The sequence below is a fragment of the Amphiura filiformis genome, chromosome 17 (assembly GCF_039555335.1).
Source record: "Amphiura filiformis chromosome 17, Afil_fr2py, whole genome shotgun sequence".
Classification (NCBI taxonomy): domain Eukaryota; kingdom Metazoa; phylum Echinodermata; class Ophiuroidea; order Amphilepidida; family Amphiuridae; genus Amphiura; species Amphiura filiformis.
The window spans coordinates 31925175-31997263 of NC_092644.1; the positions used below are offsets into that span (position 1 = coordinate 31925175).

The 72089-nt window shown below is 37.3% G+C and overlaps 1 protein-coding gene and 1 long non-coding RNA gene across 2 annotated transcripts; both read left to right on the forward strand.

The window, feature by feature from the left end:
• The first annotated feature begins 12560 nt into the window (after positions 1–12560).
• Positions 12561–19036, forward strand: LOC140137642 (uncharacterized). Its single transcript, XM_072159376.1, has 5 exons — positions 12561–12693; positions 13070–13138; positions 15470–15612; positions 17818–18206; positions 18245–19036. Exons 2-4 carry the CDS (start codon positions 13093–13095, stop codon positions 18094–18096), a joined length of 468 nt encoding a protein of 155 aa, XP_072015477.1. The 5' UTR covers positions 12561–12693; positions 13070–13092; the 3' UTR covers positions 18097–18206; positions 18245–19036.
• Positions 19037–26090: 7054 nt separating this feature from the next.
• Positions 26091–31846, forward strand: LOC140138393 (uncharacterized). Its single transcript, XR_011856990.1, has 3 exons — positions 26091–26140; positions 30353–30452; positions 31829–31846. It is a non-coding gene; the product is annotated as an uncharacterized lncRNA (long non-coding RNA).
• The last annotated feature ends 40243 nt before the right edge of the window (positions 31847–72089 follow it).

Below are 72089 nucleotides of genomic sequence, written 5' to 3' on the forward strand. Positions count from 1 at the left end.
GGTAAATTTTTTTTTTTTTTTTCAAAACGTTATTAACATATTAGCTATAAACGCGTTTTGCCTTTGGGCAAAACTTTTCTTGAAAAGTTTTGACCAAAACCAAAACGCGTATAAAGCACATTAAAATAACATCTGAATGTCAGGTTATGGTCATTAACATCTAAATGGTGAAATGTAAATTTTCATTACCATATTTGAAATTAGCATGACAAATGCATTAAAATGAGTACAAACAAGCCTAGTATTGGTTCAGTGGTTCTTAAGATAGCTCTTGATATTTTGAGAAAATTTCTCAAAACTTGGTCTTTTTATGTTGAAGCTTATGACTAGCACGCAGAGCATTAAGCAGTAAGATTTAGACCATGGTGAATACACTAGACATTTTTTAATGAAAATAGTGAGCGTGAGAGAAAAACAGCCTATAATGCCTTGAACCAAGGCTAAAAGTAGGTTACCTGTCGTTTCTTTTTAGGATCTAGATCTTTTGTGTACAAATCTATGTATTCTTTCGCGATGTGACTATGCGTGCATGGGTTAGAAACAAAATGGTGGGGATTATGTTGTCAGTAATAAACACTTCAACAGAAGAAAGTTCTTACTGTAAGAGTGGTTATAAAATAAAATAATTTTAACACAATGAACCAAGGCTAAAAGTAGGTTACCTCACGGGTTTTTTAGGATCTAGATCTTTTGTGTACAAATCCATGTATTCTTCCGCGATGTAATTATGCGTGCATGGGTTAGAAACAAAATAGTGGGGGTTATGTTGTCAGTAATAAACACTTCAACAGAAGAAAGTTCTTACTGTAAGAGTGGTCATAAAATAAAATAATTTTAACACAATGAACCAAGGCTAAAAGTAGGTTACCTCACGGGTTTTTTTAGGATCTAGATCTTTTGTGTACAAATCCATGTATTCTTCCGCGATGTAATTATGCGCGCATGGTTTGAAAACAAAATAGTGGGGATTATGTTGTCAGTAATAAACACTTCAACAGAAGAAAGTTCTTACTGTAAGAGTGGTCATAAAATAAAATAATTTTTAACACAATGAACCAAGGCTAAAAGTAGGTTACCTGTCGTTTCTTTTCATGATCTAGATCTTTTGTGCACAAATCTATGTATTCGTTCGCGATGTGACTATGCGTGCATGGGTTAGAAACAAAAAAATGGGGATTATGTTGTCAGTAATAAACACCTCAACAGAAGAAAGTACTTACTGTTTGAGTGGTCGTAAAATAAAATTATTTTTAACACAATGAATTAAACGCTCGCCAGAAAAAGAAGTAAATATCGTATAATATGATCAACTTGGAAATCTCGAAGACGTTATCAAATGACTCTTTTTATACTCGTGAGCTTGAGACTCTACTCACTGTCCCGAGGATCTAAGGCTCACAACATTGATAACATGCCAGTAAAAATAGTCCTAACCCCAGTGTCGCCGGAGCTATTGCGGGCCCGGGGGTAAAATGAACGCACGGGCCCCTTTGATCACCGATGACGGTGCAGGACTTTCATGTGTGTGTGTGTGTGTGTGTGGGGGGGGTAGGCAACATCAGTGGCGTAAACTTCTTTTTAACATGGGGGAGGGAGGTTGGTGTAAAATCCTTGAACATATGTTGAAGCGGACCAAAAGTATGGTGTGCAGCTACCAATAATCAATAATTGAAGAAGATAAATGCGCACAAAGCTCGCACAAATTTGCAATTTAAATGTGGCATTTTGTTCCCAGATTAAGTTTCTCTTCCGCGCGAAGTGCAGAAAAGTTGCTAATTTAAATGCTCCCAAATTGATCTTTTCTATACAATTTCCGCACGAAGGGCGGAAAATTATCAATTTTAAGCTAAATTATCAAATAATGACCATTGAAGGGCACGATGCGCGCGAAAATTTGCGATTTGTGTTCCCACGATTAAGCTGCACTTCCATGATTTTTCGAAGTCTTCATTATACCGAGGATGATAATAGTGGCAAAAGCACACAGTAACATAATTCAAGCGAAATATTTATCAGAAAGTGAGAGTCAAAGGCTCTCTTGTATTATTAATGCACGTACGTCTCTTTTCTTTGTTTTTTACGGGCCCGCTACTATTGTTTGCTTTTTAAGGGCCGTGTATAAGAGCAAAGAAAACAGACTTTATAATGGACACGTAAAGGCAAATAAATGAGACCGTAGTGGGCCCGTAAAAAGTAAAGAAAAGATATCATGGGCCCGTAAAAGGAAGAAAGGAGACCTTAGTGAGCATGTTAGCTCAATAAGCTTATAGCAAGTTAAGAAGGATACCTTATAATGGACCCGTAGGGCCCGTAAAAAGCCAAGAAGAGATACCTTAGGATTAATGGTCAAGAAAAATGACCTTAGTTGGTCTGTACAGTAAAGCAAAGAAAAGATGCCTTAATTACAAGCTATCTTTTCTTTACTTTTTACGGGCCCCTGAGCTCCATTTTCTTTGCTGTTACGGCCCATAGTAAATTATGTTTTCTTCATTTTTACGGCCCCCCTAGGACCCTGGGCCCGGGGGTAAAGCACCCCTTACCCCCTACGGCCCTACCCCCTTGTCGACGGCACTGCCTAATCCCTACAGGTGAGAAAAGCGTTTGACTGTAGTAATTTACCCTCTAAAATCAATATGTTAGACCTTCTGCCAATTTTTCAAACATTCAAATTGTATTCAGACCTATTTTGTTTGCAGAATAAATATTGATATATAATTCAAGAGTGTCAAGTGTCCAATCAGGTAACTGAAATCAAAAATGAGTCACTAAAATGCATGATTTTAGAAATCTCTAAAACTGGTGGGGAATCTCCCTCCACCCTTCTACGCAAGCTCGTCACAGCTAGTTTATCATCGAGAATTTACATTAGCCAACGTGCAGTGACTTTTTTCTCCTAAAATAGCCCCTGCTTTCCCGGACACTCCGGACACGACAAGCCCGGCGACAAGCACGGGCAATGAACCCGTCTGTAGCAAAGCTGGTACCACTTCTGGACCTTTCGGTGTAGGCAAGATATATTGCTGTGACGGCGACTTATGCAACACCGCTACTGCAGGGATCGTGGTGAACTTGTCGGTCATCATTACAACTACCATTCTGACTATCTGGACTGTTGGGCAATTCTAATAGGCCCTAATTATAATTTCTTGAAAATAATACAATAGACCTCTTGTTTGATGTAGAACAATCCGGGAGAACCGATTTTACACTGGAATAAAAGAAACAGAATCACTAAGATGAACTAGTATTCATATAAATAAATAAATAAATAAATAAATAAATAAATAAATAAATAAATAAATAAATAAATAAATAAATAAATAAATAAATAAATAAATAAATAACAAATATTTCAATACCATAAAGATTCGCCTATAGCGCAGTAGGCCCCTATATGCCTTGAAATAACTGGAGTTTGAGGCACAAACTAACACAGTGCCCTCCCGTAAAAATCCTACCAGCATCATAGGCACGAACACTTGTTGGGATTTTAAGAGGAAGCAGCCTTCTATTTGTTCGTGAACAATTATATACCCTAAGGCAACGGGAGCTCATGTGCGCCATTAATCGAATCTTTACCGTATGTCTACCTCTCGGGTCTATCTATACTTCGATGTATTCCCGTAGCGACGTAAATGCAGGGTTTTAAGTTCATAGACGTTACCAAAGACAAACCCAGGACCTAGTGTTTATTCCTGCCCAAAACTAGCGATATGCCACCATGTACTTTTGCTTATATTCGGACGTAAACACGTGCCTTTTCTGTAATTTAAAAGGCCCGCATTTTTACGAGATTTGGCAGTGTTAATAGTCTATTGATATTATGCTAATACTGTTACGTAATCAATTATACTATATCATTTACACATGTGGTTTGAAAGACAAAGGTACAGTCTTCATGTGATCATAAAGAAACTCCATCCAAATATATGGGGTCAAAGGTCAACTCTCATTACATACTGACCGACCCTCGTATATATATACCTCTAACTTGTTTTACCCCCATTTATACACCTCGGTTTTGTGAGCAACACTTTCATACATTTAATATTTTTTACGGGAGTTAAATGACACAATTTGATGTTTTGGATATCTGCTTGCAGGCCTACAGTGATCGAAATATATACACAGTATAGGTACCAATAATCATGATAATAGTATTTAAAGGAGAATGCAAGTGATGAAAACATGTTCTTTTAAAGGATGATTCCGGCAATCTCAACAATAATGCCTTAAATGTTAGAAAAACAATTATCATGATTATCAAGCACGAATCACGTGGTTTTATTTGAAACAAATATTCAAAATTCCCGCGCCGAAATTGTCTAGTGCAACGACGTCATTGTTACCTGTGCTCAATTGTTGTCAGCCTTCATTGTATTACTAGGACGTTATTGCACTGGACAATTATGGCGCCCGGGAATTTTGAATATCGCGTGTTGAGAGACGGCTGTATTAATTCATTTTTATGGTCAATATGAGTTTATATCAAATAAAACCATGTGATTTGTGCTTGATAATTAATTTTCTATCATACATATAAGGCATAATGTTATGATTACCGGAGACACCCTTTAATTGTTATAAACATAATTAGTGAACACATATCCACTGGTTTTACTGAAAACGGCACACCATTTACCGTAAAATCAAATAAAACGTGTCTGTTCCAGCCCCGTGATATTTAGATTTATATAATATACATTTTAGTGTGGGTACAGTCAATGCACTGAATGTTCTATTGTGTCCGATTTGAGCGCTGACATATTGGAAAATGTTGCCAATCAATATTCATGAGAGTGTATATTCAGCGTCCAATTTTCGAAATTGAGTGAGTTGTGCTTGGCAGGTGTGAAATACATCTGACTGGGCGTTTTAATTGCGTAACGCATAAAGGCATTGACATCATCGAATGGCTGCCTATAGTGCTGTTAGTGTTAGGCCTATGGGGGGGGGGGGGCTGTGTTTAGTTTCTATAATAATTATTATAAGGCCTACATTTATTTGTCATTCCTTTCTTTTCCTTTCTCTGTACTTATTCTTTCCTTGTTAAAGTATCACCCCTCTTCTTATCTCCCTTCCCTTCTCCATCACCTGTTACTTTTTGTCCCCTCTCATTCCTATTCCTTACCTTTCTATTTATTTACTTCTATTTATTTATTTCTCTTCATTTTTTCCTCTTTCTCTCTTCCTCCAGTCCCCCTCTCATTCTTCATATCCCCTCCTCAACCTCTTCCTCCCTCATCCCCTCCCAAGACCTCTCACAGAAGAGCTGCCCCCCTTCGGTACGCCACTATTTATGCCAATCTCCTTCTTAAAATAAAATAAAATGTCAATTTGTGAAACAACTTTTATATAGGCCTATACCGGTATTTATTATGTTACACGTATACGTAGCTATTACCATTATACAGTAGGGCCTACTATAGACATGGACGTGGCTTAATACATTCTGATGTTTAATCGATCAGCAAATGCATTCAATTTATTTAAATGAAGCACCTAAAGTCAATGGGTGACAACGAACTGTATACGTCGGCGACTAATGTGTGCCTTTTGTGCTTACGGCTACTCAATCACACCCTTGGGGTGTATGGTAACAAAAGGTACTTTTCGTTCCAGTAGGCGCTTTCACGCGACTTTCGTTTGATCACTTATTGACAGTAGCCTGCTTATTAAAGCGTTAATACGCTGTCAGGTCAGTTACCGATTTAATGGCGGAATTCCTTTGTCTCCTTTGTCTCGAACAAAAAGGTACCTTTCGATTCATTAAATCGGTAACTGACCTGGCGGGAAATGAAATCGGCACAAAGCAACAATGCGTTTACATAATCTATTGCTCCTCCAGGTTTATTAGCTCCATGGGTACAGTGACGTCGTCATACACACATTACCGTTTATAAAGCATATGTTTTCATCAGTAATATTCTCCTTTAAAACATTCTCTGATCAGTTTCCTAGTTTGATATGCCGTTCATTTAAAGGGGCATTTCGGAAATACACATCACAAACTTTATGTACTCCTAGGTTTGGAGCAAGTTGGGGAGGGGGTGGGGCGGATGAGGGCATGAGGCTGCATGAGTCACAAAGACCAAGTTTTCAACTGAGACCGCTTTCCCTTTCAAATGTTTTTTTTTTCATCGTAGGCTACATTGAGTTTAATATAAAAAGCACTGTTAAAAAAGCGAGCTATTGTGGATCTTCATTACAGGCCAAATGCAAAGATCACACCACTGGAAATGCAATTTATCATGTGTATAGGGCTTACAGGAAGTCCTCAACATTGATGGCTTTCCTGAGATGGTCACTGTATCTTGTTCACTGGAACAAAAGGTTGCTATAGTGTCAAACCAAAGACCTGTAATGAACCTTGGCCATACATGTATTCCAGAATCCATAACTGATTTTGTGGGACTAATGTTTAATTTTTCTGGATTTAAGGAGCTATTATGGCATGATGCAGTCATGTCTACAGTAGAATTCACCACGACCTTTGCAGGACTTAAACCCCATTAAAAGCTATTAAACCAATAGGACATGTTACAAAACTATATTATCTAAAATTTCAGAGAATACTTTAAATATTGGCCGGTTATATTTCACACAGTGACGTTAACTAGGCAATTGCCTATACTTCTAACATACACTACTTGTAGAGGTACGCGTCAATTGTGAGAGCTCTGTGTATTGTGTATAGGAAAACGGACAGTAACTGCAGTATGGCTACTTTCTTATAACATTTGATAGTTGAAAAAGCTTATAAAATACAGAAGGTAATTCATACACTTATCACTATAAGCACATGATGCAGTCATGTATACAGTAGAATTCACCACGACCTTTGCAGGACTTAACCCCCATTAAAAGCTATTAAACCAAGATAACACTCATTGAAAACAGTTCAACTGATCAAATCAGATCTTCTCTGGTTGTGCACATGTATCTGTTTTACATGTGCGGTATCGCAATGAGCTGGTAATATAGCTTCAGTTGGGTAGCCGATTATAAAGGAAACGCAAGAAAACAATGGTATGTGGACCTTTGTTCACGAAATGAGACAATGGTCTGCTTTTTGTTAACCAGCATTCTTGAAAATGAGCAACATAATGATTGTTGACTTAACACGGTTTGGAAATAATTTCTTCATATTTTTGGTGTTATCTGTCGTTTACATATCCTTCCTAAAACACAAAAGTGCGACTATTTCCAAACACCCAAATTAGCTAAAAATTTAGGACATGTTACAAAACTATATTTTCCTTCAGAACTGAGCGGTCCGTTACCAATATTTTCGGTCAAATCTCCATTCAATTAACACGGGGAGTTGGCTAGCTATGAGCTAGATAGATAGAGATAGATAGATAGATTTTATTTGGCTAGCTATGCCTTGCCCTCACTCATATTTTACGAAAGTGCGACTATTTCTGAACATCTAACCTAGCTGTAATTTTAGGTCATGTTAGAGAAATATATTTGCTAGAAGTTTGGAGAATACTTTAAATATTGGCCGGTTATTTTTCACACAGTGATGTTAACTAGGCAAATGCATATACTTCTAACATACACTATTTGTAAAGGTCGCGCGTCATCAATGGTGAGAGCACTGTGTATTGTGTATAGGAAAACGGACAGTAACTGCAGTATGATACTATTATAGCCCCGTCGCGTTCTGTATCTTCATCTCTTTCCACTATATAAATCACGTTCTACGTTGTTGTTTTTTCTATATATTTTAGTTTGATCAGGCAGGCGGCATAGGTCATGCGACACGTGACGTACGAGGCTGACGAAGATCCAAGGGTGACAGCCCCATTCAAAATAGACGGTTAGCAGTTACAAATTGAAAAACAACATACTTTAGAGTGGGGTACTTTGTCGAACCCCAACGGTTTTAGAATAACATAATTTTTCTTTGACATCACATAACACATTTAGAATTGTTTGTAAAGATTTCATGATTATGTCATTGTGTTAATCCAATGACGACGTCAAAAATGGCGATATCGCATCCACCATCATCTGTGATCAGGTAGCGGATCTTTTCTCTCTCTCTATCTCTTTCTACTACAAATAAAGTCCCGTTCAAAAATTATCTCTATAACATCATCATGTCCCGTGCTATAATATAATTTAAAGAGATAAAAAAATTATGAAATAGAAAGAGAGAAAGGTCCGTGATGAACTTTTAAATAAAAATTATAATGTAAACCGTAACTTATATTGTAGAAGGAGATGTTGATTTGGGACGTGACGCTAAATGCTATCTTCTGTAGATAGCAGAAAAAACTCCATAAAACTTTAAAATAGTATTAATGACTTTCCTAACACGCGTTCTGCTCACGATCATAAAATGTTATTCTTACCTAATGCTGAGTTATTGAAAAAGGGCAAAAATAGAAAGTGAGAGAGATAAAGGTCCATGACGCGGTATTTTTTCCGTAGTTAACATTTGCATCGCATACATCATGTACATAAGTATATAATTATATATGAGGTTATAATTAAAGACAGAGATAAAAAGAATTTATCGCGTCTGACATCATCTGTCAATCAAATTCGAGCACGGTTTGTTTACAAGTGTCGTGATGATATTATTTAAGTGTAGACAAAATATTTGGCCAAAAATGTTTGCAAAAATAGTTTACAATGAGATTTCGAAAACATTATAAAAATATTGTTGTAGTGTGTTTTCATACAAAACGTTTTAAAACAATTTCATGACCTTTATAGGCCTATAACCCGACATAGTCGTCGAACTCCCCGCAAACCGTGGATTACAACAGCCGTCCTTAAATCTATTGTTCGGAAGGAAAAACTTTACAGAAAGTACGTCGGTCATCCAACAGAGTCTAACAAAATGAATTATCATGCTTATCGCAATCGACTAACTTCTATCATTAGGTCTTCCAAAAAAGACTACTATGCTGAGAAACTAGAGAATTGTAAAAATAACTCGAAACGAACATGGAATATTTTAAATTCTATTCTCGGTCGCCAACATAGGTCTGATCTTCCAACTATGTTTAACATCAATAACGTTTCAACTTCGGATTCTCAGCATATTGCAGATCATTTCAATTCATATTTCGTTAATATTGGGTCTAAATTAGCTGGCAAAATTCAACAACCAAATACTGATTTTCGTGAATTTTTAATTAATGCTCATTCTCCTGTTAACTCACTCTTTCTCTCACCCACCAACTTCGATGAAGTAGTCAATCTCTGTATGGCACTGAAGCCTGGAGCAAGCAGTGGTCATGATGAAATCAAACCCGAGGTTATTAAAGCAGTCAGCACCTCAATCGCAACCCCACTTGTCCATATTTTTAATTTATCCCTGTCTTCTGGTTTTGTTCCCCACCAACTTAAGATCGCTAAAGTTGTTCCCATTTTTAAAGATGGTGATCGCCACGATTCTTCCAATTATAGACCAATTTCAGTTCTTCCTGCTTTTTCAAAAATTCTTGAGCGTCTGGTCCACAAGAGGTTGTACAATTTTATTTCCCGATTTAATCTACTTCATAACTCACAATTTGGTTTTCGCTCTAACCGTTCCACATCTATGGCCATCATGGAAGTCTACAATAAAATTGTTAACGATCTCGATAACAAAAATCACGCCCTTGGTATCTTCCTGGACCTCTCGAAGGCATTCGACACGGTTAACCATGATATTCTGTTCTCAAAACTCGCTCACTACGGTATTCGTGGGAATGCCTTCGATTGGTTCAGGAGTTACCTTACTGATAGATCCCAGTTCGTTAACTTTAATCATCGTAACTCAATTCATTTGAATACAAGTTGTGGAGTTCCACAGGGCTCGATCTTAGGACCCTTATTATTCATTCTATATATAAATGACATTGTGTTCTCAAGTAAATTTTTCTCATTTGTCATTTATGCTGATGACACTAATTTATTGGCTTCACATAAAAATCTCCATCACCTTATACATTCAGCTAATATTGAACTTGCAAAAATTTCCACATGGCTTAAAGTAAACAAACTTTCCTTAATATTAAAAAGACCACATATATGTTATTTAAAAACAAACACAACACACGTATTACGTATCCTGACACTATTTCAATCAATATTGAAAACAAACCTATCTCAAGGGTCTCTCACACAAAATTTCTCGGGATAATTCTTGATGATTCTCTAACATGGCATCAACATAACACTTATATTACAAATATTGTTTCGAAATATTCAGGTATTCTTTATCGTCTTAAACACATACTTTCTAGCTCAACATTATTTTCTCTTTATTCTAGTTTGGTTTTACCACATATTCAATATTGTAATATTATTTGGGCCGACAAGAATAATTGCAATTTACAATCTATTCATTTCAAACAAAAGAAAATTGTCCGTTTATGCACCAACTCACATTACCTTGCACACACACAACCTTTGTTTAAGAGATTAAATACACTAACCGTTTATGATATTCACAAACATCAAATTTCCCTCTTTATGTATAAGTTCAAAAGTAGTTTACTCCCAAATATTTTCACTGATTATTTTAAGAAGAGTAATACCTTCCATTCTTATGGAACCAGGTCAGCTGAATTGTATAGACCTCGCAACTTCAGAACAGATCTTGCAAATAACACAATTAAAAGACAGGGCCCATTAAGTTGGAATGTTATTGATCTCAATATTCGTAACTGTAACACCATTAAATGTTTTAGTAACCTGTATAAAGATTATCTTGTATCCCAATATGAGTTGTAATTAGATTGCTCGTGGTTTTATTTATAGATCATGTTGATTTCCAATTAATGATTCTCGTGACGTTGAAGTCTCGTAACCATCTTTTTATTATCTTGATTATATCGTATTGCCAACATATTTGTCTGTCTCACATGTGCTGTCCTGTCTCGCTTTGCACATTGTAGTTTTGTCGCTTCATAATGTCTCTCGTCTTTGCACGTAGTATTTAAGTATTAGTAGTTCTCTTATAAATTTCTTTCAGAGTGGCCAAACTTGTACGAGCCTTGTGCTCTTTTTTTTGGTCATCCCTCCATTGTAATACCGTTTGTATTGAAATATGATTCAATTGGTAAATAAAACTGAAACTGAAACTGAAACTGGACATTTTAATGTTATTAAAAGGTTTTTACCTAAACCAAAACCCAAAATATAACTTATTTAAAACGTTGTAAAAACGTTTTTGTGTTTGCTGGGTAGGTGCTGTAGTTTTGTCAAAATCCGAGATTTTGAATAAAACGTAGGGACCGTTTTATTATTACGATGGTAATATTAGTCGAACGCATACGCGATGTTCATAACAAATTACGTATAATGGCGTGCGGGACGGTGATCTACACAACAAAAGATTGTACCAAAACACGACCGAAGGAGTGATACGTATTGGCGACATCGGCGCTGGTAGTAAATTCCAATTTTCTTTGCTTTACCTTAGTTGTTGGGCCCAAAAATAAAAGGGCATAATATCCGACAGTAAAAGCTAACATTTTATGGCAAAGAAATACTTATCTATTTTTGTATGAAAATGTTATGGCTTTAATACCAGCGCATATGTCGCCAATGGGCGTGAGTCGTCGGTGTTATGCACACCGTGTACGCGTTCGATTAATATTTCCATCGTAATAATAAACCGTCTGAACCGTCTGAACCGTCTTATTCAGACGGTTTATTCAAAATCAAAACTACAGGCACCTCAAGTCTTGATTTTTGCAGGGTATGTTAGTTTACTAAAATACTTAACAATCGTGTAAAAAGTAGAATTTTGAAAAAATATTGAGGGCTTCCTCCTCAGCAAATGTTATAATATGGCATTAATGGTTGCCATTATTTTCCTGATTATTTCAATATAATGGGTGAGCCTGGTAGGTAGCGAGATTCTCCTGGGGGAGGGGACGTTAAAGCTGCACCGCTACCATAGGTATAATCATGATAATAGTTTGTCTCGGTCCCAGCCGATTTGTGTTCCTCCGTCACTAAACAAACCGTCTGGCGACAACCCCGAAATGACGTTCGCTGATTGGTTTAATGAATTTCCAAATAAAAAAGTTTTCAATTGGTTATGGCTGATGAATTAGGGCGTGACTTGTGTAAGTGACACAAACATCGTACTTTATAGATACCGCAAACGCAAAATGTACGCTAGCTTGCAGCCACTGAGGTGCCAATCGTCTGATATCGCCTTTCATGTCAGCGACTCGCAACGCGTACTCACATACATTGTGTTGATTAATACGGGGATTTATATCACCGCATGGCTGTCAATCACTTGCCTTATTTGGCAACACAATATTTTACGGAGTTAATTCAGCCAATCAGGAAAGACGTTTTATGAGGTTGTCGCCAGACGGTTTGTTTAGTGACGAAGGAGCACAAATCGGCTGGGACCGAGACTAGATAATAGTTGACATCATGGGCTACACAAAAATGCGTGATAACAATTGCACCGAGCCGGAGTTGGCGTCATCAAACTTTGGTCACCAAACTCTGAACATCAATGTCATAATTTCCAACATGCGTACTGAGTACATGACTTCCGGAAGCACTGGCTATATAAAACATAAGCGCAGGTGGTGGGAATGCAGTGTCGGTGTAAGCTTTCGTTTCGACAATTTGGTACTTGGGACTTGTTCGCACTTATCTTATACTAGTAGTATCGACATTTATTACTGGAAATTTTTCTCACTTTCACTCTTTAAGGTAAGTTAGACCTATTTTATTTTAATGAACAGGGTGTCAAATGAGAAAGAAAGGTCCAATTAACAAAATGTATATTTCAGAATAATCCAAAATTATCAAGTTATTGAACAGCAAGGATGAATATAACTGACGAGTTTCTTTTTGTGCCTGGTGTACTTGGTTTCTCTGCATATATGCCTATACCTTTTCATTGCTGTTCCTTAAAAAGTAATTCTTGACTATATCCAAATTGGAGTTTTATTTATCTATAATAAGATGCAGTAGATAATGGTCTATTGGTCATGTGTTATTACAGAACCACTACAAAATCCTAGATTTGAATTCTAAATGATATATATATATAGCCTATTATCCTACTTTTTCTTTTGTTCCACAGGATTTCGCCAAAAGCTTCCAATCATGAAAGGTCTTTTAGTATTGGCGATATTTGTCTTAGCGGTAGTTGGTAAGTGGCATATTCATGCGTCTTCTATAAAATTTATTACAGTGGCATACATGGAAAGAGGCACATAGAAAGATGCCCATGCATCACTAATTTTAATCCCTACTTTTTCTTTGTATTTGGAGACACGATGGGCAACTATCAACTTGCTCCCTGCCGCAGCGTTTTTCCCCTGCAGCAAAAGTTCGAGCGGAAAATACGACTTAAGTTTGAAAGTTACAGAAACCAGCCAATTTCTGCCAGCCATTTACCTCGGCACTTCTAAATCGACCTAGTTTTTGTCAAAGACCCTCGCGATAGGCACAGGTTAATAATAAACGTTTTTGCCTGCGATATTTCTGTGACATAATTGTGTCTTGACTACTTCGCTACGACGTGATGTTTGGTACCCGGATTTTGTTTTTCTCGATGTTTAGTCGCTACGGCATATTATTTGGTACAATTAATATATGTACAGTATATAGATGAGACTGGGGTGTGTCCACCCTCGTCCTCCCGCCACGGATTTCTGATCTCGTGACTGCTGGGAAAGTACCATATGATGTGTTTGTCCCTAGGCGGACACCCAGGGTGGACTCGCCCATCGGCGTATTATGTAAAGTATTGATAATAATGGCTTTAAACAAGGTAAAACTACTGGCAAGCATTTTTTTAAAGTGGTATTAGTATACTCATACCCCGGGACTCATACCACCGTTTATGTTCTAAACCATAATGCCCTCGAAGTTGTAAATAAATCATGTTTTGCTCACTTTGAACCCATATATTAGCTTATACATTATACTTTGCAATAAATTTAGTAACTCCCCTTCTAACCTGAAAAATTAAAATTAACATACAGTCAGTCTACTCTGAAGTACAAAGTACCGACGCGGACGCACACATTGTGCCGACTTTGAAGGCACGCATACTTCAGCAGAGACGCAGCTCTGCGCACTGTTTACTCGCTGTATATGCGAGCATTGTCACTTTGTACTTCAGAGTGGACAAACTCTAGCTAGGCTATAGTCAGGAAAAATAGGGCGAACATGCACTCCCCGGTCTCCCCTATGCACTGCACTTGTTGTGACAACTGCAAAACGCAAAACGTTCAACTATTCTGAATTGAATAAAACTGGCCCTAACGGAGCGTGGTCCGATTGTTCATGTTCTGTTTTCTCTCTTACATTGAGGCATATATAGGCCTACCATTAAACATGTTAAAACAATAGTATTTCAAAATTTTTTAGATATTGCTCCAGCTATCCAGCGTGTTTGATACGAGAAGCAAAAACAAATGTATAACAATGCCCCATAGGATAGTACATTTTTGCAGTTGTTTAACTCTTAATATTTATTATGTAGCAATTTTACAGCAAAATAAAGTCATTACTACATGAAAATTGAAGCGTTAGGTAATTATTTATTTTATTCTTTGAGTTTGATGCATTTTTCCATCTGCAATTTTGTGCTTTCGTTCGTCTTTGCTTGCGCTGCGGGGAAGCCCTTGTTTACGGCATTTGTGTGACGTCACAGTAGTGCTTTCGCGAAATCCCTTACTGGAGGTAACAATTCACTCACCAATAAATCCAAATACTTTATTATCGAAAATGCGTGTATTGGCGATGCCGTGGGTTACCACGTTTTTGTTCACACCACCTTAACGAAACATATCTCGCACACCGACATCGCCTGGCTAATAATTACTTGGTACAGCAGAGATACTAAAATCAATACCGGGATCGACACACGTGAATGTGCTATGCACGATTTGATATTCAGACGATAAATCTTTGGATACCGGGGTAGAAAATGATGAATATCTCCCGTAAGTTTTTTATTCTAAAGAAGCCATATTTATTTCCTTGCACTTGAATATATGTGTTGAACGGATATGATAGTCGTTAGCTTGCGTCTTGAGAAACAACCGTGTGTCTTGAACTCAAAAACTGACAAAATTCTGATTTTATATATGCCGAACTATAGCGCAGTGTAGGACACTCGTGGAGGCAGTCTAAAAGCGGATGACCTAATGGCGCATATCATGATCACTCACACACAGAGGGTCAGTCACCGGGCTATTGTCAATAGCCTTAGTCGGATGTCCCTCAGCCCATTAGGTATCTCAAAACTATTAAACAGGTCGGAACAAAATGGCCATGCGTGGCTGTGGATTCAACCTACCAATGGCGATTTCTGCCATGAAGATATCTTTTTACTGGGGTAATGAGCTTTCTTCTCATACAAATAAGTCAGTTTTGATGAAGAAAAATGGGGGACGAGACTGTCAGTCGGATCACATCCCTTTAACCTAGAAACATATTAAAAAAACACATTATATCTTATATTTTACAGAGAATGTAGTTGTGGCGCAGAAAAATTGTTACGTATGTGGGTGGATAGAAGGGGCTGGACAAGCAGACGTTTGTTCTGACAGCAACTTTGACTCAAGTGCGCCAACTGTTGCCCAGATCTCATGTGCCGACAGCTACTGTTATGTAAGTATATTATTGGTTTAAAATAGTTCTACACAGACGGCTCCAAACGACAATTCCTAAACATTTAACCTTCCCGCGCCAACTAAATCACTAGACAAAAACTTGCAATTATTTTTCCTCTTGAAAAAGACAACAATTACATTTGTAAAGCCAAATCGTCGGTCGCAACACATAGTGTCGTAGAGTGATTTTTCCAAATTTTTTGTTTCACATAGTGACTTATAAGTTTAGAGCAAGCTAGCTGTGTCCTAAAATAGTTATTCCTTTTTAACTGTGAATGATACATGCAGTCCCAGCATGCAGTTTAATAGTTTGAAACTTAAACTTCAATTTCAAATGGAATCGGGCCGGCAGAGAGATAACTTTGGAAGATTATCGACTCCGTTATTTAATAGTAATATGTCGTTCATACGTATACACGGTTTTTTTTCGGAAACGTATTTTGTCAGGAAACTTGAATAAATTAGGGAAAGACAACGGAAATCAAGTGACCGGATGATGTGTCCTAGCGACCATTTTACTTCTTACATGTCTTACATGATTTTATTCACGTGTCGTAATACTTTTACTCTCACATCCCTGGGTTAACATATTTACAATTTTAAATTATATGTTGAGCATACAATATATTCTGTAGTAAATCAATGGAATATGACAGTGATTGTTGAGGTATTATATGCTTGATAGAATTAAATTGTCTGACCAGCTAGTCTCCTCCGCCGTCAGTGTGATTCCAGTCACTCTACAAAGCGTGTTGCGAAGGTGGTGGAGACTGAAGCTGTTAGTGACGACCACGCATGCGTTAAAAATGTATCCTATAGACGAATCCAACGAGCCAAGTCATGGTCAGGATTTGGTCGGCCATCTTTGGTTTCCCGCTAGCACCAACCTGGGGTTTTGAGCGCCCGATTGTGCAAATAAAGCCACCTAACACCTGGAGAAGATGCAAAGACGAGGAGGGTTAATAGAATAATATATACAATAGAGGTAATCATGTCGCATCTATGCATACATAGTCCTTTTGTTCATCCATTAATTTTGTACATCTATGAATAGATGCGACGGGATTACCTGCGGAATTATCTCTATTGTATTATTCTATTAACCCTCCTCGACCTTCTCTAGGTGTAAGTATTTGCACAACTGTTGGAACTGTATTGTGTTGTAAACATTCTTTTGTCTACCTGTGTTTTCGCGGAAGGTGTAAAACGGGTGATGGAATGCAGTTTAAAATTTCCGCCAAGGCCGAATCATTACACATTTTGGATGCATTGTAGCCGGCGGGGACCCAACTAAAGGCTGCTAGTCAGGTGTAGGAAGGCGTGAATTTGGATTCCTCTATAGACGAATCTAAATTCACGCATTCCTACACCTGACTAGCAGCCTTTAGTTGGGTAGCCGTCGGCTACAATGCACTCAAAATGTGAAATTATTCGGCCTTGGCGGAAATTTTAAACTGCATTCCATCACCCGTTTTACACCTTTCGCGAAAACACGGGTAGACAAAAGAATAACACAATACAGTTCCCTTCGACAAAACACACAGCATGGTCTATTCGTTGTTGTAGTGACATATTAATAATCGGATTAACTATACGCGGTATCTATGCATTGACGTGCTTGCGAACAAAAGGACTATATGGTTGAATAGATGCGACGGGATTACCTGCGGAATTATCTCCATTATATATAGTATTAGCTATTATTCTATTAACCCTCCTCGTCCTTGCATCTTCTCTAGGTGTTAGGCGGATTTTATTTGCACAATTGGACGCTCAAAGCATCAGGTTGGTGCTAGCGGCTACCCAAAGATGTCCGACCAAATCCTGACCATGACTTGGCTACTTGGATTCGTCTATAAGTCCAGCATTGCTGTAACCGCTCCATCCGGCATTGCTCTTATGAACTCTCACCCTCCTGATTTTGTCCTTCACGTACGCCACAATGTGTTGCGACCGAGCTAGCTGGGACTCGAATCCGTGTTGTGTTTGTAGGCTACGTCTTTTTCAAACTGGGAACTTACTTTGAACGTCATTCATACGTTCCCTAAATGGAACGCCCTCTAGCGTTAGAAGAATAGTAATCAGAGCATCGTACAATGATAACCCGAAGGTCCCTGATTGAAATCCCGATGGTTACCGTAATAGTTCCTCAATTAACTTACTTATCATATTTTTACATGCCATTGTTTCTTTCTGTTCTCAGACGTATGTTACAGAGAAAACTGACATCCTCCCTGCAAGTGTAGTTCGATCGTGCGACGCAGCCGCTACCCCAGGGGTACCTTCTTTCTGTGCTGAGGCTGGTACTGGTCCAGGACCTGGCGGTATAGGCGAGGTAACCTGTTGTAACGACAACTTATGTAATGCTCCAGGAGGCGGCGGCGGCGGCGGCGGCGGTGGCGGTGCTGCGGGCATTGTCATAGACTTGTCCGTTATCATTACATCTACCGTTGTGACAATTTGGACGGCTCGTCAATTTTAATAATTTTTCAAAATATTCAAATGAAATTGATCTACTATTAAATATCTGAATATAGAAATAGAATATAAACACCAATCTTGAACAATTCTGGACATTAACTCATAAGGATAATAATAAAACACATCGGAATATAGGCCCAATAAAAATTATTTTTATTGGGCCTATATTCCGATGTGTTTTTTTTCTCGTTGCGACGAAAATAGGCCGACCATGCATTGGGATACTCCCACACTACCCTGTGAAAGATTTAGCTAAAGTCTTCCACAGAGGGAGTATGAATTTCGAATAGAATAGACAATTGGGTAACTTCCATTTGAAATACTCACTCCAGTTGTGGAAGATATAGGTAAAGCCATAATACAGGGGGAGTATGGGTTTCAAAATGACCAATTATATTGGAAAAACTAAACTCCCCCTGTGGAAGGTATTTACAAAATCTTCCACAGGGGTAGTGTGGATTTCAACAGGGAATACAGTAAATCCCCGTCTACAAGCATATATAGTTGTTTTTTTAAAAGCTTAATTAATTCGAAGCAAGCGTTAATATACCAATACAATAGATCGGTCTTAAAATAATACTTGTTTGTATATGCTTGGATCCGTAATTTATTTGCTCAAACTCCATAATGGCGACTGGATTAATGTAGCTTTCATCGGAAGCACACAATATGCTTGTAGACGGGGTTTTACGGTAGTATATTATGTCAGTTATGACTACATACTCCGACGTTTTGCGGGCGTTTCCCGTTACGACAGATGCAGGCTAATTTCCGCCGCGTCTTTCCGTTCGTCGCTGCGATTGTGTAGCGATACTTTGGCTTTGCACTCCAAATCCAAGTAATGCGCATAACTTGCTTCACGTTATGACCTCGAAGGCTTGCCATAAAAAATTCTGCGTTAGTCGCAACTGAAGACACTGAATATAAACTGTTAATGATCAGTGGCGGCGCCAGGAATTTTTTTTTTTTCCATGGGGGGGGGGGGGGCAAAGTGAAATTTCGGGGGGGGTTTTTGGTAAAATTTTGTGCAAAATTGCCGCAAAAAGTGGAAATTTACGTGATTTTGCCTCAAAAGTGTGTGGGGGGGACGGGGGTGCAAAAAAAATGCCCCTTGCCCCCCCGTAGCGCCGCCACTGTTAATGATGCCATGAATATACTTCAACGACGAACGACTTCTATAGGGGGGTAGCAGGACATACTGCAGTTACTGTCCGTTTTCCTATACACAATACACAGTGCTCTTTCCCATTGACGCGTGACCTCTACAAATAGCCCTACGTTAAAAGTATGGGGATATGCCTAGTTAACGTCGCTGTGTGAAAAATAACCGGCCAATATTAAAAGTATTCTTCTAAAGTTCTAGAAAATATAGTTTTGTAACATGTCCTAAATTTTTAGCTAATTTAGATGTTTGGAAATATGCGTACTTTGGTGTTTTAGTTAATGTTATAGGTAATAGTACATTGCCTAGTTAACGTCGCTGTGTGAAAAATAACCGGCCAATATTAAAAGTACTCTTCTAAAATTCTAGACAATATAGTTTTGTAACATGTCCTAAATTTTTAGCTAATTTAGATGTTTGGAAATATGCGTACTTTGGTGTTTTAGGAAGGATATGTAAACGACAGATAACACCAAAAATATGAAGAAATTATTTCCAAACCGTGTTAAGTCTGCAAACCACCATGTTTCTCATTTTCAAGAACGCTGGTTAACAATAAGCACGTATTGTCTCATTTCGTAAACAAAGACCACACAGAATTGTTCTCTAGCGCTCGCTTTAAATCGTTCACCCAACTGAAAGTATAATCCAGCTCATTGCTCCATTGTACGTGTAAAGCAGACACATATGTTGTGTGTATTTAACCAGAGAAGATATGATTTAATCAGTTGAGCTGTTTTCAATGAGTGTTATCTTGGTTTAATAGCTTTTAATGGGGGTTAAGTCCTGCAAAGGTCGAGTTGAATTCTACTGTAGACATGACTGCATCATGATACCACTTAGGAATATTGTCATGGTAGAAAAGATCATATGAGAAAACGTGCATGGTTGTTTTATTGTACATGTAGTTTGTCTTTGACATTTGTTCAGAGAAAACTCTTTTTGAGTTCCAATGAACGAACCCGGGGTGAGCCGTTCAGTTAAGGGGCACTCTCAGAAATACATTAATAAAAGTGCTCTAACTTTTTAATTATTCATGCCAAATAAACTTCAAAACCTTTGTTTAGCCATGATTGAACCAATTCTTGCCTTCGCTTATGAACTTGTTTAGGAAGTCAATGGCTAAACATTATCATTTAGTTTATCATTAGGTTATCATTTTAGTATTTAAACACGTTTTCAAATTGAAGGCAATAATATGTTCAGAAAAGTGTTCAATTGTTTAACACTGTTTTTACGTGTATATAATTTTTTAAAGGAAACTAGTCAAGTATATCTTGCAGGAATAATTAAGAAGTTACAGCATTTTTAATTAATGTATTTCTGAGAGTGTACAGTACCTTTATCCGACAAGAAACGAGCTTAGTAGAGCGATTGGATCCGGGGACTGAATTATATAAATTCAATCCTGCTTATGTTTTTGATTGATTGATTCTGTTGATTATCAACATTAAAAATGCAGTATGATATAGTATGACCTATATAATACACAACATATCTGTAAAAATAAGAAAAAATCACGTAGTATACACAATTATTAAAACAGTGTTGATAAAAAAAAAATTTCTTTGTGTTTGTATGATTTAAAACTTGTATAGCAATTTCCCTCCCTCCCTCCCTCACTCTCTCCCTTCCTCCTTCCCCCTCCCTCCCTCCCTCCCTCCCCAATAGCGTAGCTAGGGGCTGTGGCGCTCGGAGGCAAGGATACAGAGTGGCGCCCACCCCTCATTTCTGAAATACTTGCGCGCTCCGCGCTTGTAAATTTGCACAAATACCACTAGATTAGTTATAATTTGAATTTTGGTCTTAAAACGGTCTTTTAAAAGACAATTTCTGATTACTGTTAGCATGCAGAGTTTTGTGGTTCATGTTTTTAAATTTTAATGCAAGATGAAGACTGGCTTCAATTGAGCCGTCATTTCGTAAATTTTCGGTTTTTTTCAAATTCAAATTTTACACAATAATAGTGCCAAAATGGTCCACCAAATGGCTTCATCTAGGTCTTCATTTTGTAAAAGTTTTATGTTTAAAGCATTTTTCATACAATAACAGTAAAAACTTGTCTACCCCTGTCCTGTTTGAAGCAATTATTTATATAATTACCATGTTTACACAATGATTGTACCAAAATGGTCCACCAAATGGCCGCATTTAGGTCTTCATTTCATGTAGTAAAAGGTTCTCCATTCTGACACCCCCTGTGTCGCGCGACTTTATGTTTGAAGCAATTTTTATACAATAACAGTGAAAACTTGTCCACGACTGGCTTCATTTGGGCCGTCATTTCGCAAATTTTTGGTTTTTTCAAATTCAAATTTTACACAATAATAGTGCCACAATGTTGCACCAAATGGCTTCAGTTATCTTCATTTTGCAAAAGTTTCTCACTTCTGTCTGAAGGGGCACATTCCCCCTCAGATCTAGATACTCCCTTGTGTCGCCCAACTTTATGTTGTTTGAAGCCATTTTTATACAATAACAGTAAAAAACTTGAACACAACTGGCTTCAATTGGGCCGTCATTTTGCAAATTTTTCGGTTTACACAATGATTGTGCCAAAATGGTCCACCAAATGACTTCATTTAGGCCTTCATTTTGCAAAAGTTTCTCACTTCTCAGGGAGACACCCCCCTTGTGTCGCCCAACTCATCTTTTGAAGCAATTTTTATACAATAACAGTGAAAACTTGTCCACGACTGGCTTCATTTGGGCCGTCATTTCGCAAATGTTCGTCTGTTTTTTCAAACTCATATGTTACACATAATAGTGCCAAAATGGTCCACCAAATGGCTTCATCTAGGTCTTCATTTTGTAAAAGTTTCTCACTTCTCAGGGGGTCACATCCGCCCTCAGACACCCCCTTGTATCGCCCAACTTATGTTTGAAGCAATTTTTTATGCAATAACAGCTCGGCTCGGCTCGGCTCTGACAAGAAAGGACTCAGACTCGAAGACGAGTCCAGTCCAATTCCAGTCCAATCAATCAATGTTCTGATCCACTCATTTATTTTCCTGTCTCTTTTTGTGATCCCAAGCATGCTCCTTTCCATACTGTGTTGAGCCACTCTCAACTTTTGCTTCATTCTCTGATTCATGGCTCAAGTTTACCGGCCCAAGGATTTTGCGTACTGAATCATCATCATCATCTAGAACGCGTGTTAGGCAATGTTGTTTTGGAACATTATTATTTTGCATGTTTTTGCTTTTGCTTGCTATCTTCTGTAGATAGCATTTAGGGCCTACAAAGAAAATGACTCATACCTCTATTTTTTTTTGTATATGTTTAACTATTTTTTTAATGATAATTATTTGTAATTATTTTTAACTGTCTACTGAAGATAGCAATCACGGCGGGTTTATATGAGACAAAAAGTATTTTTTGTTTTGTTTCTCATTTTCTTTCCTTCATGTTCCCAATAATCTCTGCTATATAGTGCCGTTTTAAATTTTGGTCAGCTTCTTCATTTTTACATTTCTTTATAGCTTTGCATTCGGCCTAATGCCGTTTTTTTTTTTTTTCTAGGCGCGCGGCAATTTATAGCCGTTTTACCAAATGTTTACCGGCCCAAGGATTTTGCGTACTGAATCCTCACATTATGCCGTACTGAATCATCATCATCATCTAGAACGCGTGTTAGGCAATGTTGTTTTGGAGCATTATTATTTTGCATGTTTTTTTGCTTTGCTTGCTATCTTCTGTAGATAGCATTTAGGGCCTACGAAGAAACTGACTCATACCTCTATTTTTTTCCTTTATGTTTAATGATTTTTTTTATGATATCATTTTGACTGTCTACCGAAGATAACAATCACGGCGGGTTTATATGAGACAAAAAGTAATTTTTTGCGTACTGAATCATCATTGTTTTTTGTTTGTTTTGTTTTGCTTTTCTGTTTTGTTTCTTATTTTTTTCCATCGTATTCCCAATAATCTCTGCTATAGGCCTAAGTGCCGTTTTAAATTTTGGTCAGCTTCTTCATTGCATTAATGCAATGACTGATAAAAATCGAGGAAAAATGTTGCTTATTGCAATATCATAGCCTACTTATTAGTAGATATTTTTGGAAACGGTTTTGCAATATTTGTTTTAAATAAAAGAACAACAATTTGATTTTTTTTAAAGCGCAGTGATTTATATAGTGCGCTACGCACAGGCACAACGCCTAGACGTTGATCCACAAGCATCAGCACACTTTATCAGATTGTCGCTGACCACTATGGCTCACATCATTCCATAAACCATTTAACAACAAAATCAGGCGGCGGATGACATGATCGAGCCGGCAACTCGTGAAACCGCCCGGCCGTATGGCATTTTCCATATACTCGGTTAGTTTTGTGGGGTTCATTATCGAACCCCAACGGTTTTAGCTTATGGGTCAGTCCATGTTAAAACAGACTGAGTGTACACCCACCCTCTTGGATTATGATCTCCTTTGGCTCAGGGGTACCTTTCATGGACCCCTAGGTGAGGTCACAAGAAAAAAATTCAAATTCAATTTCGTTTCCGAATGGCGGGCCATCTAAGTTTGGCGACCTTGACCAAAATTGGGAATTTAAGGTGTCCAAATGACAAAGCGCTCTCTTTGAGAGGCATTTTCTTCTTAATTAAATCAGTTGTGACCCTCTATTTGAATGTGGTCACTCACTGGCTGTGTCTGAAATGCCTAATGCCAAAAAAGATTGATTTCGGAATTTCGTTGGGATTTCAGAGGGGGTCAAAATCAGCACTTCATACTGTTCAATCAAATTATCTTTGATTTTGAAGGACCCATGATAATGCCACAGTGCACTTATAGGTCATAATTATGTTCAGAATGGATTAACCATGTGCCAATGTCTATGAGCAATTCAAAAAAAGAGACATTTCTAGACCCCCCTACAGAATTTTAGTCCCCCCTAAAGTGGTTCAGCCACAAATGGCGCTTAAAATCGGCAAATTTTGACACCTAATAACTTTAGGTGTACACCAGATATGAATTTCTAGTCTTTTGCATCTGAAAGAATGTAGTCTAATGTTACTAGGAACATAAGATTTGTTTTGTATTTTTTGTGTTTTGATACTTTCAAAAAGGTCGTTGACCTATGAACATTTGTCGTCATAGCGCCCTCCTCAAAGGTCTGACACATAACAAACTATACATTTTTGGAATCCTCATGACCATACGAGTAATTTGATATATTACTTGACATAATTGGGAGCATTCTGAAAATTTGACCCCCATAACCTGTACTTTGCATGTGCATTGTTGCCAGGAAGTGCATTTTTGACAAAAAAAAAAATCCATACAGAGGATTAGAAAGTAGTTTTTCTTATTACTTGACTCAAGAGCAACTTGAAATATCAGGATAAATAATACAAATGGCTATAAAGTGATCAAAAATATAAAAAATATCATACTAAAATTGGCATTTTGTACCGTATCCTGTATGCATGGTATGTTAGGCAAAAATGACTATTTTTGAAAGCGTCAACTTAATACTAAAACACAAAAAATACAAAACAAATCTTATGTTCCTAGTAACATTAAACTACATTCTTTCAGATGCAAAAGACTAGAAATTCATATCTGGTGTACACCTAAAGTTATTAGGGGTCAAAATTTGCCGACTTTAAGTGCCATTTGTGGCTGAACCACTTTAGGGGTGGCCTAAAATTCTGTAGGGGTCTAGAAATTTCTCTTTTTTAATTGCTCATAGACATTGGCATATGGTTAATCCATTCTGAACATAATTAGGACCTATAAGTGCACTGTGACATTATCATGGGTCCTTCAAAATCAAGATAATTTGATTGAACAGTACGAAGTGCTGATTTTTGACCCCCTCTGAAATCCCAACGAAATTCCGAAATATATCTTTTTTGGCATTAGGTATTTCAGACACAGCCAGTGAGTGACCACATTCAAAAAGAGGATCACAACTGATTCAATTAAGAAGAAAGTGCCCCGCAAAGAGAGCACTTTGTCATTTGGACCCCTTAAATTCACAATTTTGGTCGAGGTCGTCAAACTTTGATTGCCCGCCATTCGCAAACGAAATGGAATTTGAATTTTTTTTTTGTGACCTCACCTAGGGATCCATGAAAGGTACCCCTGAGCCAAAGGAGAGCAAAATCCAAGAGGGTGGGTGTACACTCAATCTGTTTCGACATGGACTGACCCTTATATTTATATTATTTATCAACATAGGCCTATTTGTTTATGATATTTCAAGCGTTTTAAAATTTCAAAATAATCCCATTCAATTACACGGTTGACGATGAAAATTTACTGAATTTAGGGACTGCACGTCATACACCACCTGAACAAAATGAGGGGAACCTTACAAATATAATAATGACACATTTTGTCAGACCAATGTTTTTTTTTACAAACGTGATAAAGTACTTTATTCCGCCCCTAAGCAAACTCATTTATAGACGTCATCGATCTTTCGGTTTGTTCCCTTAATTGTTATTGCTTTATGGGTCACATAAAGGTCGGGCGGTCAAGCAAATGAATAGGCATATTCATTGGAATTTAATGGAATATTTTTATTTATAATATTCTCTGAACCGTATCCTGTATTATCCCGTTAAGAACTTGACCTTAGTTCCAAGGATGCACCATTTGATTTTCGGGGGGTGGAGGGGGTGGGGCAGAACAGGGTTTTTGGCCGCAGAAAGCGGCAAAGTTGTTAATTTTGTATTACCAATTTTAATGTATACATTTATTCAGAGTTAGGTGACGACTTTTTTATTCATAAGTCATGTCAGTGGATCGAAAATATCTGTTTTCGTCTCACAACTAGTGAAAACTCCCATGCCCCCAAATGGCATGCTCTTTAACATAATCATTTGATTTACAGTGCTGTATAATCGTGAGCAGTAAACAAAGTTAATGTAAGTACTTCTTTTTGATTTAATTAATATTAAACATAACACTCATTCAAATAATATGCTCATTAAAATTTCTTGATTTCTGAGATGGTATATGGTAGGCCTAAAATAATGTGTAGAAAATTGATATACACACACCCGTTTTATATCTGTTCAAGTTAAGACTTATTTCCTGATGAAAAAGGTAAAGGTGTACTCGATTCTGGTCAACGCGTGTTCCATGTAGCGTTCCTCAATGTACATTATATGCCCTAAATTGCTGTGGGAATTCGTCATTCATTTTTTTCTTCTTTTTTTTTTGCAAAAAAGAATTATGTAATTTAAAAAAAATAATAATAAAAATAATTTAATTATTAAAAAAAAGAAGAAAAAAGTTCCAAAGCCTTTATTAAACGAAATTTATAGCTTAAAATAGCTTAAAAAGTAAAAAAAAAAAAAAGAATCTCGACCTACCTACCTTTATATATTTTTTTTATGTTACGCCAATCAAACAATTTTTTTAGGCCTAATCGTCAAGACATGTTTTGTACATAAACATGTAGCCACCTTTAAAAAAAAAAAAAAGGGGAGGGGCTGTGGATCACGAAATGCCTTTTTAAGTAGGCCCCTAAAATTAAACTATTACCTTTTACAAAAGTGAATAAGATTAAAAAGGTGGGCAGAGGTGGGGGCTTTTTTAATTGCTGCTTTCTTGAAGTTGCAAATTTTTTTAGTGGACATTATCCTCTATCCTTGGTACGTTTTACACATGCACAATAATGGTAGTACGTATTGAGTGAACTTCTAGTACACATATTGGCAGGTAGGTTCATTGCTTCATTTCAGTTCGGGGGCATTCGTAATTCACGGACGTCTCTGATTTCAAAGACGGGTCAGTAATTTCACATACGGGGGTCTGTGATATCACATACGTCGAGTTTTGTTGACAGCTGGGCACTCGATGCAGCACATCGGAACAAAGCTGAGTGTATTAGAATAAGCTTTCCTATGTTTAGCAAATATCTACCTGTGCAAAAATTGTATCTATTTGTGCAAATTCTGACAAATGGTCCCAGAACACACTTAGATTGCAATGGTCAAAATCAAATGTTTTGAATTAAAAAAATCCAAAGAGTACCCGAGCCTGCGCTCTAATTCATGAATTGGATAGTAAAATTAGCAGGCACTCAACTTGGGCTAGCTGCAACCCTGATAAGGCCTACTCACAAAATTATTCCCACTGCGCTGGCACGTTGAAAATTCGTTTGTAACTGGGTTTTGAAACTAGGGAGAATGTGATTTATGAGACGTCTCTGAAATATGATACTGTTATGTGCATGCGCGTATTTTTTTTGCAATGGTCAAAATCAAATGTTTTGAATTAAAAAAATCCAAAGAGTACCCGAGCCTGCGCTCTAATTCATGAATTGGATAGTAAAATTAGCAGGCACTCAACTTGGGCTAGCTGCAACCCTGATAAGGCCTACTCACAAAATTATTCCCACTGCGCTGGCACGTTGAAAATTCGTTTGTAACTGGGTTTTGAAACTAGGGAGAATGTGATTTATGAGACGTCTCTGAAATATGATACTGTTATGTGCATGCGCGTATTTTTTTTTGGGAGGGGGGGCTTTGGGGGCGCCAGCCCCCCGGGGTAAAAGCAGGGGGCGGCAAAAACGAAGGGGCGGCGGAAGAAGAAGGGGCGGCAAAAGAAGGGGCGGCGGAAGAAGAAGGGCGGCAAAAAGAATTAGTAACGAAAAAAGGGCAGAAAAAATGTGAAAAGTATACATTTTTTTGAAGAAATAAGGGCGCTAGCGCTTGTAATAATCCTTTTTTTTTGCTCTTCACTTTTCAAACCACCGAAAAAAAATTGGGTCAACCTTTTCGGGCTGTTAAGGAAGGGGTCGCCAAAATTTAATTTTCTTCAGCCCCCCGGGGTAGGGGCGGTCACGGCATGACGCTTTAAGAGTATTTGATATCAGACACGTCCGTGAATTATGAGTGCCCCGAACTGATTTGCACGTACAGTTTTTCTTCATTTTAAATAAGTGTTAACCGTTACGGATGAATGAAACATTGAAACTTCACACACAAAAAAGCGGAACTTGACAAGTTGTGATTATTATCGGTATTGGTTCTATTGTGGAAAAATCCCCGTTCTAAAAGTTGGCAACCATGCAGTTTATTTTTGATAATTTGGGTATGCTGAACTCGAATCTGTTGTCTGCCAAACAATATTTTGAGACCGTAATTCAAGTTTTGAGCACGCAGTTGGCCAATTTAAAGCAATAATGTAAAAATTTGTTCTTCAAAAGTCCAATTTTTAATGTACTTGTATAACTTTACAAAATTCAAGGCCCTGTGTTGTGATTATGTCAAAATCTGAAAATTTTGAAAGAAAATGACGAAACACTAAATTAATTGATACGATCGAAATATTACGATATAATCGCCAGAACAAATAACGACTGTCTTAAGGGGGTACTACACCCATTGCATTTTTTTTGCATTTTGTGAAGAAATGAGAAACAGAAATTGGACAAAGTGGTATGCAAAATGAAGGGGCAAATCTTCTCGTTCAATTGGTGGCATCGGTATCAATGAATCGTACATGCTTCCAATGGTATAAGCCAAAAGGTGGTACATCACTGATGTTTGAAATTCACTTCATTTTGGAAAGTTTACTATCAACGGATTTCGTTAAAATTTTGGATATGTGTTGCTAACACATTAGGGAAATAATGTTGATATGTAAAATGGGAATAAGTGGTCCCTGATTTCTTTTATGACTTCATGAACTTGGTGCTCCACAACTATCAAAAAACGAACCGGTTAAAATGCTTCTATTTTCAATGTTTTGCATTTTGAATTTTGCATTTTGAACTTGCGACATTATTTCACTGAAACTTAATTAAGCCATAGGCAACAGGTTACCACAACCACACTACAGCAATGTTGAAAAAGATTGTATTTTTTGTCACCTATACCACCATATTAGGTAGTTTTCCGTAAGCTTCATGTTTGTGATTTTGGTAACTATTTTATATTTATTTGCCCAATCCATCTCAACTAGGCAATCTAAATTGTACTCACCATTTACATCCCAAGGTATTTTAGTATATCCACCTCACACATTTCCATTATATATCCAGTAACAGACAAAATATCAAAATTGATGCCTCATTATGACATGTATGATATCACAGACTATCACATGTATTCAAAATTGATGCCTGAATTTGACCTGAACCAATTGACCTATAACCTGACCTTTGATGACCTTATAGCCTTTTTTAATCTCTTTTCCTAACAACACATTGTAGAAGATACATACATGGTGTAGTATTAAATTGTCTATGTGGAAGAGATTATGCCTATTTAATTTATTCAGTGTTATAATCAGTGAGTACATTTCTATAGATAGTATAACAAAGGATTTAATGTATTCTATTCATGTATTCTACTTGGACATGTTGAATAGAATAAATTATGGTTTGTTATGAAACATACATCTGAGTTACTAGGATACAGTAAACAAAAAATATATAGGGCTAAAATGATTTTCTAAAATGGTTTAAAAGCACTTTGTATGTAGAGATATTTTATAAGTTCAGGACATGAGGTGATGAACATATTTATATACTTCATAAATTTGCAACAAAAAAAAGAAGATGGGTCATGATGAAAATCAGGGTAGTATACCCCCTTAAGATGGCAAATTTTTTGACTAATTTTGCATTTTTCTCAAAAAATAACTACACACTGGTAACAAAAGTTATGTAATTTACATGTATATTATAGGGGCACGGAATCTAATTACTTCACTGATTCAAGACAAGTGGTTCTGGTTCATTATGATGTACGTTAAGAAATGAGGTACGTTCTAGTGGTATCTCTTTTCTTATCATAAATAACGTACTGCTTGTCTTGAGTCACTGAAATTCCAGTGTAGTAACTGGATCCCTTGCCCTTAAAATATACATAAGTTTTGTGTGTTATTATAATAATAACACACTGGTAACAAAACTTATGTATATTTATTTTTTGCGAAAAATGCAAAAATAGTCACAAATTTATCAAGGGGTGTAGTACCACCTTAATTCCTTTTACCTCAAAGTTCAAAGGTCACATATCTGATAATGAAAACTAACATTTTGATGGTATTTTTTTAATGGAACCGTTACTGTATTGCTATAATTTCCTTCTTTTTCGCATTTCTCTTTTGTCTTTTTGCAGATACTGATTTTCTTTTAAGCCAATTAGCTAGTACTGGTACCGACAATGACGCGTCTTATCCTATTGGCGTTTTTTGCTGTATGCCTATTTAGTTTAGTTTGTAAGTATCTTCGCTGGCCTACATTTTATTGGATCAGAGTTGCACTTTATTTGGAAATCATTAAAAGAAGGAAACAATAATCTCGTCTGTCTAATAGGTTATCTGTGTTATATAAAGCTGCATATCATATCAGCGACTGCTATACCTTGTTTAGGATTTTCAAAATAAGTACATGCATGTTCAACCATGCCCGTTTCAAAATAGCCCGCCAAAGTCATGCAGGTAACTCCGAGGTCATGCATTGAATTGGTTTGAATGAGGAATACTGCGGGAACTAGCGACTTTTTTTAGAAGTCACACATGAGTAACGTGGATAACCTCTATATTGATGGACATACATGCATTTCTCCCAAAACATTGCACTCCTTAAATCTTAGATTATTCCCGCTTTTTTGACACTTTCTTCAACTATGAAGGTCTCTGGCGGAATATCACCATGATCACCTAAAGATGTTCATCATTCCGTGCACTTACTAAATTTAGAACTCTTAGAAATTTGGCAACTCCGTATCAATTAAGCAACCTATGATTGTAGCAAAATATATATTGTCCCGGTACATACTATTTATTGCACGTGTAATACTTTTTGACGTCACGAAAAGTATTGTACATACAATATTGTACGTACAATACGGAGTCTGAAGCGCGCTTCAGTGTTCAATCTAACTACTCAAAACTATCGATTATTCAAAATCGAAATAAACATTACAGACTAGACAATAATTCAGGTTTCGTGCGCGAGGCATTTGTATAAGTAAAAGTTGATCACCTAGGTATCTTTACTAATTTGGACCTGCTGAATCAAATAAAGGAGGTGAGCAAGCGTTATTTTGAGTCTATGACCTTCAAAATGACCCCAGAAATGACCCCATATGGTTAAACAGGGGGAAAAATTAAACATGCTCCGATTTCGCTCATTAGCATATCAAATTATCCGTCTGGTCATAACTCATAAGAATCACAAAAATGGAAATTTTGTGCGTGTACAACCTGTGGTTACTGAGTTATGTGCCAAAAAGGGTCGAATGTCAATTTTCAAGTTGTACAGTGGTCAAAAATTAAAGTTGCTCTGATTTTCATGAAATTTGTACCAACTTTTACTCAAAAATGCTTCAACAATTTTATACAAGCACAAATTTGAGATTTTCCTCCAGACTAATTAGTAATAGGTCAATGCAATCAAAATCAAGTTTGGCTGAATTTCTCATCAAGACGATTGCAACCCTACCTGCCCGCATGCATTTGAGCTTTATTGAATAAAATCTGTAATAATTGTTGATCTTTTCTTCAAAGATAGAATGTTTTGAGAAGTAATAAAAACACCTATTGTGTTCTGCTACATTCACATCAAAAACTTTCCCAATTGTATCTTTCAGTCGCATCTCATGATGACGGTAAGTGTATCCAAGAAGTTTTAGATATATGGAGAAATTAGAGCATTGGCGCGCAACAGTATACGCCATAATGTCAAGTTTAAAAAATGCTTTTAGAATAGAATAAAATAAAATAACGCTACTTTAAATTATGCTTGATTATATTTTAGAAATAGCCGAGGAGTGATTTCAATCAAAATTGTAAACACTGTAGCAGCCGACGTATAAAGGAATATATGGATATTCATTAAAATATACATCAGCCGATGTATAAAGGAATATATGAATATTCATTGAACATCAGCCGATGTATAAAGGAATATGAATATTTATTGACCATTCGTGATTCCCAATCGCGTTACAATTGATATGCTTTTGAAGACAGAGTATTTATTTTAATTTTTGTTGTTGTTGAAATCAGTGAAAATGAAGACTGAAAAAGTGGTAATAATAGTGAATTCAACGGACGAGGGCACAAAACACATCAAAGATCAATAAATGATACAAGGGGATACCTTGAATATATATACGAACAACTATGGAAAGAAAAGGGGCAAGGTATACCAACTTGATGTGGGGAAACAAAATACAGACTATAGAAGTTTTTTTCTTTTTCTTTTATAGACGGTACGCAGAGTGGGACAAAAAACAACTAATGTATACTGTGAGTATGACCAGCTCTTAATAGGCGGGAATTATTCGGTTTTTGTTACTGCACGAGTCAATAAAGTTCCAACTTTCGCACGCGTAAATTCACAAAAACACGCGTCATTCGCGCAAAACTCAAGGGCGCACACCACTAAATAATCTTCCCATTGAAACACGTGTAAAAACACCGGTTTTCTTTGCTCATTTTGAGGCCTTTTGGGCTCGTTTAAAATTTTTTATGATGACCAGTCGATTGCAAATCGATGAAAGTTTAACATATGTTTCAATGTATGTGGGTACTTCCACCTCGTTTTCCCGCTACGAGGCCGCGAACAGCGCCCTCACTGTTTTTGACATGCTCTCAAGACTGCAAACCCGATTCTGCCATTTTTTAATTCGCGGACCTATTTTCTCAATAATTATAAAAATGCGACTTTTTTGGCGACTCACATTTATGTATAGGCTTTACACTTTTATTTAAGCTATAATTCGCCACTCTTTCTGATTAATAAGTCTAAAGACCAGCCCAAAATACCTCAAAAAGTTTCTGTTTTTTTTTTTTTTTTTATTAGGGTTACACAAATGGCGCATTGATTTAGTGGTGTGCCCCTTCAAGGAATAATGATGTTCATAAAATCGAATTTGTTATATTTTTCTTGAAATATAAAATGTTTTGAGTAAAACACTCAAGGTTTGAGTGCTCTGTGACATCCACATCAAGAGAAATGTCCTATCAAAGATACATGGTGCATTCCAAAAATGTGCACATTTTCAACCCTTTGACCATTTGTGCTTATTTCCCTAGATTTGCATTAAATACCAATTCTCAACCTATAGTTTTTGACCGTTTATCTGCTAAAAACAGGCTTTAAAATGAAAAGAAATTGGTTTCATAATGGCAAAGGTCTGTATATTAATGATTTTACAACAATCAACCCCCCATAAAATAATTAAGATTTGAGAGGTTTAAAGACTTGTGCCGATTTGTCACCTTAAGACAATTTTGCTTCAAATCTGAGAAATCTTAGTTTTCTCACAATTTTTGACAGTTTCTTTAACTTTGAAGGCCTCTGAGAGAATAAACTTAGCGCGACTTGCATCTAAAACGCATTAAATATATTCACTAACATAAAAACTATCTATTTAGATCAAAAAACCGCAATTTAATCGAAAGCCAACTTCAATTTTGGCTGAATCTCTCAAGAGCACGATTTTACGCCTAGGCCCTTCAAGGAATAATGATGTTCATAAAATCGAATTTTTGTTATATTTTGCTTGAAATATAAAATGTTTTGAGTAAAACACTCAAGGGTTGAGTGCTCTGTGACATCCACATCAAGAGAAATGTCCTATCAAAGATACATGGTGCATTCCAAAAATGTGCACATTTTCAACATTTTGACCATTTGTGCTTATTTCCCTAGATTTGCATTAAATACCAATTCTCAACCTATAGTTTTTGACCGTTTATCTGCTAAAAACCGGCTTTAAAATGAAAAGAAATTGGTTTCATAATGGCAAAGGTCTGTATATTAATGATTTTACGACAATCAACCCCCCTCATAAAATAATTAAGATTTGAGAGGTTTAAAGACTTGTGCCGATTTGTCACCTTAAGACAATTTTGCTTCAAATCTGAGAAATCTTAGTTTTCTCGCAATTTTTGACAGTTTCTTTAACTTTGAAGGCCTCTGAGAGAATAAACTTAGCGCGACTTGCATCTAAAACGCATTAAATATATTCACTAACGTAAAAACTATCTATTTAGATCAAAAAACCGCAATTTAATCGAAAGCCAACTTCAATTTTGGCTGAATCTCTCAAGAGCACGATTTTACGCCTAGGCCCTTCAAGGAATAATGATGTTCATAAAATCGAATTTTGTTATATTTTTCTTGAAATATAAAATGTTTTGAGTAAAACACTCAAGGTTTGAGTGCTCTGTGACATTCACATCAAGAGAAATGTCCTATCAAAGATACATGGTGCATTCCAAAAATGTGCACATTTTCAACATTTTGACTTTTGTGCTTATTTCCCTAGATTTGCATTAAATACCAATTCTCAACCTATAGTTTTTGACCGTTTATCTGCTAAAAACCGGCTTTAAAATGAAAAGAAATTGGTTTCATAATGGCAAAGGTCTGTATATTAATGATTTTACAACAATCAACCCCCCCATAAAATAATTAAGATTTGAGAGGTTTAAAGACTTGTGCCGATTTGTCACCTTAAGACAATGTTGCTTCAAATCTGAGAAATCTTAGTTTTCTCGCAATTTTTGACAGTTTCTTTAACTTTGAAGGCCTCTGAGAGAATAAACTTAGCGCGACTTGCATCTAAAACGTATTAAATATATTCACTAACATAAAAACTATCTATTTAGATAAAAAAAACCGCAATTTAATCGAAAGCCAACTTCAATTTTGGCTGAATCTCTCAAGAGCACGATTTTACGCCTAGGCCCTTCAAGGAATAATGATGTTCATAAAATCGAATTTTGTTATATTTTGCTTGAAATATAAAATGTTTTGAGTAAAACACTCAAGGGTTGAGTGCTCTGTGACATTCACATCAAGAGAAATGTCCTATCAAAGATGCATGGTGCATTCCAAAAATGTGCACATTTTCAACATTTTGACCATTTGTGCTTATTTCCCTAGATTTGCATTAAATACCAATTCTCAACCTATAGTTTTTGACCGTTTATCTGCTAAAAACAGGCTTTAAAATGAAAAGAAATTGGTTTCATAATGGCAAAGGTCTGTATATTAATGATTTTACGACAATCAACCCCCTCATAAAATAATTAAGATTTGAGAAGTTTAAAGACTTGTGCCTATTTGTCACCTTAAGACAATTTTGCTTCAAATCTGAGAAATCTTAGTTTTCTCGCAATTTTGACAGTTTCTTTAACTTTGAAGGCCTCTGAGAGAATAAACTTAGCGCGACTTGCATCTAAAACGCATTAAATATATTCACTAACGTAAAAACTATCTATTTAGATCAAAAAACCGCAATTTAATCGAAAGCCAACTTCAATTTTGGCTGAATCTCTCAAGAGCACGATTTTACGCCTAGGCCCTTCAAGGAATAATGATGTTCATAAAATCGAATTTTGTTATATTTTTCTTGAAATATAAAATGTTTTGAGTAAAACACTCAAGGTTTGAGTGCTCTGTGACATTCACATCAAGAGAAATGTCCTATCAAAGATACATGGTGCATTCCAAAATTGTGCACATTTTCAACATTTTGACCATTTGTGCTTATTTCCCTAGATTTGCATTAAATATCAATTCTCAACCTATAGTTTTTGACCGTTTATCTGCTAAAAACCGGCTTTAAAATGAAAAGAAATTGGTTTCATAATGGCAAAGGTCTGTATATTAATGATTTTACAACAATCAACCCCCCTCATAAAATAATTAAGATTTGAGAGGTTTAAAGACTTGTGCCGATTTGTCACCTTAAGACAATTTTGCTTCAAATCTGAGAAATCTTAGTTTTCTCGCAATTTTGACAGTTTCTTTAACTTTGAAGGCCTCTGAGAGAATAAACTTAGCGCGACTTGCATCTAAAACGCATTAAATATATTCACTAACATAAAAACTATCTATTTAGATCAAAAAACCGCAATTTAATCGAAAGCCAACTTCAATTTTGGCTGAATCTCTCAAGAGCACGATTTTACGCCTAGGCCCTTCGAAGGGCACACACCACTAAATAATCTTCCAATTGAAACACGTGTAAAAACGCCGGTTTTCTTTGCTCATTTTGAGGCCTTTTGGGCTCGTTAAAAATTTTTTTATGATGACCAGTCGATTGCACCTCGTTTTCCCGCTACGAGGCCGCGAACAGCGCCCTCACTGTTTTTGACATGCTCTCAAGACTGCAAACCCGATTCTGCCATTTTTAATTCGCGGACCTATTTTCTCAATAATTATAAAATGCGACTTTTTTGGCGACTCAAATTTATGTATAGGCTTTACACTTTTATTTAAGCTATAATTCGCCACTCTTTCTGATTAATAAGTCTAAAGACCAGCCCAAAATACCTCAAAAAGTTTCTGTTTTTTACCGGAACTCATTAGGGTTACACAAATGGCGCATTGATTTAGTGGTGTGCCCCCTCAAAGCGCAGTTCGCGTAAGGGGTGCGCCTAGCTGTGTGTGCGCCATTCTGTATCAATCCACGATGTTATGAGTCTCGCCTATTATGCCTATTACGAGCTGATCAGAGTATAGGCACAGAACAGAAGTAGGTGAAGTTCGATAGCCAAAGTTACCAAATCCAAGGCCCACAGAAGCCTGTTAAACCTTTTCACAGTCTATGGTTTGCAGAATAATATTTAATAACATTAAATTTATACTAATTAAGTCAATTAATATTAATTCTGTTAATTAATTAGTTCCATTTTAAATTAATAATTAGAAATAGAATAAAATTAAATGAAAACCAGGGGTCTAACTCATACAAGTGAAGTGTGCACTTAGCTCGGTCCACCAGTTTGCAGTGCAATAACCGCTTTAGTTTGGTTACTTATTATATGAGTGAAAAAACGCCAATTTTAAATACAGATAAATATATTTCCGTATATTTCTTCTTAAAAAAACCAACAATCTTACTATAAATAGGCTAATGTTGTGTGTGTGTGTGTGTATGTATGTGGTTTATGTAAAAGGCTCCGTCAGTTTCGATCCACATGTCGCCAAATTCATACGGGAGATCGAGGAATATACGGGAAATTGCCTCGACTTTATTTGGTTGAAATCGGTCAAGAATTGGCTGCAAAAACAGTGAAAATATGGGTAAAAACGGGGTTTTTGTTATGAAAATCAGTTACCAGCGTGCGCGTCACTGCAGCTGGCAGGCAGCGCGTCGGCGCGCGAGCGTAATGCGCACTACGCCAATGCGCGCGTAAACGGCGCAGAGCCACGCGACTTACGAGCCAGAGACCAGTGGACATGATAATACAGAAAGAAGGAAAAATAAATAAAAATGAAAGGACGGGTCACGGGATTATGATAAAGATGAACACGTCCGCATACACGCTCTGAGAGGACGTATACGGGAAAAATATGTGTGTTGTATAAACAAAATGAAGCGGTAGACCTATAGGCCTACTATAAAGAAAAATGAAATTAAAATGACAAAAGAGGTACGAGTAATTAGGCCAACGGGTTAAATTAACTAAATGAAACGGGAACGAAACAAAGAAGGAAAGAAACTAATCAGGAAATGTAAGAAAAAAAGAAGCTATAATAATGATAACAGAATTAAATAAAAAACATGGAAACGGGAAATCACAAGCAGCAAATAAAAATGAAGCTAAAAGGAAATGTAACAAATAACAGATTTAGAAAAAAATGGGAACGGGTTTAAATAAATAAATAACATGGAAACGAAAAATCAAAATGTATCTTTTTGATGATTCTACCTGTCCAGTAATTCTTCCTGTATAGTGAACGCTCCCATTTACTCATCTAGCGGGGACCCGCGCGTAGCGCGGGTATCCCGCTAGTCTTACTATAAATAGGCAAATGTTGTATGTATGTATGTGTGTATGTATGTGGTTTATGTAAAAGGCTCCGTCAGTTTCGATCCAAATGTCGCCAAATTCATACGGGAGATCGAGGAATATACGGGAAATTGCCTCGAATTTATTTGGTTGAAATCGGTCAAGAATTGGCTGCAAAAACAGTGAAAATATGGGTAAAAACGGGTTTTTTGTTATGAAAATCAGTTGTCAGCCTGCGCGTCACTGCAGCTGCCAGGCAGCGCGTCGGCGCGCGAGCGTAATGCGCACTACGCCAATGCGCGCGTAAACGGCGCAGAGCCACGCGACTTGCGAGCCAGAGACCAGTGGACATGATAATACAGAAAGAAGGAAAAATAAATAAAAATTAAAAGGGTAAAAAGGTCCGCATACACGCTATGAGAGGACGTAGGCCTATACGGGAAAAATATGTGTGTTGATGTATAAACAAAATGAAGCGGTAGACCTACTATAAAGAAAAATGAAATTAAAATGACAAAAGAGGTACGAGTAATAGGCCAACGGGTTAAAGTAACTAGATGAAACGGGTACGAAACAAAGAAGATAAGAAACTAATCGGGAAATGTAAGAAAAAAAAGAAGCTATAATAATGATAACAGAATTAAATAAAAAAAACATGGAAACGGGAAATCGCAAGCAGCAAATAAAAAATGAAGCTAAAAGGGAAATGTAACAAATAACAGATTTAGAAAACAAAATGGGAACGGGTTTAAATAAATAAATAACATGAAAACGGAAAATCACAAGCTAAGCAGCAAATATTTTTTTGGAAAAAAATAACCCCATGTAGAAGAAACTGAAAAGAAAGGAAATGTAAGAAGAGACAGATTTATATAAAGAAAATGTATCTTTTAGATGATTCTTCCTGCTCAGTAATTCTTCCTGTTGTAGTGAACGCTCCCATTTACTCATCTAGCGGGGACCCGCGCGAAGCGCGGGTATCCCGCTAGTCTTACTATAAATAGGGAAATGTTGTATGTATCTATCTATGTATGCTATAAAGGCTCCGTCAGTTTCGATCCAAATGTCGCCAAATTCATACGGGAGATCGATGAATATACGGGAACGTGTTTAAACTTTATTTGGTTGAAAACGGTCAAGAATTGGCCTCAAAATCAGTGAAAATGTGGTCCGTTGCTATCCAAGGTAAACAAAAAAAGCAGTCAGTTACTAAGCTAGGCCTGCGCGTCGCACGGGCGTATCTAATGCCAAGCCGCTCGCGTAGCGCAGCGATACCGCGCGGGTAACGCAGCACTACGCCATGGCACGCGTAAACGACGCAGAGTCACGTAATGAATGATATTACGGGTGAACGACCGTAGCGTAATAAATACGGGAAACAGAATGTGTGTTAAAAAGTACAAACAACATGAAGAGGTAGGCCTACTATAAATAAAAAAGAAAACAAAATGAGGACAAACAGGCTGTACGAGTATGTTGGTTATACTTAGTCACAAAATGAAACCGGGAATAAAATAGGCTAAAGAAGGAAAGAAAGAAACTCTTCAGGAAATGTAAGGGGAAAAAAGCTATAATAAAATCAGGAAGTTTAAATAAAAAAGCTATTAAACTGAGGACAGAATTAAATAAATAACATGAAAACGGGAAATCACAAGCTATGCAGCAAATAAAATAGAACTGAGGCTAAAATGGAAATGTAAGAAAGGACAGATTTAGAAAATAACGGGAACGGGGTTGAATAAATAAAAAAACATGGTAACGGAAAATCGGAAGCTTAGCAGCAGAATTTTTTTTTAAATGGAACAAAATTGGCCCATGTAGAAAAAACTAAAAAGAAAGAAAGAAGTTAAAATGGAAACGTAGCCTTAAAGATGGTCAGGTTCAGATAAATAAAATTTACCTTTTCAATGATTCTACCTGTTCAGTAATTCCTCCTGTTTTAGTGAACGCTCCCATTTACTCATCTAGCGGGGACCCGCGCGTATCGCGGGTGTCCCGCTAGTTCTTATAATGCAGCACGTGCAATCATAGTTATCTAAGGAATGCGGCGCTTTTGTGCTGGCGCGAAAGTTGGTGGATGAACGTACATCTAGCGCGTATTGTACCACCACGCTCAGTGCTTGTGGTTAGATTTGATTGATAAACAAGTATGATTGACAGTGTGTTTTAGAGAACGAAGTTCCGGGGTAAAGTTCTACTTAAAAGTCAAAGTACATAGTCGGATTTTTTACTCGGGCTTTCGCGAATAAACTGGTAGATTCCAAAATCAGAATTGTTCAGTATTAAAGTGAGCCATTATGCAAGATATGTTGCCTTCAATAACATAAGTATACTTACTTTTACTGTCACTAATTATATAAACTCTTTATGACCATTTTACTATTAATTATAATACCCATCAGTATAATTTTGAGTTCATCAGAATGCGTTCATCATGATTAATAATAACATATTTTTATTTAAATCAAAATTCGACTATGGCATAGTCTACATCGGTGCTGAAACACCATGCTAAGAATTACCAACCAATATTCACAAATATCACACACAAAAGCAAACAAACGACGCTGAGGCGACGAAAAAAGCAAACCCTGTTCTACGGGCGCGCCCGACCCAGAGTTTGAACAAATTGGGAAACAATTTTCCTGTACAAATGAATGCCGACCCAAATTTTGGAAATTTCAGGAACAAAATTTTTTCTTTATATTTTCTCAAATTGCAAATTATTTACAAATTTTGGTTATTTTTTTGGTCATTATAAAAAAAAAAGGCCGACCGACCGACCCTACTTGAAAGGTTCGTCCGCCCGTAGAACAGGGTTTCTTATTTTCGTCGCCTATGTAAACTAACATCTAATAAGTTGATTTTCTATTAATTTATTTTCCTTACATTTATGCCTATAAACAATTTGTACTATTGTGGTAAAAAAAGTACCAAAAAAAAAACCGCACAAAAAACACACAACATAAATAGATAAATAAACTTACAAATAAAACCACAAATTAGAAGGGCATTTCGTGATCCACAGCATCATCCCCCATAAAAAAAAAAAAAAAATGAGATTTTTATATCACTTGAAACCTCTGGCTAATGTTTATGTACAAAAAAAATTCTTGCAGATTAATTCGTTTAGCAAAGATATCGTAAAATTTGAATTTCGTTCTGGTATACCAGAACGAAATTACAACACATTGTCTATGGAGTAGTGAACATTATAAATCATGCATAACTCGCAAACGCAAAATCGGTATCAACCGAAATTTTGGGAATAAGCTTTTTTCGTGGATATCTACTGAAAAATGTAATAATAAAAAAGAGGATGCTTTGATCACGAAATATTCCTTTAATTGAATGGATACCGCTTTTCTATGTAAATAAGTACTCAAAAACTTATAATTTATATTACAACTTCTACATGAATCTAATATTAATTTTGCTTATCAAATCACCTTTTTCTGTTTAAAATAAATTTAGCTAGTCTGAACTAGTCCGACGAGTAGGACCTTTTTTTTCTAAGTTACCAGACTATACACATTTCACACTATGATCACTATCTCACATATGGCACAAGAAAGACGAATCGCGAAAGTCCATGGTTAATCTTTCTTGAGCGATCAGAGTTAGAGTATAGTTGGTAACTAAGAAAAAAACAGGTCCTACTCGTCGGACTAGTCTGAACATAAATCCATTTAGGAACAAAAAACATTCTTTTTACAGGTTTTACATGTTGCATTGTGGGACAATAAGGTTTTTTTTCAATTTCAATTATGCTAAAACTTATGGGAAATCATTTTTTAAGTAATGTTAGTTTTTACTTTTTCATATTGAAGTGGAAAAACCGAAAAATATCTTACCGTCTTTTTTTCCGCGGCGGCGGAAAGTGGGGTCAGTCAGGGTGATGTAAAAAATAGCGGCCATCGCATCGCGCTTGCGCGACGCAGGGGGTGTCTGATGTGCCCCCCTCAGAAGTGAGAAACTTTTGCAAACTGAAGGCCCAATTGAAGTATTATTGTGTACAATTTTAGTTTGAAAAATCCGTAAATGGGTTAAATGAAGGCCCAAATTGAAGCCATTCGTGGGTAAGTTTTCACAATTATTGTATAAATTATTGCTTTTCGTGTTGGGTGTCCAAAGCAGAAGCGAAAGGGGAAATTTGTTATAGGCCTACACACTGTTTATTAACACCGGGGGTTGCAGAATGAATGTCCAATTGAAGCCATTTCGTGCATCATGTGTACACCTTCTTTAAGCATGTTAAGGGTCTAGAATAGGAGATTTGATTATTTAATGTTCACCCAGACATGTTACACACAGCACATTAGGCTAATGAAAGTCAATTCCCAGTTTCCCGTTACATTATTTTTCATGACTGTGTAGGTGACAATTTCATTGTTCATTATTTTATACCATTTCATTATTGCATCTGTTACAGGTGTAAACCAATTAAACTACCCATGTATACATGTGATAAATCACAGTTTGTAGTTTACAGATGTAGTTTACAACCACATGAAGGTGATTGTACAACTATTATAATTCCGGTATAAAACGAAAAACCGTCAAACTTTTTTATTTGCTAAGAAAAACATAGGACAGTAACGGCATGTTCACGGGATTGTACAACTATTATAATTCCGGTATAAAAACGAAAATTTTAAATTTAAAATTCCGGTATAAAACGAAAAACCGTCAAACTTTATTTGCTAAGAAAAACATAGGACAGTAACGGCATGTTCACACATAAATTGTGGGTACCCAATTCATATGTGGTATTTTTTTTTTTTTTGGGGTCAAATGTCATTAAGGGGTCACTTCCGGTCTGTGACGAAAAACCTTCAAAATGCCCCTTCTGCCACAAGTAACATACCAAAGTGGTGCCACATGCACCCATGCATTGACATTAGCCAATGTCTATGGCCGTTTTCATATATTTTGGGGTCAAAGGTCATTAGGGGTAACAACACGGCTGTGTTCGTGGGTTAGACCACAGCTTAGTCTAGTTCTTTCTTTTTTACACAGCCGTGACGTTAGTCACGGCTGTGTCTTTTTTCTTACAGGTTCTTTTTCTTTACACAGCCGTGACGTTAGTCACGGCTGTGTCTTTTTCTTATAGGTTCTTTACACAGCCGTGACGTTAGTCACGGCTGTGTCTTTTTTCTTACAGGTTCTTTCTTCTTTCTTCTTTCTTCTGCCGACCACTACATTTGCTCTAGCACTTACATGCTTACACCGAATTTGACCTAACTTGGTCACAACCATCATTGACCATGCCCCTACATGTCATATGAAACTCGTGGGGTCAAAGGTCACACAGGGGTCATATGGGTCAAAAACGTGATTTCAACTCAAAATGCTTCTTCTCTCACAGATTACGTAGGACAGTGACACCACTTGCACACATGCATTGTTATTATCCAGTGTCTATGGGGTCCTCACAGATTTGGGGTCAAAGGTCATTAAGGGGTCACTTCCGGTATAAAACGAAAACCATCAAAATTTTTTATTTGCTAAGAAAAACATAGGACAGTAACGGTATGTTCACATATAAATTGTAGTTACCCTGTGTATATGTGGTATTTTTTTATTTAGGGTCAAAGGTCATTAAGGGGCCACTTCCGGTATAAAACGAAATACCTTTAAAATGCTTCTTCTCCCACAAATTACGTAGGACAGTGACACCACTTGCACACATGCATTGTTATTACTCAGTGTCTATGGGGTCCTCACAGATTTGGGGTCAAAGGTCATTAAGGGGTCACTTCCGGTATAAAACGAAAAAGCTTCAAAATTTCTTATTTGCTAAGAAAAACATAGGACAGTAACGGTATGTTCACACATGAATTGTGGTTACCCAATTCATATGTGGTATTTTTTTTTTTTTTTTCAAAGGTCATTAAGGGGTCACTTCCGGCCTGAGACGAAAAACCTTCAAAATGCCCCTTCTGCCACAAATAACATAGCAAAGTGGTGCCACATGCACCCATGCATTGACATTAGCCAATGTCTATGGGGTTTTCATATATTTTGGGGTCAAAGGTCATTGGGGTTACAACACGGCTGTGTTCGTGGTCTTAGACCACAGCTAAGTCTAGTTCTTCTTCTTTCTTCTTCTTCTTCTTCTTCTGCCGACCATTACATTTGCTCTAGCACTCACATGCGTACACCGATTTTGACCTAACTTGGTCACAACCATCATTGCACATGCCCCTACATGTCACATGAAACTCGTGGGGTCAAAGGTCACGTAGGGGTCATAAGGGTCAAAAACGTGATTTTAACTCAAAATGCTTCTTCTCCCACAGATTACGTAGGACAGTGACGCCACTGCACACATACATTGTTATTACCCAATGTCTATAGGGTCCTCACAGATTTGGGGTCAAAGGTCATGAAGGGGTCATTTCCGGTATAAAACGAAATACCTTCAAAAAATTTTATCAGCCAAGAAAAACATTGGAGAGTGATGGTATGTTCACACATAAATTGTGGTTACCCTGTGTATATGTGGTATTTTTTAATTAGGGTCAAAGGTCATTAAGGGGCCACTTCCGGTATAAAACGAAATACCTTTAAAATGCTTCTTCTCCCACAAATTACGTAGGACAGTGACACCACTTGCACACATGCATTGTTATTACCCAGTGTCTATGGGGTCCTCACAGATTTGGGGTCAAAGGTCATTAAAGGGTCACTTCCGGTATCAAACGAAAAACCTTCAAAATTTCTTATTTGCTAAGAAAAACATAGGACAGTAACGGTATGTTCCCACAGGAATTGTGGTTACCCAATTCATATGTGGTATTTTTTTATTTCGGGTCAAAGGTCATTAAGGGGTCACTTCCGGCCTGAGACGAAAAACCTTGAAAATGCCCCTTTTGCCACAAATAACATAGCAAAGTGATGCCACGTGCACCCATGCATTGACATTAGCCAATGTCTATGGGGTTTTCATATATTTTGGGGTCAAAGGTCATTGGGGGTTACAACACGGTTGTGTTCGTGGTCTTAGACCACAGCTAAGTCTAGTCTTTCTTTTTTCTTACACAGCCGTGACGTTAGTCACGGCTGTGTCTTTTTTCTTACAGGTTCTTTCTTCTTTCTTTTTTACACAGCCGTGACGTTAGTCACGGCTGTGTCTTTTTTTCTTACAGGTTCTTTCTTCTTTCTTTCTTTTTACACAGCCGTGACGTTAGTCACGGCTGTGTCTTTTTCTTACAGGTTCTTTACACAGCCGTGACGTTAGTCACGGCTGTGTCTTTTTTCTTACAGATTCTTTCTTCTTCTTCTTCTTCTGCCGACCACTACATTTGCTCTAGCACTTACATGCTTACACCGATTTTGACCTAACTTGGTCACAACCATCATTGACCATGCCCCTACATGTCACATGAAACTCGTGGGGTCAAAGGTCACGCAGGGGTCATAGGGGTCAAAAACGTGATTTCAACTCAAAATGCTTCTTCTCTCACAGATTACGTATGACGGTGACCCCTCTTGCACACATGCATTGTTATAATCCAGTGTCTATGGGGTCCTCACAGATTTGGGGGTCAAAGGTCATTAAGGGGTCACTTCCGGTATAAAACGAAAAACCTTCAACTTTTTTTATTTGCTATGAAAAACATAGGACAGTAACGGTATGTTCACACATGAATTGTAATTACACTGTGTATATGTGGTATTTTTTTTATTTAGGGTCAAAGGTCATTAAGGGGCCACTTCCGGTATAAAACGAAATACCTTTAAAATGCTTCTTCTCCCTCAAATTACGTAGGACAGTGACACCACTTGCATACATGCATTGTTATTACCCAGTGTCTATGGGGTCCTCACAGATTTGGGGTCAAAGGTCATTAAGGGGTCACTTCCGGTATAAAACGAAAAACCTTCAAAAATTTGTATTTGCTAAGAAAAACATAGGACAGTAACGGTATGTTCACACATGAATTGTGGTTACCCAATTCATATGTGGTATTTTTTATTTGGGGTCAAAGGTCATTAAGGGGTAACTTCCGGTCTGAGACGAAAAACCTTCAAAATGCCCCTTCTGCCACAAGTAACATAGCAAAGTGGTGCCACATGCACCCATGCATTGACTTTAGCCAATGTCTATGGCCGTTTTCATATATTTTGGGGTCAAAGGTCATTAGGGGTAACAACACGGCTGTGTTCGTGGGTTAGACCACAGCTTAGTCTAGTTCTTCTTCTTTCTTCTTCTTCTTCTTCTTCTGCCGACCATTACATTTGCTCTAGCACTCACATGCGTACACCGATTTTGACCTAACTTGGTCACAACCATCATTGCACATGCCCCTACATGTCACATGAAACTCGTGGGGTCAAAGGTCACGTAGGGGTCATAAGGGTCAAAAACGTGATTTTAACTCAAAATGCTTCTTCTCCCACAGATTACGTATGACGGTGACCCCACTTACACACATGCATTGCTATTACCCAGTGTCTATGGGGTCCTCACAGATTTGGGGTCAAAGGTCATTAAGGGGTCACTTCCGGTATAAAACGAAAAACCTTCAAAAATTTTTTTTATTTGCTAAGAAAAACATAGAACAGTAACGGTATGTTCACACAAAAATTGTAGTTACCCTGTGTATATGTGGTATTTTTTATTTAGGGTCAAAGGTCATTAAGGGGCCACTTCCGCTACAAAACGAAATACCTTTAAAATGCTTCTTCTCCCACAAATTACGTAGGACAGTAACACCACTTACATACATGCATTGTTATTACCCAGTGTCTATGGGGTCCTCACAGATTTGGGGTCAAAGGTCATTAAGGGGTCACTTCCGGTATAAAACGAAAAACCTTCAATTTTTTTTTTATTTGCTAAGAAAAACATAGGACAGTAACGGTATGTTCACACATGAATTGTGGGTACCCAATTCATATGTGGTATTTTTTTATTTGGGGTCAAATGTCATTAAGGGGTCACTTCCGGTATAAAACGAAAAACCGTCAAAATTTTTTATTTGCTAAGAAAAACATAGGACAGTAACGGTATGTTCACACATGAATTGTGGGTATCCAATTCATATGTGGTATTTTTTTATTTGGGGTCAAATGTCATTAAGGGGTCACTTCCGGTCTGAGACGAAAAACCTTCAAAATGCCCCTTCTGCCACAAGTAGCATAGCAAAGTGGTGCCACATGCACCCATGCATTGACATTAGCCAATGTCTATGGCCGTTTTCATATATTTTGGGGTCAAAGGTCATTAGGAGTAACAACACGGCTGTGTTCGTGGGTTAGACCACAGCTTAGTCTAGTTCTTCTTTCTTCTGCCGACCACTACATTTGCTCTAGCACTTACATGCTTACACCGATTTTGACCTAACTTGGTCACAACCATCATTGACCATGCCCCTACATGTCATATGAAACTCGTGGGGTCAAAGGTCACACAGGGGTCATAGGGGTCAAAAACTTGATTTCAACTCAAAATGCTTCTTCTCTCACAGATTACGTAGGACAGTGACACCACTTGCGCACATGCATTGTTATTATCCAGTGTCTATGGGGTCCTCACAGATTTGGGGTCAAAGGTCATTAAGGGGTCACTTCCGGTATAAAACGAAAAACCATCAAAATTTTTTATTTGCTAAGAAAAACATAGGACAGTAACGGTATGTTCACAAATAAATTGTAGTTACTCTGTGCATATGTGGTATTTTTTTATTTAGGGTCAAATGTCATTAAGGGGCTACTTCCGGTATAAAAAGAAATTCCTTTAAAATGCTTCTTCTCCCACAAATTACGTATGACAGTGACGCCACTTGCACACATGCATTGTTATTACCCATTGTCTATGGGGTCCTCACAAATTTGGAATCAAAGGTCATTAAGGGTCACTTCCGGTATAAAACGAAAACCTTCAAAATTTTTTATTTGCTAAGAAAAACATTGAGGGTGATGGTATATTCACACGTGAATTGTGTTTACCTATTGTACATGTGGTATTTTTTCATTTGGGGTCAAAGGTCATTAAGGGGTCACTTCCGGTCTGAGACGAAAAACCTTCAAAATGCCCCTTTCTGCCACAAATAACATAGCAAAGTGGTGCCACTTGGACCCCTACATTGACATTAGCCAATGTCTATGGGCGTTTTATATATTTTGAGGTCAAAGGTCATTAAGGCGTCAAAACACGGCTGTGTTCGTGGTCTTAGACCACAGCTAATTCTTTCTTGCACATCCGCCATCGGCGATGTGCATTCTTTTTACCGCGTTCTTCTTCTTCTTCTTCTTCTTTGCACATCCGCCATCGGCGATGTGCATTCTTTTTACCGCGTTCTTCTTCTTTCTTTCTTCTTCTTCTTCTTCTTCTTCTGTCAACACTATGATCAGCCATCGTAGCCACATGCTTTCAGGCATGTTGACCATACTTGGTCAGTATAACTGTTTGGTGGTGCCACAGATGTCACATGATCAACTTCCGGTCAAATGTCATCCACTTCCGGTCAATGGCCAAAACTTGATTTTCACTAAAATGCTACTCCTCCCACATATTACATAGCACCGTGACGTCACTTACACACATGCATCATCTATAGCCAGTGTCTAAAAGTTATACCACAAAATTGGAATCAAAGGTCATTAAGGGGTCACTTCCGGTAAAAGTCTGAAAAATTTGTAAAAAATATTCAAAAAATCACTGTCTTTACAAATTACATAGCAGAGAGTCTCCATTAGCACACATGCATCGCTATTATCTAGGGTCTTTAGGATGCCTACAGTTTTGGGGTCAAAGGTCATTAAGGGGTTACTTCCGGTCAAAAACCAAAATTATCAAAAAAGTTTAAATTTTTTTATCTCAAAATGTAAACAAACCAGAGTAATATACCCATCATACATGAATAAGTGTTACATGGTGTATGCATGGTATTTTTTATTTTGGGGGTCAAAGGTCATTAAGGGGTAACTTCCTGTTTTAGCTAAATAATTTCAAGAATTTTTATCTCAACAACTAAACATAGTAGAATTTTTTAATTAAAAGTGGAACAATGCATTTTGTCGTTGTATATAAGGTTTTATTTTCATTGAGGTCAAAGGTCATTAAAGGGGTCAAAAGGTCAATCATAAATTTAAAAAAATCATAATCCATGTATAAGTTCCGATAAAGCTGAAAATTCACCAGGAATATTCCTTATGACATCCTAAGCACTATGTAATATTTTTGCGGGGTCAAAGGTAATTAAGGGATCACTTCCGGTTCTCACAGATTCGGAGCCATAACTCATTTGTCACTGCTGGCTGTGCATCCTCGCGGTCGCAGGCGAACGCAATCAGATCTCGTTTACATTATTGATTTTTATTTAGGGTCAAAGGTTATGAGGCGTCACTTCCGGTGTTAAACAAAATACCTTCTAAAATACCTGGCGGTTGTAGATGCTCGCGGTCGCAGGCGACCGCAACCATATCTAGTTCTTTCTTCTGTCAACACTATGATCAGCCATCGTAGCCACATGCTTTCAGGCATGTTGACCATACTTGGTCAGTATAACTGTTTGGTGGTGCCACAGATGTCACATGATCAACTTCCGGTCAAATGTCATCCACTTCCGGTCAATGGCCAAAACTTGGATTTTCACTAAAAATGCTACTCCTCCCACATATTACATAGCACCGTGACGTCACTTACAGACATGCATCATCTATAGCCACTGTCTAAAAGTTATACCACAAAATTGGAATCAAAGGTCATTAAGGGGTCACTTCCGGTAAAAGTCTGAAAAATTTGTAAAAATATTCAAAAATCACTGTCTTTACAAATTACATAGCAGAGAGTCGCCATTAGCACACATGCATCGCTACTAGCCAGGGTCTTTAGGATGTCTACAGTTTTGGGGTCAAAGCTCATTAAGGGGTTACTTCCGGTCAAAAACCAAAATTATCAAAAATGTTTAAAAAAATTTTATCTCAAAATGTAAACAGACCAGAGTAATATAATCATCATACATGAATCAGTGTTACTTGATGTATGCATGGTATTTTTATTTTGGGGTCAAAGGTCATTAAGGGTCACTTCCTGTTTTTAGCTAAATAACTTTAAGAATTTTTATCTCGACAACTAAACATAGTAGAATTTTTAATTAAAATTGGAACAATGCATTTTGTCGGTGTACATAAGGTTTTTTTTTTTCATTGAAGTCAAAAGTCATTAGGGGGTCAAAGGTCAATCATAATTTTTTTTAAAATCAAAATCCACGTATAAGTTCCGATTAAGCTGAAATTCACCAGGAATATTCCTTATGACATCCTAAGCACTATGTTATATTTTTGCGGGGTCAAAGGTAATTAAAGGATCACTTCCGGTTCTCACAGATTAAGGGGTCATTTTTTATTTTGCATCAGCCCCCCCCCCTAAAATACCTGGCGGTTGTGCATGCTCGCGGTCGCAGGCGGCCGCAACCATATCTAGTTCTTCTTCTGTCAACATCATAATCAGCCATCGTAGCCACATGCTTTCAGGCATGTTGACCATACTTGGTCAGTAGAACCGTTTGGTGGTGCCACAGATGTCACATGATCAACTTCCGGTCAAATGTCATCCACTTCCGGTCAATGGCCAAAACTTGGATTTTCACTAAAAATGCTACTCCTCCCACATATTACATAGCACCGTGACGTCACTTACACACATGCATCATCTATAACCAGTGTCTAAAAGTTCCTCACAGAATTGGGATCAAAGGTCATTAAGGGGTCACTTCCGGTAAAAGTCTGAAAAATGTGTAAAAAATATTCAAAAAATCACTGTCTTTGCAAATTACATAGCAGAGAGTCGCCATTAGCACACATGCATCGCTACTAGCAAGGGTCTTTAGGATGCCCACAGTTTTGGGGTCAAAGGTTATTAAGGGCCTACTTCCGGTCAAAAACCAAAATTATCAAAAAAGTTTAAAAAATTTTTATCTCAAAATGTAAACAGACCAGAGTAATATAATCATCATACGTGAATCAATGTTACCTGATGTATGCATGGTATTTTTATTTTGGGGTTCAAAGGTCATTAAGGGGTCACTTCCTGTTTTTAGCTAAATAATTTTATGAATTTTTATCTCAACAACTAAACAAAGTAGAATTTTTAAATTAAAATTGGAACAATACATTTTGTCGGTGTACATTAGGTTTTTTTTTCATTGAGGTCAAAGGTCATTAAGGGGGTCAAAAGGTCAATCATAAATTTAAAAAAAATCAAAATTCATGTATAAGTTCCGATTAAGCTGAAATTCACCAGGAATATTCCTTATGACATCCTAAGCACTATGTAATATTTTTGCGGGGTCAAAGGTAATTAAGGGATCACTTCCGGTTCTCACAGATTCGGGGTCATAACTCATTTGTCACTGCTGGCTGTGCATACTCGCGGTCGCAGGCGAACGCAATCAGATCTCGTTGCACAGCCGCCATCGGCGCTGTGCATTGTTTTTACCGCGTTCTTGCACATCCGCCATCGGCGATGTGCATTCTTTTTACCGCGTTCTTCTTTCTTTGCACATCCGCCATCGGCGATGTGCATTCTTTTTACCGCGTTCTTCTTTCTTTCTTTGCACAGCCGCCATCGGCGCTGTGCATTCTTTTTACCGCGTTCTTCTTCTTCTTCTTTCTTCTGTCAACATTATCATAATCAGCCATCGTAGCCACGTACTTTCAGGCATGTTGACCATACTTGGTCAGTAGAACCGTTTGGTGGTGCCACAGATGTCACATGATCAACTTCCGGTCAAATGTCATCCACTTCCGGTCAATGGCTAAAACTGGGATTTTCACTAAAAATGCTTCTCCTTCCACATATTACATAGCACCATGACGTCACTTGCACACATGCATCATCTATGGCCAGTGTCTAAAAGTTGTTCACAGAATTGGGATCAAAGGTCAATAAGGGATCACTTCCGGTAAAAGTCTGAAAAATTTGTAAAAAATATTCAAAAAATCACTGTCTTTACAAATTACATAGCAGAGAGTCGCCATTAGCACACATGCATCGCTACTATCTAGGGTCTTTCGGATGCCTACAGTTTTTGGGTCAAAGGTCATTAAGGGGTTACTTCCGGTCAAAAACAAAAATTATCAAAAATTTTTTAAAATTTTTTATCTCAAAATGTAAACAGACCAGTGTAATATAATCATCATACATGAATCAGTGTTACCTGATGTATGCATGGTATTTTTATTTTGGGGGTCAAAGGTCATTAAGGGGTCACTTCCTGTTTTTAGCTAAATAACTTCAAGAATTTTTATCTCGACAACTAAACATAGTAGAATTTTTTAATTAAAATTGGAACAATGCATTTTGTCGGTGTACATAACTTTTTTTTTTCATTGAGGTCAAAGGTCATTAAGGGGGTCAAAAGGTCAATCTTAAATTTAAAAAAAATCAAAATCCATGTATAAGTTCCGATTAAGCTGAAATTCACCAGGAATATTCCTTATGACATCCTAAGCACTATGTAATATTTTTGCGGGGTCAAAGGTAATTAAGGGATCACTTCCGGTTCTCACAGATTCATTTGTCACTGCTGGCTGTGCATGCTCGCGGTCGCATAACTTTTTTTTTCATTGAGGTCAAAGGTCATTAAGGGGTCAAAAGGTCAATCTTAAATTTAAAAAAAATCAAAATCCATGTATAAGTTCCGATTAAGCTGAAATTCACCAGGAATATTCCTTATGACATCCTAAGCACTATGTAATATTTTTGCGGGGTCAAAGGTAATTAAGGGATCACTTCCGGTTCTCACAGATTCATTTGTCACTGCTGGCTGTGCATGCTCGCGGTCGCAGGCGAACGCAATCAGATCTCGTTCTTCTTTCTTTCTTGCACATCCGCCATCGGCGATGTGCATTGTTTTTACCGCGTTCTTCTTCTTCTGTCAACATTTTGCAGACCCCCCTCTTGAAATTTACAAATTGCTCTAGCTCCGACATACTTTCATGGATTTCAACCGAACTTAGACACACTCATCACTGGCACTTGCTACAAATGTCACATGATCAATTTCCGGTCAAAGATCATCCACTTCCGGTCAATGACCAAAAACGTGATTTTCACGAAAAATTCTTCTTCTTCCACATATTACATAGCACGTTGACGTCACTTACACACATGCATCATCTATATCCAGTGTCTAAAAGTTATACCACAGAATTGGGATCAAAGGTCATTAAGGGGTCACTTCCGGTAAAAGTCTGACAGATTTGTAAAAAATATTCAAAAAATCACTGTCTTTACAAATTACATAGCAGAGAGTCGCCATTAGCACACATGCATTGCTACTAGCTAGGGTCTTTAGGATGCCTACAGTTTTGGGGTCAAAGGTCATTAAGGGGTTACTTCCGGTCAAAAACCAAAATTATCAAAAAGTTTAAAAATTTTTATCTCAAAATGTAAACAGACCAGAGTAATATAATCATCATACATGAATCAGTGTTACTTGATGTATGCATGGTATTTTTATTTTGGGGTCAAAGGTCATTAAGGGGTCACTTCCTGTTTTAGCTAAATAACTTTAAGAATTTTTATCTAGACAACTAAACATAGTAGAATTTTTTAATTAAAATTGGAACAATGCATTTTGTCGGTGTACATAAGGTTTTTTTTTCATTGAAGTCAAAAGTCATTAGGGGGTCAAAAGGTCAATCATAAATTTTTTTTAAATCAAAATCCACGTATAAGTTCCGATTAAGCTGAAATTCACCAGGAATATTCCTTATGACATCCTAAGCACTATGTTATATTTTTGCGGGGTCAAAGGTAATTAAAGGATCACTTCCGGTTCTCACAGATTAAGGGGTCATTTTTTATTTTGCATCAGCCCCCCCCCCTAAAATACCTGGCGGTTGTGCATGCTCGCGGTCGCAGGCGGCCGCAACCATATCTAGTTGCACATCCGCCATCGGCGATGTGCATTGTTTTTACCGCGTTCTTCTTCTTTCTTTCTTCTGTCAACACTATGATCAGCCATCGTAGCCACATGCTTTCAGGCATGTTGACCATACTTGGTCAGTATAACCGTTTGGTGGTGCCACAGATGTCACATGATCAACTTCCGGTCAAATGTCATCCACTTCCGGTCAATGGCCAAAACTTGGATTTTCACTAAAAATGCTACTTCTTCCACATATTACATAGCATCGTAACGTCACTTACACACATGCATCATCTATAGCCAGTGTCTAAAAGTTATACCACAAAATTGGAATCAAAGGTCATTAAGGGGTCACTTCCCGTAAAAGTCTGAAAAATTTGTACAAAATATTCAAAAAATCACTGTCTTTACAAATTACATAGCAGAGAGTCGCCATTAGCACACATGCATCGCTACTAGCTAGGGTCTTTAGGATGCCTACAGTTTTGGGGTCAAAGGTCATTAAGGGGTTACTTCCGGTCAAAAACCAAAAATATCAAAAAAGTTACAAAATTTTTTATCTCAAAATGTAAACAAACCAGAGTAATATACCCATCATACATGAATTAGTGTTACATGATGTATGCATGGTATTTTTATTTTGGGGGTCAAAGGTCATTAAGGGGTCACTTCCTGTTTTTAGCTAAATAACTTCAAGAATTTTTATCTCGACAACTAAACATAGTAGAATTTTTTTATTAAAATTGGAACAATGCATTTTGTCGTTGTACATAAGGTTTTTTTTTCATTGAAGTCAAAGGTCATTAAGGGGGTCAAAAGGTCAATCATACATTTAAAAAAAATCAAAATCCATGTATAAGTTCCGATTAAGCTGAAATTCACCAGGAATGGTTATGAGGCGTCACTTCCGGTGTTAAACAAAATACCTTCTAAAATACCTGGCGGTTGTGATGCTCGCGGTCGCAGGCGACCGCAACCATATCTAGTTCTTCTTCTGTCAACACTATGATCAGCCATCGTAGCCACATGCTTTCAGGCATGTTGACCATACTTGGTCAGTATAACCGTTTGGTGGTGCCACAGATGTCACATGATCAACTTCCGGTCAAATGTCATCCACTTCCGGTCAATGGCCAAAACTTGGATTTTCACTAAAATGCTACTCCTCCCACATATTACATAGCACCGTGACGTCACTTACACACATGCATCATCTATAGCCAGTGTCTAAAAGTTATACCACAAAATTGGAATCAAAGGTCATTAAGGGGTCACTTCCGGTAAAAGTCTGAAAAATTTGTAAAAAATATTCAAAAAATCACTGTCTTTACAAATTACATAGCAGAGAGTCGCCATTAGCACACATGCATCGCTACTAGCTAGAGTCTTTAGGATGCCTACAGTTTTGGGGTCAAAGGTCATTAAGGGGTTACTTCCGGTCAAAAACCAAAATTATCAAAAAAGTTAAAAAATTTTTTATCTCAAAATGTAAACAAACCAGAGTAATATACCCATCATACATGAATTAGTGTTACATGGTGTATGCATGGTATTTTTTATTTTGGGGGTCAAAGGTCATTAAGGGGTAACTTCCTGTTTTAGCTAAATAACTTCAAGAATTTTTATCTCAACAACTAAACATAGTAGAATTTTTAATTAAAATTAGAACAATGCATTTTGTCGGTATACATAAGGATTTTTTCATTGAGGTCAAAAGTCATTAAGGGGGTCAAAAGGTCAATCAAAATTTAAAAAATTCAAAATCCATGTATAAGTTCCGATTAAGCTGAAATTCACAGATCTCGTTTACATTATTGATTTTTATTTAGGGTCAAAGTTTATGAGGCGTCACTTCCGGTGTTAAACAAAATACCTTCTAAAATACCTGGCGGTTGTGATGCTCGCGGTCGCAGGCGACCGCAACCATATCTAGTTCTTTCTTCTGTCAACATCATAATCAGCCATCATATCCACATGCTTTCAGCCATGTTGATCATAGTTGGTCACTACGAGTATTGGGTGGTGCCACAGATGTCACATGATCAACTTCCGATCAAATGTCATCCACTTCCGGTCAGTGGCCAAACCCGTGATTTTCACTAAAAATGCTACTCCTTCCACATATTAAATAGCACCGTGACCGCACTTGCACACATGCATCACCTATAGTCAGTGTCTAAAAGTTATACCACAAAATTGGAATCAAAGGTCATTAAGGGGTCACTTCCGGTAAAAGTCTGAAAAATTTGTACAAAATATTCAAAAAATCACTGTCTTTACAAATTACATAGCAGTGAGTCACCATTAGCACACATGCATTGCTACTAGCCAGGGTCTTTTAGTATGCCTACAGTTTTGGGGTCAAAGGTCATTAAGGGGTTACTTCCGGTCAAAACCAAAATTATCAAAAATGTTTAAAAATATTTTTATCTCAAAATAAAAACAAGCCAGAGTAATATAACCATCATACATGAATTAGTGTTACCTGATGTATGCATGGTATTTTTATTTTTGGGGTCAAAGGTCATTAAAGGGTCACGTCCTGTTTTTAGCTAAATAACTTCAAGAATTTTTATCTCAACAATTAAACATAGTAGAATTTTTAAATTAAAATTGGAACAATGCATTTTGTCGGTGTACATAAGGTTTCATTTTCATTGAGGTCAAAGGTCATTAAGGGGGTCAAAAGGTCAATCATAAATTTAAAAAAAATCAAAATCCATGTATAAGTTCCGATTAAGCTGAAATTCACCAGGAATATTCCTTATGACATCCTAAGCACTATGTAATATTTTTGCGGGGTCAAAGGTAATTAAGGGATCACTTCCGGCTCTCACAGATTCATTTGTCATTCTTTCTTTCTTTCTGTCAACATCATCATAATCAGCCATCGTATCCACATGCTTTCGGCCATGTTGAACAACATTTTGGTGGTGTGCGCCCTTATGCCATATCAGCCTTGGGCACATGACATTATTATTTTTGTACTTTTAAGGTCTCACAAACCTTTATATACTTCATAAAAATGTTTCATATATTTCTCATAATCTATAAAATATTATGTTTATATCAATTAGCCAGTCTATTTAATACCCCCTCCCTCTCGGGTCACACAACACACAGATTAAGCGAAACCCCTTGAGGTCAAACAGCCTGAGGGCTGATGGCGACTTGCCATGGCGTAATCAAAACGAAGGAAGTTATAATGTAACCGGTCGTGGTTTGCCGTGAAAATGTACTGATTTGACATTATTATGGATAATTACACAGCCGTGACGTTAGTCACGGCTGTGTCTTTTTTCTTCTTCTTCTTCTTCTTCTTAGTCTAGCCGAGCGGCGGCTAGACTCCTGTTTCCCAGTAGTTTCTTTCTTCTTAGTCTAGCCGAGCGGCGGCTAGACTCCTGTTTCTGGGCGATTTCTTTCTTCTTCTTCTTCTTCTTCTTCTTCTTCTTCTTCTTCTTCTTCTGTCAACATTTAACATAATTTGCTCTAGCTCCTTTATTATTTGACCGATTATGACCAAACTTGGGCACAAGCTCCACTACCCCAGCTTTTACATTTGACATGACCCATTTGGGGTCAAACGTCATGCATGAGTAATTTTGGCTAAAAATGTGATTTTTACCAAAAATGCTTCTTCTCCTACAGATTACATGGTACAGTAATGAGATTTATACATTGACCTTGGCTATAGCCGGGGCCTATGGGGTCCTCACAGATTTGGGGTCAAAGGTCATTAAGGGGGTATTTCCGGCACATAACCAAATACCTTCAAAATGCTTCTTTTCCTACAGATTCTATGGTACAGAGATGCGACTGACACATATGCATTGACATTAGTTGGTGTCTATGGGGTCCTCACAGATTTTGAGTTCAAGGTCAAACAGGGACAAAAATGGTTGATTACTGAAAATCACTTTAAAATTCAATATTTTCTGCATATTACGTGCTGTGATCATCAGAATAATGCCAAAAGGGCTCTAGCATTATGTTCATATACGATTGTAATCAGATTTGGCTTAAACATGGAGGAGGGGTCTGTTTTGGGGTGAAAAGGGGTAAAATTCTAAAGTTTGTCCAATTTAAATGAAAATTAGTATATCTGATCTTGATATGATTCAAAATATATTGGAGGTCATTTCAAGGTCACCAGAGGTCAACGAAAGGTCAAAAGGGGTCAAATTCTAATATTTGTCCAATTTAGATGAAAATTAGTATATGTGATCTTGATATGATTCAAAATATATTGGAGGTCATTTCAAGGTCACCAGAGGTCAACTAAAGGTCAAAAGGGGTCAAATTACAAAGTTTATTCAATTTGAATGAAAATTAGTATATGTTATGTGGATATGATGCAAAATGTGGTGAAGGTCATTTCAAGGTCATCAGATGTCATTTCAAGGTCACGGCTAGACTTCGCAGCCTTACTAAGGATGCAATATGTCTAGTTCTTCTTCTTCTTCTTCTTCTTCTTCTTCTTCTTCTTCTTCTTCTTCTTCTTTCTGTCAACATTTAACATAATTTGCTCTAGCTCCTTTATTATTTGACCGATTATGACCAAACTTGGGCACAAGCTCCACGACCCCAGCCTTTACATTTGACATGACCCATTTGGGGTCAAACGTCATGCATGAGTAATTTTGGCAAAAAATGTGATTTTTACCAAAAATGCTTCTTCTCCTACAGATTACATGGTACAGTAATGAGATTTATACATTGACCTTGGCTATAGCCGGGGCCTATGGGGTCCTCACAGATTTGGGGTCAAAGGTCATTAAGGGGGTATTTCCGGCACATAACCAAATACCTTCAAAATGCTTCTTTTCCTACAGATTCTATGGTACAGAGATGCGACTGACACATATGCATTGACATTAGTTGGTGTCTATGGGGTCCTCACAGATTTTGAGTTCAAGGTCAAACAGGGACAAAATGGTTGATTACTGAAAATCACTTTAAAATTCAATATTTTCTGCATATTACGTGCTGTGATCATCAGAATAATGCCAAAAGGGCTCTAGTATTATGTTCATATACGATTGTAATCAGATTTGGCTTAAACATGGAGGAGGGGTCTGTTTTGGGGTCAAAGGGGTAAAATTCTAAAGTTTGTCCAATTTAAATGAAAATTAGTATATGTGATCTTGATATGATTCAAAATATATTGGAGGTCATTTCAAGGTCACCAGAGGTCAACGAAAGGTCAAAAGGGGTCAAATTCTAATATTTGTCCAATTTAGATGAAAATTAGTATATGTGATCTTGATATGATTCAAAATATATTGGAGGTCATTTCAAGGTCACCAGAAGTCAACTAAAGGTCAAAAGGGGTCAAATTACAAAGTTTATTCAATTTGAATGAAAATTAGTATATGTTATGTGGATATGATGCAAAATGTGGTGAAGGTCATTTCAAGGTCATCAGATGTCATTTCAAGGTCACGGCTAGACTTCGCAGCCTTACTAAGGATGCAATATATCTAGTTAGTCTAGTTGAGCGGCGGCTAGACTCCTGTTTCTGGGCGATTTCTTTCTTCTTCTTCTTCTTCTTCTTCTTCTTCTTCTGTCAACATTTAACATAATTTGCTCTAGCTCCTTTATTATTTGCCCGATTATGACCAAACTTGGGCACAAGCTCCACTACCCCAGCCTTTACATTTGACATGACCCATTTGGGGTCAAACGTCATGCATGAGTAATTTTTGCTAAAAATGTGATTTTTACCAAAAATGCTTCTTCTCCTACAGATTACATGGTACAGTAATGAGATTTATACATTGACCTTGGCTATAGCCGGGGCCTATGGGGTCCTCACAGATTTGGGGTCAAAGGTCATTGAGGGGTATTTCCGGCACATAACCAAATACCTTCAAAATGCTTCTTTTCCTACAGATTCTATGGTACAGAGATGCGACTGACACATATGCATTGACATTAGTTGGTGTCTATGGGGTCCTCACAGATTTTGAGTTCAAGGTCAAACAGGGGACAAAAATGGTTGATTACTGAAAATCACTTTAAAATTCAATATTTTCTGCATATTACGTGCTGTGATCATCAGAATAATGCCAAAAGGGCTCTAGCATTATGTTCATGTACGATTGTAATCAGATTTGGCTTAAACATGGAGGAGGGGTCTGTTTTGGGGTCAAAAGGGTAAAATTCTAAAGTTTGTCCAATTTAAATGAAAATTAGTATAATGTGATCTTGATATGATTCAAAATATATTGGAGGTCATTTCAAGGTCACCAGAGGTCAACGAAAGGTCAAAAGGGGTCAAATTCTAATGTTTGTCCAATTTAGATGAAAATTAGTATATGTGATCTTGATATGATTCAAAATATATTGGAGGTCATTTCAAGGTCACCAGAAGTCAACTAAAGGTCAAAGGGGTCAAATTACAAAGTTTATTCAATTTGAATGAAAATTAGTATATGTTATGTGGATATGATGCAAAATGTGGTGAAGGTCATTTCAAGGTCATCAGATGTCATTTCAAGGTCACGGCTAGACTTCGCAGCCTTACTAAGGATGCAATATATCTAGTTCTTACAGGTTCTTTCTTCTTTCTTTCTTTCTTTCTTTCTTTCTTTCTTTCTTCTTTCTGCCGACCACTACATTTGCTCTAGCACTTACATGCTTACACCGATTTTGACCTAACTTTGTCACAACCATCATTGACCATGCCCCTACATGTCATATGAAACTTGTGGGGTCAAAGGTCACGCAGGGGTCATAGGGGTCAAAAACGTGATTTCAACTCAAAATGCTTCTTCTCTCACAGATTACGTAGGACAGTGACACCACTTGCACACATGCATTGTTATTATCTTGTGTATATGGGGTCCTCACAGATTTGCTTTCAAAGATCATTAAGAGGTCACTTCCGGTAAAAAAAAAAAAAACTTCAAATTTTTTTATTTGCTAAGAAAAACATAGGACAGTAACGGTATGTTCACACATAAATTGTAGTTACCCTGTTTATATGTGGTATTTTTAATTTAGGGTCAAAGGTCATTAAGGGGCCACTTCCGGTATAAAACGAAATGCCTTTAAAATGCTTCTTCTCCCACAAATTACGTAGGACAGTGACACCACTTGCACACATGAATTGTTATTACCCAGTGTCTATGGGGTCCTCACAGATTTGGGGTCAAAGGTCATTAAGGGGTCACTTCCGGTATAAAACGAAAAACCTTCAAAAAATTTTATTTGCTAAGAAAAACATAGGACAGTAACGGTATGTTCACACATGAATTGTGGTTATCCAATTCATATGTGGTATTTTTTTTATTTCGGGTCAAAGGTCATTAAGGGGTCACATCCGGCCTGAAACAAAAAACCTTCAAAATGCCCCTTCTGCCACAAATAACATAGCAAAGTGGTGCCACGTGCACCCATGCATTGACATTAGCCAATGTCTATGGGGTTTTCATATATTTTGGGGTCAAAGGTCATTGGGGTTACAACACGGCTGTGTTCGTGGGCTTAGACCACAGCTAAGTCTAGTTCTTCTTCTTTCTGTCAACATTTAACATAATTTGCTCTAGCTCCTTTATTATTTGACCGATTATGACCAAACTTGGGCACAAGCTCCACTACCCCAGCCTTTACATTTGACATGACCCATTTGGGGTCAAACGTCATGCATGAGTAATTTTGGCTAAAAATGTGATTTTTACCAAAAATGCTTCTTCTCCTACAGATTACGTGGTACAGTAATGAGATTTATACATTGACCTTGGCTATAGCCGGGGCCTATGGGGTCCTCACAGATTTGGGGTCAAAGGTCATTAAGGTGGTATTTCCGGCACATAACCAAATACCTTCAAAATGCTTCTTTTCCTACAGATTCTATGGTACAGAGATGCGACTGACACATATGCATTGACATTGGCTGGTGTCTGTAAAGTAAACACAGATTTTGATTTCAAGGTCAAACAGTGGAGAAAAATGGTTGATTACTGAAAATCTCTTTAAAATTCAATATTTTCTGCATATTACGTGCTGTGATCATCCGAATAATGCCAAAAGGGCTCTAGCATTATGTTCATATACGATTGTAATCAGATTTGGCATAAACATGGAGGAGGGGTCTGTTTTGGGGTCAAAAGGGGTAAAATTCTAAAATTTGTCCGATTGAAATGAAAATTAGTATATGTGATCTTGATATGATTCAAAATATATTGGAGGTCATTTCAAGGTCACCAGAGGTCAACCAAAGGTCAAAAGGGGTCAAGTTCTAAAGTTTGTCCAATTTAAATGAAAATTAGTGTATGTGATCTTGATATGATTCAAAATATAATGGATGTCATTTCAAGGTCACCAGAGGTCAACCAAAGGTCAAAAGGGGTCAAATTGCAAAGTTTGTTCAATTTGCATGGAAATTAGTATACGTTATGTGTATATGATGCAAAATATGTGGTGAAGGTCATTTCCAGGTCATCAGAGGTCATTTCAAGGTCACGGCTAGACTTCGCAGCCTTACTAAGGATGCAATATATCTAGTTTCTTCTTCTTCTTCTTCTTCTTAGTCTAGCTGAGCGGCGGCTAGACTCCTGTTTCCCAGTAGTTTCTTTCTTCTTCTTCTTCTTCTTCTTCTTCTTAGTCTAGCCGAGCGGCGGCTAGACTCCTGTTTCCAGTAGTTTCTTTTTCTTCTTCTTCTTCTTCTTCTTCTTCTTCTTCTTCTTCTTCTTCTTCTTCTTCTTCTTCTTCTTCTTCTTCTTCTTCTTCTTTCTGTCAACATTTAACATAATTTGCTCTAGCTCCTTTATTATTTGACCGATTATGACCAAACTTGGGCACAAGCTCCACTACCCCAGCTTTTACATTTGACATGACCCATTTGGGGTCAAACGTCATGCATGAGTAATTTTGGCTAAAAATGTGATTTTTACCAAAAATGCTTCTTCTCCTACAGATTACATGGTACAGTAATGAGATTTATACATTGACCTTGGCTATAGCCGGGGCCTATGGGGTCCTCACAGATTTGGGGTCAAAGGTCATTAAGGGGGTATTTCCGGCACATAACCAAATACCTTCAAAATGCTTCTTTTCCTACAGATTCTATGGTACAGAGATGCGACTGACACATATGCATTGACATTAGTTGGTGTCTATGGGGTCCTCACAGATTTTGAGTTCAAGGTCAAACAGGGGACAAAAATGGTTGATTACTGAAAATCACTTTAAAATTCAATATTTTCTGCATATTACGTGCTGTGATCATCAGAATAATGCCAAAAGGGCTCTAGCATTATGTTCATATACGATTGTAATCAGATTTGCCTTAAACATGGAGGAGGGGTCTGTTTTGGGGTCAAAAGGGGTAACATTCTAAAGTTTGTCCAATTTAAATGAAATATGATTCAAAATATATTGGAGGTCATTTCAAGGTCACCAGAGGTCAACGAAAGGTCAAAAGGGGTCAAATTCTAATATTTGTCCAATTTAGATGAAAATTAGTATATGTGATCTTGATATGATTCAAAATATATTGGAGGTCATTTCAAGGTCACCAGAAGTCAACTAAAGGTCAAAGGGGTCAAATTACAAAGTTTATTCAATTTGAATGAAAATTAGTATATGTTATGTGGATATGATGCAAAATGTGGTGAAGGTCATTTCAAGGTCATCATATGTCATTTCAAGGTCACGGCTAGACTTCGCAGCCTTACTAAGGATGCAATATATCTAGTTTCTTCTTCTTCTTCTTCTTCTTCTTCTTCTTTCTGTCAACATTTAACATAATTTGCTCTAGCTCCTTTATTATTTGACCGATTATGACCAAACTTGGGCACAAGCTCCACTACCCCAGCCTTTACATTTGACATGACCCATTTGGGGTCAAACGTCATGCATGAGTAATTTTGGCTAAAAATGTGATTTTTACCAAAAATGCTTCTTCTCCTACAGATTACATGGTACAGTAATGAGATTTATACATTGACCTTGGCTATAGCCGGGGCCTATGGGGTCCTCACAGATTTGGGGTCAAAGGTCATTAAGGTGGTATTTCCGTCACATAACCAAATACCTTCAAAATGCTTCTTTTCCTACAGATTCTATGGTACAGAGATGCGACTGACACATATGCATTGACATTAGTTGGTGTGTATGGGGTCCTCACAGATTTTGAGTTCAAGGTCAAACAGGGGACAAAAATGGTTGATTACTGAAAATCACTTTAAAATTCAATATTTTCTGCATATTACGTGCTGTGATCATCAGAATAATGCCAAAAGGGCTCTAGCATTATGTTCATATACGATTGTAATCAGATTTGGCTTAAACATGGAGGAGGGGTCTGTTTTGGGGTCAAAAGGGGTAAAATTCTAAAGTTTGTCCAATTTAAATGAAAATTAGTATATGTGATCTTGATATGATTCAAAATATATTGGAGGTCATTTCAAGGTCACCAGAGGTCAACGAAAGGTCAAAAGGGTCAAATTCTAATATTTGTCCAATTTAGATGAAAATTAGTATATGTGATCTTGATATGATTCAAAATATATTGGAGGTCATTTCAAGGTCACCAGAGGTCAACTAAATGTCAAAAGGGTCAAATTACAAAGTTTATTCAATTTGAATGAAAATTAGTATATGTTATGTGGATATGATGCAAAATGTGGTGAAGGTCATTTCAAGGTCATCAGATGTCATTTCAAGGTCACGGCTAGACTTCGCAGCCTTACTAAGGATGCAATATATCTAGTTCTTCTTCTTCTTCTTCTTCTTCTTCTTCTTAGTCTAGCCGAGCGGCGGCTAGACTCCTGTTTCCCAGTAGTTTCTTTCTTCTTCTTCTTCTTCTTCTTCTTTCTGTCAACATTTAACATAATTTGCTCTAGCTCCTTTATTATTTGACCGATTATGACCCAACTTGGGCACAAGCTCCACTACCCCAGCCTTTACATTTGACATGACCTATTTGGGGTCAAACGTCATGCATGAGTAATTTTGGCTAAAAATGTGATTTTTACCAAAAATGCTTCTTCTCCTACAGATTACATGGTACAGTAATGAGATTTATACATTGACCTTGGCTATAGCCGGGGCCTATAGGGTCCTCACAGATTTGGGGTCAAAGGTCATTAAGGGGGTATTTCCGGCACATAACCAAATACCTTCAAAATGCTTCTTTTCCTACAGATTCTATGGTACAGAGATGCGACTGACACATATGCATTGACATTAGTTGGTGTCTATGGGGTCCTCACAGATTTTGAGTTCAAGGTCAAACAGGGGACAAAAATGGTTGATTACTGAAAATCACTTTAAAATTCAATATTTTCTGCATATTACGTGCTGTGATCATCAGAATAATGCCAAAAGGGCTCTAGCATTATGTACATATACGATTATAATCAGATTTGGCTTAAACATGGAGGAGGGTCTGTTTTGGGGTCAAAAGGGTTCAAATTCTAAAGTTTGTCCAATTTAAATGAAAATTAGTATATGTGATCTTGATATGATTCAAAACATATTGGAGGTCATTTCAAGGTCACCAGAGGTCAACGAAAGGTCTAAAGGGGTCAAATTCTAATATTTGTCCAATTTAGATGAAAATTAGTATATGTGATCTTGATATGATTCAAAATATATTGGAGGTCATTTCAAGGTCACCAGAAGTCAACTTAAGGTCAAAAGGGGTCAAATTACAAAGTTTATTCAATTTGAATGAAAATTAGTATATGTTATGTGGATATGATGCAAAATGTGGTGAAGGTCATTTCAAGGTCATCAGATGTCATTTCAAGGTCACGGCTAGACTTCGCAGCCTTACTAAGGATGCAATATATCTAGTTCTTCTTCTTCTTCTTCTTCTTCTTCTTCTTCTTTCTGTCAACATTTAACATAATTTGCTCTAGCTCCTTTATTATTTGACCGATTATGACCAAACTTGGGCACAAGCTCCACTACCCCAGCCTTTACATTTGACCAGACCCCTTTGGGGTCAAACGTCATGCATGAGTAATTTTGGCTAAAAATGTGATTTTTACCAAAAATGCTTCTTCTCCTACAGATTACATGGTACAGTAATGAGATTTATACATTGACCTTGGCTATAGCCGGTGCCTATGGGGTCCTCACAGATTTGGGGTCAAAGGTCATTAAGGTGGTAATTCCGGCACATAACCAAATACCTTCAAAATGCTTCTTTTCCTACAGATTCTATGGTACAGAGATGCGACTGACACATATGCATTGACATTAGTTGGTGTCTATGGGGTCCTCACAGATTTTGAGTTCAAGGTCATACAGGGGACAAAAATGGTTGATCACTGAAAATCACTTTAAAATTCAATATTGTCTGCATATTACGTGCTGTGATCATCCGAATAATGCCAAAAGGGCTCTAGCATTATGTTCATATACGATTGTAATCAGATTTGGCTTAAACATTGATGAGGGGTCTGTTTTGGGGTCAAAAGGGGTAAAATTCTAAAGTCTGTCCGATTGAAATGAAAATTAGTATATGTGATCTTGATATGATTCAAAATATATTGGAGGTCATGTCAAGGTCAGCAGAGGTCAACCAAAGGTCAAAAGGGGTCAAGTTCTAAAGTTTGTCCAAGTTAAATGAAAATTAGTGTATGTGATCTTGATATGATTCAAAATATAATGGAGGTCATTTCAAGGTCACCAGAGGTCAACCAAAGGTCAAAAGGGGTCAAATTGCAAAGTTTGTTCAATTTGCATGGAAATTAGTATACGTTATGTGGATATGATGCAAAATATGTGGTGAAGGTCATTTCCAGGTCATCAGAGGTCATTTCAAGGTCACGGCTAGACTTCGCAGCCTTACTAAGGATGCAATATATCTAGTTTCTTCTTTCTTCTTTCTTCTTTCTGCCGACCACTACATTTGCTCTAGCACTTACATGCATACACCGATTTTGACCTAACTTGGTCACAACTATCATTGACCATGCCCCTACATGTTGTATGACACTCGTGGGGTCAAAGGTCACGCAGGGGTCATAGGGGTCAAAACGTGATTTCAACTCAAAATGCTTCTTCTCTCACAGATTACGTAGGACAGTAACACCACTTGCACAAATGCATTGTTATTATCCAGTGTCTATGGGGTCCTCACAGATTTGGGGTCAAAGGTCATTAAGGGGTCACTTCCGGTATAAAACGAAAAAACTTCAAAATTTTTTATTTGCTAAGAAAAACATAGGACAGTAACGGTATGTTCACACATAAATTTTAGTTACCCTGTGTATATGTGGTATTTTTTATTTAGGGTCAAAGATCATTAAGGGGCCACTTCCGGTATAAAACGAAATACCTTTAAAATGCTTCTTCTCCCACAAATTACGTATGACAGTGACACCACTTGCACACATGAATTGTTATTACCCAGTGTCTATGGGGTCCTCACAGATTTGGGGTCAAAGGTCATTAAGGGGTCACTTCCGGTATAAAACGAAAAACCTTCAAAATGTTGTATTTGCTAAGAAAAACATAGGACAGTAACGGTATGTTCACACATAAATTGTAGTTACCCTGTGTATATGTGGTATTTTTATTTAGGGTCAAAGGTCATTAAGGGACACTTCCGGTATAAAACGAAATATCTTTAAAATGCTTCTTCTCCCACAAATTACGTAGGACAGGGACACCACTTGCACACATGCATTGTTATTACCCAGTGTCTATGTGGTCCTCACATAATTGGGGTCAAAGGTCATTAAGGGGTCACTTCCGGTATAAAACGAAAAACCTTCAATTTTTTTTTATTTGCTAAGAAAAACATAGGACAGTAACGGTATGATCACACATGAATTGTGGTTACCCAATTCATATGTGGTATTTTTTTATTTGGGGTCAAAGGTCATTAAGGAGTCGCTTCCGGTCTGAGACGAAAACCTTCAAAATGCCCCTTCTGCCACAAGTAACATAGCAAAGTGGTGCCACGTGCACCCATGCATTGATATTAGCCAATGTCTATGGGCGTTTTCATATATGTTGGGGTCAAAGGTTATTAGGGGTCACAACATGGCTGTGTTCGTGGGTTAGACCACAGCTTAGTCTAGTTCTTCTTTCTTCTTTCTGCCGACCACTTCATTTGCTCTAGCACTTACATGCTTACACCGATTTTGACCTTACTTGGTCACAACCATCATTGACCATGCCCCTACATGTCATATGAAACTCGTGGGGTCAAAGGTCACGCAGAGGTCATAGGGGTCAAAAACGTGATTTCAACTAAAAATGCTTCTTCTCTCACAGATTACGTAGGACAGTGACACCACTTGCACACATGCATTGTTATTATCCAGTGTCTATAGGGTCCTCACAGATTTTGGGTCAAAGGTCATTAAGGGGTCACTTCCGGTATAAAACGAAAAACTTTCAAATTTTTTATTTGCTAAGACAAACATAGGACAGTAACGGTATGTTCACACATAAATTGTAGTTATCCTGTGTATATGTGGTATTTTTATATTTAGGGTCAAAGGTCATTAAGGGCCACTTCCGGTATAATACGAAATACGTTTAAAATGCTTCTTCTCCCACAAATTACGTAGGACAGTGACACCACTTGCACACATGCATTGTTATTACCCAGTGTCTATGGGGTCCTCACAGATTTGGGGTCAAAGGTCATTAAGGGGTCACTTCCGGTATAAAACGAAAAACCTTCAAAATTTTTTATTTTTTTTTAAAAACATTGGAGGGTGATGGTATATTCATACGTGAATTGTGTTTACCTATTGTACATGTGGTATTTTTTCATTTGGGGTCAAAGGTCATTAAGGGGTCACTTCCGGTCTAAGACGAAAAACCTTCAAAATGCCCCCTTTCTGCCACAAATAACATAGCAAAGTGGTGCCACTTGCACCCATACATTGACATTAGCTAATGTCTATGGGCGTTTTATTTATTTTGAGGTCAAATGTCATTAAGGCGTCAAAACACGGCTGTGTTCGTGGTCTTAGACCACAGCTAAGTCTAGTTCTTTCTTCTGTCAACATCATAATCAGCCATCGTAGCCACATGCTTTCAGGCATGTTGACCATACTTGGTCAGTATAACCGTTTGGTGGTGCCACAGATGTCACATGATCAACTTCCGGTCAAATGTCATCCACTTCCGGTCAATGGCCAAAACTTGGATTTTCACTAAAAATGCTACTCCTCCCACATATTACATAGCACCGTGACGTCACTTACACACATGCATCATCCATAGCCAGTGTCTAAAAGTTATACCACAAAATTGGGATCAAAGGTCATTAAGGGGTCACTTCCGGTAAAAGTCTGAAAAATTTGTAAAAAATATTCAAAAAATCACTGTCTTTACAAATTACATAGCAGAGAGTCGCCATTAGCACACATGCATCGCTACTAGCCACGGTCTTTAGGATGCCTACAGTTTTGGGGTCAAAGGTCATTAAGGGGTTACTTCCGGTCAAAAACCAAAAGTATCAAAAAAATTTAAAAATTTTTTATCTCAAAATGTAAACAGACCAGAGTAATATAATCATCATACATGAATCAGTGTTATCTGATGTATGTATAGTATTTTTATTTTGGGGGTCAAAGGTCATTAAGGGGTCACTTCCTGTTTTTAGCTAAATAACTTTAAGAATTTTTATCTCAACAACTAAACATAGTAGAATTTTTTAATTAAAATTGGAACAATGCATTTTGTCGGTGTACATAAGGTTTTTTTTTTATTGAAGTCAAAAGTCATTAAGGGGGTCAAAAGGTCAATCATAAATTTTTTTTAAATCAAAATCCACGTATAAGTTCCGATTAAGCTGAAATTCACCAGGAATATTCCTTATGACATCCTAAGCACTATGTTATATTTTTGCGGGGTCAAAGGTAATTAAAGGATCACTTCCGGTTCTCACAGATTAAGGGGTCATTTTTATTTTGCATCAGCCCCCCTAAAATACCTGGCGGTTGTGCATGCTCGCGGTCGCAGGCGACCGCAACCATATCTAGTTCTTCTTCTTCTTCTGTCAACACTATGATCAGCCATCGTAGCCACATGCTTTCAGGCATGTTGACCATACTTGGTCAGTATAACCGTTTGGTGGTGCCACAGATGTCACATGATCAACTTCCGGTCAAATGTCATCCACTTCCGGTCAATGGCCAAAACTTGGATTTTCACTAAAAATGCTACTCCTCCCACATATTACATAGCACCGTGACGTCACTTACACACATGCATCATCTATAGCCTGTGTCTAAAAGTTATACCACAAAATTGGAATCAAAGGTCATTAAGGGGTCACTTCCGGTAAAAGTCTGAAAAATTTGTAAAAATATATCACGACAACAATGTCTTTACAAATTACATAGCAGAGAGTCGCCATTAGCACACATGGATCGCTAATAGCTAGGGTCTTTAGGATGCCTACAGTTTTGGGGTCAAAGGTCATTAAGGGGTTACTTCGGTCAAAAATCAAAATTATCAAAAAAGTTTAAAATGTTTTTATCTCAAAATGTAAACAGACCAGAGTAATATAATCATCATACATGAATCAGTGTTACCTGATGTATGCATGGTATTTTTATTTTGGGGGTCAAAGGTCATTAAGGGGTCACTTCCTGTTTTTAGCTAAATAACTTCAAGAATTTTTATCTCAACAACTAAACATGGTAGAAATTTAAATTAAAATTGGAACAATGCATTTTGTCGGTGTACATAAGGTTTTTTTCATTGAGGTCAAAGGTCATTAAGGGGGTCAAAAGGTCAATTATAAATTTAAATAAAATCAAAATCCATGTATGGGCGCACACCACCAAATCACTCCGCGAGCGATGTAATGTGGATGAGTTCCGGTAAAATCGAAATCTTTTTAGAGGTACTTTGGGTCTTTCTGTGGACTTGTAAGGAAAAGGAGAAGCATGTTATAGCTTAAATAAAACTTTGAATAAAGTAGGCCCGCGGATTGAAAAATGGCCAGAAACGGGTTTTCAGGGTATAGAAGGGGTCGAAAATGGTCATGGTGCTGTTTAAGCGCCCATATCTCGAAAATTAATCACAAGACTACCCGTACATTGAAACATATATTAAATTTTCATCGATTTGCAATCGATTGGTAGTATTTTGATAGTCAATTTGTTGCCGAAAAGGCCTAAAATCGCGCACGGAAAAGGTGTGTTTTCACGTGTGTTTCAATGGGACGCTGTATTGGTGGTGTGCGCCCTTATAAGGCATATTGGCCGGAATTAGGCCTGTCATAGAAATCAGGTCAAAAACAGGGTAGATATGTGTAAAATTCCGATTTTATGGTCTGAATTAATTCTTAAGAAATCACTTAATGATTTTAAAGCTCTTCAAAGTGAAAGTATGATTTAATTTTCTTAATTCGGATTGTTAAAGTTCATGAAAGTGGTGAAAAAGAGCTAAAAAGTTAACAAATTCGGTTTTTAGTGAGTTTTGATTAATTTAATATCATGTTTAAATTTGAGCACGTGTCCTTAAAACTAGTCAAATGTCAGTTGTTTTCGGGGGGCAAAATGAAACTTAATATCAAAATACGAATGTGTAGAAAATGTATAAACTTACTTTTATTACGTTTAAAGAAATAAAAATGCAAATATACCACTCAAAAGACGCTGATGCGAGTGACGTTTTTGAAGAAAATGGTCATCCCTGCTAGAATGGTCAAAATCACAAAAACTGTATATTTTCTGTATTGGACGCATGACTACAGAGGTCATTTTTTCTAAATCTATATGTCCTAGAGTAATAAAACTTGAGGATTCAACTCAAAAGTTAAGAAAGTTTCTAAATCTATGAAAAAAAGAACCGATTTTGAAACTATGTCTTTTATAAGGGCGCACACCACCAAATCACTCCGCGAGCGATGTAATGTGGATGAGTTCCGGTAAATCGAAATCTTTTTAGAGGTACTTTGGGTCTTTCTGTGGACTTGTAAGGAAAAGGAGAAGCATGTTATAGCTTAAATAAAACATTGAGACCTATACATGAACTTGGATCGCCCCAAAAGGTGCAAAACACAATTTTTGAATAAAGTAGGCCCGCGGATTGAAATATGGCCAGAAACGGGTTTTCAGGGTATAGAAGGGGTCGAAAATGGTCATGGTGCTGTTTAAGCGCCCATATCTCGAAAATTAATCACAAGACTACCCGTACATTGAAACATATATTAAATTTTCATCGATTTGCAATCGATTGGTAGTATTTTTATAGTCAATTTGCTGCCGAAAAG

Coding starts and splice junctions, on each gene's coding strand:
- LOC140137642 (XM_072159376.1), top strand. CDS start 13,093: ATGAAAGGTCTTTTAGTATTGGCGATATTTGTCTTAGCGGTAGTTG. Junction 13,139..15,469: donor ATTTGTCTTAGCGGTAGTTG/GTAAGTGGCATA, acceptor TATATTTTACAG/AGAATGTAGTTGTGGCGCAG. Junction 15,613..17,817: donor GTGCCGACAGCTACTGTTAT/GTAAGTATATTA, acceptor TTCTGTTCTCAG/ACGTATGTTACAGAGAAAAC.